Raw genomic sequence first — 71782 nt, forward strand, 5'->3', positions numbered from 1 at the left:
CATATGAGACATTTTTCGAGCTTGACCGACCTCGTGTTAAATCGACCCGACCACAATGCATAAGCCGAGCAAGTATACTAATCAGTGTATACATTTCACCCTACCTTGGGATCGAAACCGACCTTGCAGGTCGGGACGATTATCCCAAGCAAGGCTACATAGAAAGATGAGTCTTATTTCTCGATGTCAATCCGATCACAGAAAGGATAAGAACGTCAGGAACCTTTGCACATGTGGAAGTAGCAGCAATGCCTCCGACCCCCCTTGTGCATGTGTCACATGTGGCGCACATGCCGACCCTCTGTAATGTGTTCCCTTAGCACTCCTATAAATAGCGCATTTAATGCGTTGAGGGGGACTTTTGGGCATTTTTACCTAACTATAATCAACATGTGATGCTTCGATCCGCTGTCACCTACTCCCGAGCTCCATCACTTTAGCCCATAACCTGATTCTTATAACCCTACGAAGCAGATCCACATACTTAAACTTATCCGTATATCTCAGTGTATTTACCACATCACATATTATGAATTTTTATTACTCCGTACATTAATTTTCAAGATGATGCTTTCTTTGCATGATTTGGTTACGCTAGATTTCAATTCATATGAAATTGAAATACTAATCGATCATATAGAACTTGCACTCTCTTAATACGATTGCACAATTCACAAAATTCAAACTCAAAAAGTTATATGTTTGTTGGGGCTTATCATCAGATCACCTACTTAAGAATAACTCTAGTTGATGTAGCAACATAGACAGACAATGATAATCTTACAAGATAAAGCGAGTTGGCACTCGGACACAAACTCGTTGTTATTTGGACATCAACTCACTTTCATTCAAACATCTTAATCCCAACCGACTTGACAATTACCTTGTAGATACATAAAGATTGTTACAAGTTACAATCACTTTATTTCTCACATATAAATACCAATCACAATGAAATTATCTATAGACATGTGTCTATATATTATTAGCCTCCTAAAATCCATCATCATTACTTGTAAATACCATGCCAATGTATTGAATTAAGGACCACCAATAGGGAAGTTCTATTTACACCACCCATTTTGCTATTTACACCCCCCCCCCCCCCCCCTATTTAATAGGTGTAATAACTTTATAGGTGGTGCAAATAAAAAAGTGCTTTTTGCACCACCTCATTAAATGTAGTCAAACATTAATCTTTATTTTTTATTTTTATTTAATAATCAATCTCTTTTTTTTATTATTATTATTATTATTATATTATTATTATTATTATTATTATTATTATTATTATTATTATTATTATTATTATTATTATTATTATTATTATTATTATGTTTTAATGCATAATTATTTTGTTCAATATTTTTTAAAATTTTTATTTTTAATACATATTTTTTTTAAATTTCTATTTTCAATACATCTTTTTTTTTGTTCGATACATCTTTTTTTAAGTTTATATTTTCAATACTTATTTTTGTTTATGTTTTAATTTTAAATAAAGAGAAATAATAATTAATTTTGTTATTTTAATTTTTTTATAACTCAAATTTGTTGTATATATTATTTTAAATTGATTTAACTATAAATTGAAATATAAAATGATTACTAGTGATATTTGAAATAAATAAATATAAATTGATTTTTTACCTATCTTTTATAAAGATATATGTGGGTTAGAGTTCTAACAATTTTAATGTAGTTAAAATTCTATAAAGATATGTGGGTTATAGTTCTATTGAGACTTTGAAATATAAATTGATTTTCTACTTATCTTTTTATACTGTAAATACTGTAACAATTTTATAAAGATATATGGGTTAGAGTTCTAACAATTTTGATGTAGTTAAAATTCTAATCATAAAATAAGTGGAGGTCAAAGGCTTCTAATCATAAAATAAGTCTACTGCATGTGTTCCTACACTCTTTCTATTTTGAATTTTGTATTTATGGTCGTTCTTCCGTCTCTGTAAAATAGTTTCCTACAATTGTGTATTCTTTGTAGTATATGTTGCTCTATGTACTCAATATTACTCAATAAATTGATTTTCTACCTATCTTTTTTATATTGTATTACTGTAAATACAATAAATTGATTAATTTACAACTCTATTCACAACAAATTAAATTAATTCAGTATATAGATAGACTCACAAGTCACCCAATAAATAAAATCACAAATTCAGTACTCTTTATACTATAATTTTCTCTCTTGAAATGGAACAATGAGATTGTTATTTAGTCAATTGAGAAATTATATCTAATTTAAATGAGTCCTAATTACCTAGCAAGGAAGAACAAACTGGCTTAAAATACAAATAGCAACACTCATAGAAATAAATAACAATTCAAATAACAACTTAAAATACCTCATAATGTCTATGACTTTGATTTTGATCATTGTAACTAAGTAACTGGCTTTGATTATGATTATTGTAAAAAAAAAAAAAAAAAATCTTCTATCTAATGATCCATGACTTATAGATTGTGTGATACATAGGCTCTGTTTACATTAGTTTGTTTACATATTAAAATTTAACATTTTGTCTTTAAATTAATTAAGAGAAATAATTTTATTAGTTATATTGTCTTTATTTTTCTCCAATGTAAAAATTCTTTACATTCAGATTTATTAATTGATTATATTCACTACATTGTCTATTATCTTTTTTTTGTGCACTGTTTTTTAATTAAATATCAAAGTTATAATATAAGTAATGTTATATGTTTATTTACCAAGTATTTTATTAATACCATGAAAAATTTTAAAAAATATAATTAATAAAGCCAATCATATTAACTACTTGAGGGATTTGTTGACAAAGAAAGTATTCAAATCACACAACAAATTGAAGTGAGAACTACGTCACGATATCCTTGTTTGACAATCAGCAGTTAGCGGTTAGCGTTAGCGGATTTGACCAGCGAATTATATCAACGGTTGGTAAAAAGATATTTGAATTATAATATTTGCGGTGAAAGTTGCAGATAAATTAAAAGAGAAGAGAAAAAAGTTTTAATTGAGAAGGGTAAATTATGTCATTTCTTTAAAATAATAAGGATAAAGATGGAAAAAAAGTTAGGAAGCTAGGAACTTATTTTGAAACGCTACCTAAAGTAGCGTTCCAAAATAAGCTCTTATTTTAAGCTAGAAGCTTATTTTATGAACATTACAAAACATAGTTTATAGCTTATTAGTAGCTTAAAATAAGCTCTGCCAAATAGAGCCACCACACATATATATAGTCATATGAGTCCAATTTGTATTCTCTGCCACCCAAATTACCAGTAATTTCATCTCACAAACATCAATATTGAATAATTGCTTAAAAATATATATATATTGAAATTATAAACTTAAAAAAAAATATGTATTACAATTAGCAACTTTGAAAAAATATGTATTGAACAAAAAATATATATTGAACAAAAAAAATGTATTGACAATAGAAACTTAAAAATATATGTATTGAAAATAAAAACTTAAAAAAATATTTCATAAATAATTAGCATTAAAAAATCAAAAACAAAACAAAAAAAAAAAAAACAAAAACAAAAACAAGCAAAACAGTGACGGGGTTCAATTTTTTTTAATTTAATATTTTAATTAATTAGAGTTTGAATTAAAATATTATTAATCACACATCATAAATGAGGTTTGACCAAGTGGTGCAAATAGCAAAATGACCCTTATTTAGCTATTTACATCACCTATTAATTATTAAAAGTTTTCACCTTTTTATAACTTTAAAATACTTTATATCTACTTTTGGTCAAAGGGGGGTGCAAATAGTATATACTTCGCTGAATTGATAGTATAATGCTTTCTTGGACAAAGTCCGAAACTGTTTCATTGATTAATGATTACTTTTTCTTTACTCGGAAACCATTAATCACGGCAATCAAACACAAATAGTTCTAAGTTCCAATAACCAAAAAAAGCAATATATATTTATATATTTTATTGTAAACCCAAAATATCTAATGATGTTTTTTGTGCATCAATCCTTCCAGATCAATCCGAGATGGGTTAATGCGTAATCGCGACTACGTGGAGTCTGCGCAATGCGACATCTACCTCGTAACGCCGCCGACATCATATTTTCTCCAATGAAACAAAAAGATTGCTGTCATTATGAATTGACCCAAAAAAAAAAAAAAAAAAAAAAAAAAAATTAAGACCCCAAAAAAGACGCCATCTAGTACGGGATACCATTCAATTCAACTAAAAAAAAAAAACAATCATCCAAACTTGTCTACTTTGTTTACACACTACACACAATGCTACATATATATGTGGTTTGAAAAGATTGTTTTGTTTGTGTATATTTGGCAGCTTCACGCAAAAGCACTTGAAAGAAGTTAGTGATAACGGATGAGTACAGTTGAGATTCAACGGCTTCGTTGAAGATAATGGGAAGCTAGCTTAGCTTACATATTATTTAATTAGTTTGATTAAGAAGCCGCGTTTACAACTATAACATTTGAGAATTATATTATATTATATTATCTGTCTAAGTCAAGTACTCAAGTACATTATGTTCAATTGGCATATCTGTAACCCTCCTTGAAGGAAGATCACAGGACCACTATAGAAATTGTGTTGGAAAACTTGATTTTATTATTATTATTGTTGATGGTTTTGTTGGGACTGAGTCCACCATAAACTGAGTATACATGTATAGGACGGAAGTAGTGATATAAAGTTATGGGATGTATTTGACTATTCTCCTTATTTAAAAATAAAAAATAGCACAATAAATTTAAAACTTTGTATTTAAAGTTAGAAACTTAAACTAGCTGCCTTTTAAGTGATAAAACAGCATCCAGAATCCATACACAAAAGGGAAAGAACCACAAAAGTGAATTGAAGGTGCTAATCAAGATAGAAGGCATATTGTATCGTGCTGGTGACATGTTGCCTCCCACTTGGATTATTTTCTTTCCTTTCTTTTATTCATTTCTTATAATAAGCAATTCTTACTTTGGTCTGCTTATTATTATTTTTTTTAAACAAGAAATATGTATATATTTTATTTATAAAAAAAAACGTTAAAAACATCTCTAATCTCTTAGTAGATAAAATAGTGTAATTGGATCTCTTAACTGAAAAAAAAAAAAAAAATCTATCTAACTTCTCTTTAAATTAACAAAAAAAAATACAATTGAATTCAGATTATCTCGTAAATTACCACTAATTTAACGCTAACAAGACTTCCATGCATAGCTTTTTGCAGATCCATGATGATTTAACCTAACATATCATATGTATTGTACCTATTATTATTTTTTATTTATCATGATTTACCATCGACTTATCTTCTTCTCAGAAATTCTTAGTACAAATTAAAGACTTAATTATCCCAAAAGACAATCACCAGGCTTTCTTTATCCAGTGATGGACAACTATGAGCATTTAAAAAATGATAGCCGCAATGGATGTAACTTAACCACGTATCTAACTTCTAAGAGGTCTTCAAATGAAGGTGCAACTAACACAACTGCTTTTATCGATGGAATAATATAATTCCAGATCTAGACCTCATATAAAAATTACATTATTTGTGTAATTGTGTATGATGTATACCCAATATTTGAGTCCAATTGGACCTCCTAATCCTGATTAGCCCACCTAAGCCTGGTCAAATATCCTATTAATCATTCTATTAAAGCCTATTTAATTATCTACCTCATCCTAATCCCCAAAGTTATTACCCCATTAATTATCTTATTTCTAATTTCTATAACCAACCCACTAATTACCAAATTAATACCCATCAATACCCTACTAAATTGTCTAACGGACGCTATTTGGTTGGCTAGCTATAAGAAGGAGAAGAAGAGCACAAGGAAGGGGATCCATTCCTACACACTAGAAGACCACCTACTATTCTTTCATCCCCAAGAAGACTCCATACTCTCCCAAAGGGGGAAGAACTCTCTCACATCACTCTACCTTTCAACAAGAAGGTCTCACCACCCACACTCTCTCACTCTCACTCTCACAACAAGAAGACTATCAAGAAGATTCCATTTTACCAAGAAGCATACTCCACCTTTCGGTACCAAAGATTTACAAAATAGCCATATACTATGTACCAATACTTACAAGAATAGTAAAAGTTTTGGCTTGGCACTGCCCAAAAAGACTCGTGATTTTCACCTTTCGGTTTTCACGTCAAAATCATCGTGTCTAATTTCTTCTAAGTCCATAATATTATTCTAACAGTGAATCCACCAACCACGATTGTGTTGGAACTCCCTGCGCCCAAAAACCCTAAAACTAACAGTGTATATAAAATACACTATTAAATATATATCATTTGAGTATTCAAAGTATATTGTTTTGTATACTATCAAATAATATATTTATAGTATATTAAAATTTTACTTTTTTTAATGGTTTGCACAATAATGACAATATTGTGTGGATATGATTCACATAAAAATTTGTCGAAATAAGTAACAATTATATTTTGTTATATGAAACTTTTGTTTGGTAAGAAACTCAATTGTAATATCAAAATTAGTTGGCATTATTTCCCATCAGTTTATTGTAATGATTTACAATTAATATAAAATAAAATAAAATGCATTCAAAATTAAATTAGTAGTAGTGAGGGAAATCGTGCGTGTTGGTGGCACGTGGCAGGGGAAGGTAGACCTATGTTATCCAGCCTACCAATGACACAATGAGAGGTGAATTCCCCTCACTGTCCTTAATTTTAATTTTTGTTTTCAAATTTTCGAAGCTGTTTGGGCTACGAGCCCATAAAAACAGGTTGGTGGGCTTAACATTATTATTATCTTACTAAGATCAGCAGCCCTTTTAAATGTCATTTCGCCCGTAAAAGACGGCAAATAATGCTGTGGAATTGCGTCAAGAGGGGCAAAGTTTCAAAACTATTCATAATTATGAATATATAGTTCAAAAATTATAAATATATAGTTCTATAATTATGAACATAGAGTTGTGAACATAATTATGAATATATAGTTTTGTCATTATGAATATAGAGATTCAATAATTGTAAACATAAAGTTCAAAAATTATGAATATATGGCTTTATAATTATGAACATATAATTCAGTAATTATGAACATAGAGTTATGTAATTGTAGATATAGAGTTCAATAATTATGAATATGAAGTTCAAAAATTATGAATATATAGCTTTATAATTATGAACATATAGTTCAGTAATTATGAATATAAAACCATGTCCATCTTGCAAAGTGGAAACGATTCCACAGCATAACGATTGATGAGTTAAAATAATGTACATTATGAGTTAGAATAATATCTTTTGTGTTAAAATAATATACATTATGCTTTAAAATAATGTACATTATAAATTATAAAAATATATATTGCAGTGAGTTATGTGAAAGTAAAACGACCTAGTTATTGAACCATCGCCATACACGCAATGAATATTGTTATTATTGGTGTTCTCAATTGAGGTCAACTATGGCAACATTCGTAAATAAAAAAGTTATCATTTTCTCAATTAAAAAAATGGTGTATTATCTCGACAAAACGTGAGAAGCAGAATATGAGCTCCTCATCAATCGGGGTGGCCTTCCACCACTATCTTGTTGAAATTTAGCAACCAGAAACATCGGACATGCATGCATGAATGCAATTATGCAAAACGCCTTCCTTCCCCGCTTCCCTCCTCATATCTCCATTTCAAAAAAAAAAAAAAAAAAAACAGAACTAGAAATTACCTAATAAATTAAAGTATATCAAAATCCAATATAAATTCAATGCAATAGTGAATTTCAAGTTTCAATTAGGTGGAATAATGCATATTTCACCACAGAAGAAGATGTTTTGAAATGGAGAGGAGTAATTTACCGGGAAAAGCCATGAGCTTTAGCAACACTGCTTTCTATGGCGCCTCTGGCAGCCCAACAGCGCGTTTGTTCGTTACCCCCAGTATCAGGAAGAGCGATTTGGATAGGCCGCCGCGCATTGAGGATGATTCTTCCAATAATGCTACCGAAAATGCCGATCAAGTGTTTCAAGATGTTGATGAATTCTTAGGAGTCCTGTCCGCCGCCGGAGATGGCTCTACTCCGCCGGATGTTCCCGACGCCGTCGAGCTCCTTTGCAAGATTGTCGAGTCAAGGATCGCTAAGTATACTTCCGGGGAGAATCGGAATAAATTTGGTAGGATGAACGAAGAGGACGACTCATTGATAGACGCGGTCATGCGGTTATCGAGATTGAGTAATGCGTTACGACAGTTTCCGGCCGGGTCGACCGCCGCGTCGTCGAGCAACCGGATCGGGACGGTGTTGCAGCTGGCGATGGCGTTCATGGAAGAAGAATTGCCTAATTTACTGGATGATTCCAGAAATGGCGCCAATTCCAATGATTGCAAATTGTTTTTGTTCAATGCCAAGGATGAGAATGCCGGTTCCGGCAGGGAAGAGAAGTATCCGAGATTTTCGCCGGAGGTTGTGACGAAAATCGGTCGCATCGCCACCGTCATGATCTCCGCAGGGTATGAGAATGAGTTCTGTGAGGCGTATACGATTTCGCGGAGAAATGCGTTTTCTGAACAAATGAAGAAATTCGATTACGAGAGGATTAACGTGGAGGATGTGCAGAGAATGCATTGGGATACTCTGGAAGGGGAGATCACGAGATGGATCGGAGTGGTGAAATACTGCTCGGAAACCTTGTTTCCGGGAGAACGGAGACTCGCCGACTCCGTTTTCTCGGAACATCTGTCGTTCTCCCTCAGTGTTTTCAGCAATTTCGTTCGCGCGGCGGCGATTCAGTTCATCGACTTCGGGGAGGCGGTTTCGATGACGAAACGCTCCGCCGAGAAGCTCTTCAAATTCATGGACATATACGAGAGAATCCGCGATCTCATCTCGGCGATCAGCGAGTCATGCTCGGACGTCTGCCGGAACGAGATCAATCACGAGATCGCCGCCGTGAGAGACAGAATCGGAGAAGCAGTGGTGAGCGTATTCTCCGATCTCGAGAGCTCAATCCGTAACGACATCGCGAGAATCCCGGTCCCAGGCGGAGCAGTTCACCCGCTCACGCGCTACGTCATGAACTATCTAGAATACGCCTGCGAATACAAAGACACCTTGGAGCACATATTCGAGAAAATCTCCAAGCCGGAGCAACCATCGCCGCCGGGCACCGACACTCCATTTTCAACCCAGATCATCGCCGTGATGGACCTCCTGGACGCAAATCTGCAAACAAAGTCGATGCTGTACCGCGATCCCGCCCTGCGCGACATTTTCCTGATGAACAACGGCCGATACATTCTCCAGAAGGTGAAAGGCTGTCCGAAGATCCGCAAACTGATGGGCGACAACTGGTGCCGGAGAAGTTCGGGGATCGTGCGGCAATACCACAAGAACTATCAGCGGGAGACGTGGGTGAGGTTGTTGAGAATGTTGGGGCACGAGGGTTTACAGGTGAGCGGCAAAATCGCAAAGTCGGTGATGAAAGAGAGATTCAAAAGTTTTACCAGTGCGTTCGAAGAGATACACAAAACACAGAGCGCTTGGGTGGTCAGCGACGAGCAGCTCCGGTCGGAGCTTCGGGTTTCCGTATCGGCGGTGGTCATTCCGGCTTACCGCGCCTTCTTAGGGAGGTTTAGACAGTGCCTTGATAATTCAAAACAAGCTGAGAGATACATCAAGTATCAACCGGAGGATCTCGAGGCCATGATTGAAGGACTATTTGAGGGCAATAATAATAATGCACCAATAGCTAAAAAGAAGACATGATTTGATGTGCTATAACCTTATTATTGCCCACAACCTACCACTCGTCTCGCTAAACAATTAAATTAGTTATTTTTAACCTTTTGACTTTAGGGTTCGAGTCACTCATTCAACATCTTTACTTAATTATTCTCAATCATATGTTATATCATAGATAGATTATGATTGGTTCACTTTGTAAGATAAACTACTGACATAAAGTTCATTTCATTTTTCGTATATTAAATGTTTCTGTTGAGTTTTGATACATCGAATGTTCATTTTTAACATACTACTTAAAACTAAACTTTCAATGCATTATTAAAAATAAACTTTTAGTATACAAAAAATAAATATTTATTAATAATTTATAATATATAATTTGTCAAACTACTCGAGTCTCAAGATCATTATGTGCTTCTCTTTTGCACGATGCAACATGTAATTGCTTCATTACTCCATCAAATTTCAAACAAAATCATTAACTCTACATTTCCTCTTGTTTACTTCTAATTCGGATTTGCTCTGGTTTTGTGGGTGTATTATTTCTTTAGTTTCTGATACTATGACGTTAGTGTTTATATAATGCAAAAAACTATTTGAAATATTTTTTGAGAAGATGTCAAGTTTAGCTTTTGAACTTCAATATATTATTCTAAATTTTGAGTATCAAGTTAAAAAAAAAAAAAAAAAAAAAAAAAAAATCAATCTCTCTATGTTTCAAATTTTATGCTAATAATGTCAACTTTAATCATTTTAAATCTCAAAGTTTCCCCTTAATCCAACTAGAAGTGACAATTTGGGTAGTATAAATTTAACCTACTTAAATTGCTATTGGTTAGTCACGTTTATACCATGAATCAATTTTGGTGAATTAGATTTTAAATTGCTTAAGGTATTTAATTAGTAAGTCTGAAAACCAACACTCCAATAGCTTCAATTACTCATACCGTACCTACTACATCGTCTACGTATTCCCAAACCAATCAAAACACTACTACGGACTACGGTCCAAATTCGATTCACAGAAAACAACCCCCAGGGTTTAGCGTAAACCGGGAACAGTATCAATGCATTTCCCAAAACAAACCTGGGTTCGTGACAGCTTGGTTGTAACCGTTGGATTCAACACGCCAGCGGTTTGCAGAACTGGAAATACACAACTTAATCATTCTTCCAAAAGCCTGAATCCCAACTCTAAGGCCCCCCACACCCCGACCCGATAAAACATTTGAGATGATGTAAAAAATGGTAACTCAACTGAACATGAACCACAGAGGCTAGACCGTGTTCACTGCGTACAAGGGTACACAACTTAATCATGGAAGGATACGTTTTATGATTTGGAATTAAAGGAAAGTATCAATGCATTTCCCAACTACGTTCCTTTTTAATTTACGCGTGCAAATTTGTTAACACTTTTGGGCCATTCCATTATACCAGATCAATGATCCTCATAGGTTCTCAAGTTCACATGATAGGAGAAGTTTGCACCTGAATGCAAACCTATATATATTGAATTATATATATAAATATAGAATATAGATCAAATGCGAAAGATAGAGGCGTCCAGGTGAAACATGCGGGTGAATGATAGCAATTGATATTGTCAAAATCAAACGTCTAGATTGAACAGTGATTTTTTTAAAAATAATAATAATAATTTGCGGTGACATTTTGATAATTTTGCATATTTTTTAAATTTAATGTGCGTATTTTATGTGCTTAAGGTGCATCGTTTTAACACTTAAGGTGCGTCATTTTAACACTTACATGGCATTTGGTTGGAATGAATGAATTATGAGGAAAAGGAATTGTAATTTGGTGGAAATAAAGTAGGAATATATATATATATATATATATATATATATATATATATATATATATATATATATATTCAGGTTCAGGTGCATTTAAGTGTTTTCCGTGCGGTTGTGCGGGGTGATTAATGTGTGTGAGATTTGTGCTTAATGTGCGTAAGTTTTGTGCTTAATGTGCGTGAGTGTGTACTTAATGTGAGTTGTTGTTTGAACTTTAAAGTGCATGAGTTTTATGCTTAATGTGCGTGAGTTTTGTCCTTAATGTGCGTGAGTGGTGTGCTTAAGGTGTGTGAGTTTTGTACTTAAATGTGCGTGAGTGTGTACTTAATGTGAGTTGTTTTTAAAACTTAAGATGTGTGTGAGGCTTGTGCTTAACATGTGTGAGGCTTGTGCTTAACATGCGTGAGACTTGTACTTAACATGCGTGAGACTTGTGCTTAACATGCGTGAGACTTGTACTTAACATTCGTGAGACTTGTGCTTAACATGCGTGAGGTTGTATTCTGAAGGTGTTTTGTTTGTGTGCTTAATGTGCGTGTGTTGTGTACTTTAAGTGTATCAGATTAATGCTTAACGTGCGTTCACCCGCACAACCACACGGGAAGCCTCAAATGCACCTGATCCCTTTCCTATATATATATATATATATATATATATATATATATATATATATATATATATATATATATATATATATTTGTAATTAATTATTAATTATTTTGGTAAACGGATTAATCATTGATGTGACTGTTGCTTTGGGTAGATCTCAAGTACTACAAATTAAAACATTATATTAAAGTAGTTGAATCAGTCGTCTAAATGATTTAGATGACTTCAATTATTTTATAATTTTAATAAAATATGATTGCATTAATTAATTTTATATATATTTTTTTAAATAAATAAACGAGGAAGTATATTCGTCTCTATCTAACAAGTTTTGCCTACAAAAATTTTTCATTTCCATGGCCTTATAACCCCGGCTCAAGAAGATAGTGAAAGGGTAAATCACGGTAACTCATCGTCCATTTAGGTGGGTGGATCAATGTCTGATAGGTGTTTACAAAAGCACACTATATTAGGTGTAATCCTCACACTACAATTGCTTGTAAATTATATTATGGACCTTTTGTTCACATTGTAATGTGGACTATAGATATATGTTCATTTTTAATATACTGAAAATACATTATTTAAAAAATGAACATTTAGTGTATTAAAGTTATATCTTTAGTATATTAAAAATATATCTAATTATATCAGTAATTTACTTTATAAAAATAAATCATACTTCATAGTATAATAATAATTGACAATTACCTAGACCCAATCTTGTGTCACTACCCATAATCTATTTAATAAGCCTAACTACCAAATTAAATACACTACCAAGTTGTTTATCATTACCTACTCGTCACTCTACTAATATATACCAAGTTGTTTATTCCACTTTCACGTACTCCTTAACACGATGATTACATTGTGTGGTTGCTTGAAAATGAAAAACTAAATTATATATAACAAAAATAAATAAATAAATGATGACATGGAATTGAACCGTAGCACGGGGTGTTTTTGGTGTAATTTATTTTTTATGTGTAGTTTGTGGATTAATATACACGAACATAGTTTATCATTGTATACTTTTGTGTAATGATTACGAGTTTTTGATTATTGTCATAAAAAAAAAAACTAAAAAATAGTATAATTTTTATGTGAATATATTTTGACAAACAATAGAAACTATGACAGGATAATAAGCTCGATCAATTGTAACGAACAAAAGAATTATTTGCGACACATCACCACAAATTAATGTGATAGATTGTGGTCAAAGAGTATGGCAACATTAATATATATGGTGACGGAATAAGTATGGTCGCAGATATATAATAACCATTTGCAATAAATCATAATTAAGCACTTACAACTTAACGTGAATATCACATGTTTCTGCATGGTGGATTGCAATTGCCATTCCGCATCAAAATCATAACTTTTGTAATGAAATATGTTCATCACTATATATATATATATATATATATATATATATATATATATATATATATAGACTTTTTTAATAGTGAACAAAAAATGAAAAAAAAAAAAAAACAAACAAACAAACAAACAAAACTGGAGTAAACATAATCATCGTTTTTCTTTAAATTAAATAATTCAATATAATACATTGTAAGTTTGAGTTCCTAATTTCGTACGTAAGAAATTCATTGGGGTTGGCATTGGGAAGGGTGGTTGAATTATGGTTACCAGGCTGTTGCACATTGTGACGTATGACGTACAATTTGGTTCGTCCGAAATAAGTATTATTTTCATTCCAATATAGGCATTAAGTATACTCCGTATTTGGGATGAATGTCTGATTTAAATTTCACAAGCAAAATTTTATTGGTCTGGTTACTAACCGAAATTATTTTCTGTTTTTAAATTTTTCAATTTTCATTTTTTATTTTTTATTCAGAAAACTTGTTTACTAATATACACTCTTTTTTTTTTTCAAATTTATTTATTTAGATTAACGTTATAAAATTAACACAATTCAAATTTAATTTCTAATGATTTTTGGACTTTATACTTAAATATATGTAATTTAAATAGAATAAATATAATTTTTATTTGTGATACACGCATACAAGTGTCAATTTTCCCATCTTACCATTGCATTAAAATCCTATTCAGCAACGGCTTACTATTGATATCTTAAGGTGACATTGTCGGTAAAGGTTTTTATTTTTTTATCCAAAAAAAAAAAATCTATTTTTATATTTCTTGACTACCCACTAACTCCATAACTTTGAATAACAATTAAATTAAATATAAAAATTCCAATAGAAATATAGAACGGTGAAAAATTAAAGGGTAAATTAATTAAAGAAGAGGTGTAACAGAAGGCCACGGCAAGTGCCACTAAATCACCAACCCACCAATTCAAAATAAAATCAATAATCCAAATCATTTTGTCCCTGCGGGGCCCAAAAAAAAAAAAAGTAATTAAATTCAGTGAAACAGCCCTATTAACGTCATTGTTACAGAGTTGACAACCAAACTAATTTCATTAAATAATTTACACTTGCTAGCATCATAAGCATGCATTTATAGTATCTTTTGAGGTTCTCTGCAACCATTGACTTCCATTCCCTCCCTCATGAAATCATCATATCATATATTTCCATGAAGTTATTATCTCTCGCAAGTTGCAAACATGAGTAACGTAGCTATGCCGAGGATGAGAATCATGTTTCACTTGGCTTATGACAGAGGTTAGAATTGAATCTTTTAATTTCATCGTTTATTTGTTGTGTAAGAATCTCGTTTAGTCAGATAAGGTTTGGGTGTTTTGGTTAATTTCATCATGAAAACATGGAAAAAGTGTAAATCTTTGGGGTGGTTTGTCGGGAAAAGGAGGTCAAAGTTAGGGTGTGATGATGAAGATGGGAGGAAAAAGCTCCGGCGGGTGGCGCCGGAAGGGTGTTTGTCGGTGTACGTGGGGGAAGAGGGGCGGAGGTTCGTGATCAAGACGGAGTACGTGAACCACCCGCTGTTCAAGATGCTGCTTGAAGAAGCGGAATCGGAGTACGGTTACGACGCCGGAGGGCCGCTGAAGCTCCCCTGTGACGTTGACCTTTTCGTTAAGGTTTTGGTGGAGGTGGAGATGGATTCCGACGACGACGATATTTATGTTCGCCGTGGATGCGCCTTCGCTAGGTCCCCCGCCGCCGCCTACCACCACCTTTCTCCGTCGCCGTTTTAAGCTTTTAATTAATTTGTCTGGATTATATATTAAAACTGCGTTTACACTCTGTGTGTGTGTGTTTTTTTTTTTGTTTGTTTTGTAATTTGCAAAAGCTTTTGCTACATGTACAAATTTATATGTGCAGAGCCCGCAGAAAGTGTTTTATATTTTCATTCTTATTTTATTATATATTTACCTTTATGTAATATGTTTTAACAAATATTGGAAGAAGAGTTTCCTACTGTATAAGGAGAGAATAATAAGTATTCTGAAGTAATATTAAGCATGAAATATAACATCACAATCATTGTGTCATGTCTATAAATATTGAATCCAAAAAATGCTTGGATTTTTCGGAGACGTAATGTCAATCACCATATCCACTTTTTTTAGGTGCAATTTTTGCTGTCAAATTTGACTAGCTTTCGCACTACCATTACAACAAATAATTCAGAGCTTTATGATTCTTTATTGATTAGGATCACAAGATAGACTTCACTCAACACTTATAGATTATTATGTAAATCAATGTAACTCAGGGATGTTTGATAAATGGTTGTTAACTTATTGAGTTTGTAAGTTTAACTACTTGATATCATTAACTGATTGTAGAAAAACGTATGGTAAATACGGGCCGGCTCACGGGCTATGATTCATTCAACACTAATCCGCCCCTTGCGGGTTGGCGGGCCCCGTAGATTTTTTTTTCCCCGTTTTTTAAATTCAAAATTCAAAATTATAAGTAAAGATTATAAATACTAACATTGTGAATTTGCAATCCAACTTTAAAATCTAACAAAAATTAATATTAGAGTAAATTTCAATTTTGGTCATATGACTATATGGGTCCTGTTAATTGCAGTTCACGACTTCTAAAAGTGTTAATTTGCAGTTCACGACTTCTAAAAGTGTTAATTTAGTACTTTGATTATGTAATTTTTATCAATTTTGGTCACTCCAATCAAATTTCACGGAAAAATTTTAATAATTAAAATAATGTGAGTATTTTAGTCTTTTTTGCATCTCTTCTCTTTCCGTCTTTCTCCCCCATTCCTTTGCCGAATCTGCTGCAAATTCGCCTGAGAAGGCCGCCGGTAATGGTGAATTCAACAGAAAAAAACAGAGATGGCTTATTTAACATATCGCACTTTTTCTGCATTTCTAATGAAACTAACCGAAGGAAAATTACAAACCCAACTTTGCCAAACACCCATGCGCCCCTTTTACAAGTTTCCAGTAGATTTCAATATTGAAGCAAGCAAAAAGATAAAAACATGATAGCCTAATATATAATAAATGAAGTGAACTAAACAAACTTCACACGGTAGCACAATGAGCAAAGGAACGAGCTTGGGATACCTATTATCGCAAATTGAAGAGTGGTGGGGCAGAGAACAAAAGGTTTAGTGTAGGGCAGACACGGGAGACTGGAGAGTAGTTGAAGGTAGAAATGGCGTTCCGGCCGTCTGTGTCGAAGGGATGGCCGTGAAACCGTGAGTAGTTAAATGTGCATAAAATTGTTGAATCAATTTTCTGTTGAATTCACCATTACCGGCGACATTTTCCGGTGAACTTGAAGCAGATTTGGCAAAGGAATGGGAGAGAAGGAGAAGAGATGTAAAAAGACTAAAATACCCCTATTGTTTTAACAATTGAATTTTTGGTGTAATTTGACCGGAGGGACCAAAATTGATAAAAATTGCATAGTCAAGGTACTAAATTAACACTTTTGAAAGTCGTGGACTGCAATTAACAAGACCCTTATAGTCACAGGACCAAAATTGAAATTTACTCTAAATATTAATTCAAGTTCAAAAATAATAATAATAAAGTCTACAAATAATATATATATATATATATATATATATATATATATATATATATATATATATATATATATATATCGGGTTGCGGGTATTAATGGGCCAAGGCCCGCTATTTCGCGGGCCATTTTTTTTTTGGTTGCCCTAATTCGCCCACCGGGAAGAGTGCGGGTCAGCCTGGGGGCTTCGACCCATTTTGACAGCCCTAAGCTATAGTTTTTTTTTATAGAAAGAGCTTCATCAAGATGTGGCTCCTTCACAAGTTGAAGTGGTCCGTAAATAGCAGCAAGCTAGGAAACCACTCGTGTGAGAGGCAATCACCACTCCAACTGTAATTGAATTGGCTAAGATTGAAGCATCAACATTCCAGATAACCCATCTAGGATTAATCTAGAATAACTCATGAATTGTCTAATTTGCTATTAGTAGATTACTTATCTTCTGAAGATAAGTCCAATACTATCATTCATTGGTTTAATTTAAACTCTCGAAATCGTTATGACTCTGTTCATATACCAAATTTTATAATTTCTCCCTTTTCAAATGGCCCATAACAATGCCACGATACTCCTTAAATAACAAATGTTATTGAACTTTATATTTTTAAATTTAGGTTGAACGAGGCATTGGGGAATATGTTCCCTACTTTAATGTTTGTGACAAATTTGTCTTATGTTGTTTGGTTGAGCCTTAGAAGGGTACTGCACCAACCATGCAAGTAACGTGAAGATCAAAAGCCATTACACATTTACGCATATATAATATATAATATATAATATAAACAAAAACACAATAAGCGTGAATGAACATTATATTCTTTATTTATGTTTGTTTTTTTGATATGTTTATACCCCTGATTTATGTCCGTTTTTTCCGTTAAGTTTTTTTGTATATTATGCTATAAAGGTTGTACATTAAAATATTTTGGACAAACATACCCTTACCGTTATAACTTTCGTTATCTTTTCAACTATTGTTACCATGCATATACATCCACCATATATTTTCTTATCTTCTTCATTAATAATAATATATACACATTAAATATTTGAGTTATATGTTAATCTATACTTATATATAAAAACAAAATCCTGAAATTTTAACTTCCCGCTCAATTCCTAAAAAATCTCTCTTTCCAATAAAATATATTGATTGATTTCTACTTTCCCATTCGTACAATAATTATGGGTAAAAATTCTATTCTAAAATTTTAAAATAGTGTAATACAATTCCCTGTGTACATCTATCTATACTATATATAATAACAAAATCCTGGAATTTTTACTTCCCGCCCAATTCCTAACAAATCTCTCTTTCCAATAAAATATATTGATTGATTTCTACTTTCCCATTCGTACAATAATTCTGGTTAAAAATTCTATTCTAAAATTTTTAAATAGTGTAATACAATTCCCTTTGTACATCTATACTATATATAAAAACAAAATCCTGGAATTTTAACTTTCCGCCCAATTCCTAAAAAATCTCTTTCCAATAAAATATATTGATTGATTTCTACTTTCCTATTCGTACAATAATTCTGGGTAAAAATTCTATTCTAAAATTTTAAAATAGTGTAATACAATTCCCTTTGTACATCTATACTATATATAATAACAAAATCCTGGAATTTTAACTTCCCTCCCAATTCCTAAAAAATCTCTCTTTCTAATAAAATATATTGATTGATTTCTACTTTCTCATTTGTACAATAATTCTGGGTAAAAATTCTATTCTAAAATTTTAAAATAGTGTAATACAATTCCCTTTGTACATCTATACTATATATAAAAACAAAATCCTGGAATTTTAACTTTCCGTCCAATTCCTAAAAAATTTCTCTTTCCAATAAAATATATTGATTGATTTCTACTTTCCCATTCGTACAATAATTCTGGGTAAAAATTCTATTCTAAAATTTTTAAATAGTGTAATACAATTCCCTTTTGTACATCTATACTCTATACTATATATAAAAACAAAATCATGAAATTTTAACTTCCCTCCCAATTCCTAAAAAATCTCTCTTTCTAATAAAATATATTGATTGATTTCTACTTTCCCATTCGTACAATAATTCTGGGTAAAAATTCTATTCTAAAATTTTAAAATAGTGTAATACAATTCTCTTTGTACATCTATCTATACTATATATATTAACAAAATCCTGGAATTTTAACTTCCCTCCCAATTCCTAAAAAATCTCTCTTTCCAATAAAATATATTGATTTCTACTTTCCCATTCGTATAATAATTACGGGTTAAAGTTGTGATGTGTCAAAAGTTCGGCAAGGCATAACTTTTGACTCAGTTGTCCGTTTTAGACAAATATTTTTTTGAAATCGCGTATTTTTTCGAGATCTATCCACCGCAAACTGCCGTAGGCGGTTTGGCCCACCAATTTCTAAAAAAAATGCTTTATTAAATAGTTTCTAAGAAAAAAGTATGAGAACCTTATGTTTTATTAATGAATTTTAAAATTTTTTAATTAAAAAATTGTCCCATGCATTATTTGATAATCTCTCTTTATAATTGGTCAAATTATTTAATTATGGTAAATTAGGGAATAATTAATGATGGTAATAGAAATCCTAGAAGAATATTTAATTATTGTTATATTATTATTGTGACTCACGGAATACAATACAAGAATATTTAATTATGGTTATATTATTATTGTGTGCCTCACGGCCATTATATACTAACAAAATTTGAAAAAAAAACTAATAATAATAATAATAATATAATAATAATAATAATAATAATAATAATATAAGTGGTAAAAATAATATTTAAAAGTAATCCTTTATATAATAAAGCTATATGGTTTGGGAAATAATTAATTTTACAATTAATGCCACAACATCTTTTATTATAAAAAGAAATACATTAAATAACTATATATTATATAATCATATAAAAAATATACTTTTGAAAAATAAAATAGCTATATATTATATAATCATATAAAAAATATACTTTTGAAAAATAAAATAGCTATATATTATATAATCATATAAAAAATGTGTTCAATTAGAGTTTAAATTTACACATACAAAATTTGAAATTTGCTTTCCAAATGTAATTATCTTTTTTTTTTTTTTTGGTTTAACCAAATGTAATTATCTTAGTTATTATTCGTATTGTGAAAATTATAATATAGATGAAATATAATTAATAATAAATCAATGTAATTATGTAAATTCTCTCTATAAGTTTATTTGAATATGCACATAATTAGAGATTATATTAATCATACAAAATTTTAATTTTAATTTTAATTGTAATTTTGTATTCTATAAAAATAATAAATACTTGACCAATGAAAGCTCAAAAATATTATTATATTAAATAATTTAAAATATTTTAGTTTTTCTATTTTTTATTTATATTTATAATAACATAATTTTTTTCCGTGAATCGCGCGAGTGAATTACTAGTTAAGTGTTAATAATAATAGTAAGAATATTAACGTATTATAACATATAATAAATCATAATAATTAATAACTATAGTCTAGGATTAAATTTGAAATTGTCAGGAAAGATAAGCGACCTCCGGTGAAATTAACTCTTTATCGATTTAAATATTCTTAATATATTACAACAATTCCATTCCGTGCATCGCACGGGTGGAAATACTAGTTATTACATAAATATAAATATCAAATTTATAAAAATGATTTACATTATTATTATTATTATTATTTAGAATAATTTAAATATCTAAAATTTAAATAAATTTAAAATTTTAATATAATGTATTAATATTGGGCACCTATTTTTTGCGCATCGCGCATAAAAAAATACTAGTGTATATATATATATATATATATATATATATATATATATATATATATATATATATATATATATATATATATATAATGCTATAAAAATTGTACTATATAATATTTTGGACAAACACACCCCTACCATTATAACTTCCGTTATATTTTTCACTTTTGTTACCATGTACACAGGGACGGAACCAGAAATTCGGTTGGGGGGGGGGGGGGGGGGCGAAACAGTACAGACAGATTCAGAAAATTTTTTCAGTAAAAGCCAAACATTAAAACAAAAGAGATAATTTAAAAATAAATAAATAAACTACCTAAGAAATATAATTGTAAATATTGTTAGATATGGACGGAAAATAAAATACATCGAAACTATGGGTGGGCACTTCGGTTCGGTTTATCCGAACCGATCCGATCCGAACCGAACTAGTAATAGAAAATCGAAAGGTTCGAGATTTTGTAACCCGAACGGTTTAGTACCGAACCGAACCGAAACCGAACGGTTTGGCAAAAACCGAACCAAACTGAATGCTATATAATTTTTTTAATAAATAATAATAATAATAATAATAATAATAATAATTAATAATAACAATAATAATAATAATAATAATAATAATAATAATAATAATAATAATAATAATAATAATAATAATAATAATAATAATAATAATAATAAAGAAGTAAATCCAAGTTTCTCGATGCCTGCTCCGCTGTTCAGTTCTCATTCTTACTGGTACCGAACCTTACATTTTTTATTTGATTTCTTTATAGCTTGTTTTCTACATTGCACTTTTGTTGTTTGTCGCAATTGTTCTTTATCTCACAATTATATCTAACTTGAGTTATATTTACAATATTCAGTATTTTCCTTAGTTTCATGTTTTTCTATAAATTTAATGTGCTTTACAGTCATTCTAATTTTGATTTCCAGTGCACTATAATTATTTTCTAGTATTGGAATATATTTCGAGTGCACTAGCAATGATAGATTGTGTCCAAAAATTAATTATATAGTAATTGACACTAGTTCTTTTAATATCAACTATACATATAGATGATTATTCATCTTATCAATAAAAATATTCCAACTGAACCAACTGAAGAGGCGGTTGTGCAAAAACGTTAACTGATGTTTGGTAATTAGTACTTAGTATTGTGTTTGAACTTTGGATTGCTATTTTGTTATATAATGTTTATAGTTTGAATTTGGATTATGTGAATATGTATTGTTTGGTAGTATGTTCGAAAAATTAGAAAATGTTGAAATTTGGGGAGCTTAAACCGAATCGAACACCGAACCGAATTAAATCCGAACCGAAAATGAACCGTTTCAAACCGAACCAAAACTTAATGTTAAACCGAATGGTTTAACTTTTTTAAAACCAAAAAACCGAAACCGAAACCAAAACCGAAAAAACCGAAACCGAAACCCGAAACGGCCACCCCTAATCGAAACTTTATAAAAAAATTCATAACAAAATATGAAACACAATTAATAAAATAATTTGAATAGAAAACACATTATAAATTACAAATCTTATTGTAGAGTGTGTGTGAGATAACAAAATATGAAACATAATTAATAAAATAATTTAAATATAAAACACATTATAAATTACAAATCTTATTGTAGAGTGTGTGTGAGATATTAAAAAAGCTATTAAAAAAGATTTGTGAAACATAATTAATAAAATAATTTGAATAGAAAACACATTATAAATTACAAATCTTATTATAGAGTGTGTGTGAGATAACAAAATATGAAACATAATTAATAAAATAATTTGAATAGAAAACACATTATAAATTACAAATCTTATTATAGAGAGTGTGTGAGATATTAAAAAAGCTATTAAAAAAGAATTGTAAAACTATGTTGATGCTAAGATTGGAACCCTTGCCCTCATTATTACCAAAAATGTACTCTACCACCTAATCTAACTCATTTTATGTAAATATTTAATAGTTTTAACACTAATACTAAAACATGTACTATGTACTATATATACATATATACATACAAAGATTATATATGGGATGGGGGTGGGGTGGGGGAGGGGGCAGCCGCACCCCTGCCCCCCTCTGCCTCCGTCCCTGCATGCACATGCATTCACCGTATATTTTCGTATTCTGTTCAGTAACAATAATATATACACATTATATATTGGAGTTATATGTTAGTTATTTCCTAAAATATAAATATCAAATTTATAAAAAAGGGTTTACATTAATAATAATTATTATTAATATTATTTACAATAATTTAAATATCTAAAATCTAGATAAATCTAAGATTTAAATATAAAGTACTAATATTAGGCACCTATTTTAGCGTTGATTTTATAAAATTTTCGGGGTTGCATATTTAGTTGTTAAATATTGCATATTTAAGTGTTTAAGTTTGCATAGTAAAGTTGATAATAATTACGAAAATACCATCACATTTAGAAAAAAAAAAAAAAAGTCTGATCAGATCCCTCAAAATTTTACAAATGTAAGGATGAAATTGGTTCATAGTTCTCTCAGTAGTGTCCTCACAAGATCTTTAGCCTATATATATATGTGCATTTAGTTATTTTTATAGCGATCCGTATATTTAATTACCAAGAGAGATTACTCACAAATTTAGTGTTAGACTAGTGGTAATTTATACGAGTTTAATTGAGAGAGTTACATTTTATGTATGATAATTATGCTTTATGCCTCCACTTACTTAATCACCCATGTGGCCATGTGAGACAAATATTTTGCATGTAAAGCTAGTGTTTTGTTTGATTCTTTCTAGACTTTCATTTTGTTTTTGTTTTGTTTTTTTTTTTTTTGAAAGCAAAAGCACCAAATTTCATTAGTTCAAATCAAGCCTCAAACTATCAAAGATGATAAGAAGCGCGACATCAAACCAAAAACAATATTCAGACATAGAACAAGCTTTTTTAGCTAAGACATGTGCAACATTGTTCGCTGAACGTTTAATATACGAGAAGATTATATTGAGTATAGTTCTCGAGATGAGAACATAATGAATTACATTGAATAATGTGGTTACAAATGTACATATTATATGTATACATCAAGAGAGAGTCTCCGGAAAATTGAGAGAGAATTATAATCTAACTCATAGAGTCTTCCTATTCGAAATATTATTAATATTTATTTATTATATTATCTATTTTTTATATATAAGCCTGAATTTTTGGTTTTCAAAATTCAGGTTGCACAAACATTTTGAGCCAACATAAAATGCAACCCAATCCCAATCCCAATAAAAATAAAGGAGAAAAAAAATCAGAATTTATAATTCCTAATTTCCGATAGATGATTTGGCTGTTGCGACTACCCAAACACACCTTGCCATTTCTTTCTCGTTCTCTCCTCTCTGTAACAGCTGTTGTTCATAGATTTTGTGAACCCTAAAACTCTCTTCCGCCATTCTCTTCAGCTTCCTCTCTCTAAATCTTCCTGCCTCAATCGTGAACCGCTGATATTCCTTTCTGTCTGTATCAAATTCGCGGCATCGTAACCCCAATGGCTGATGGAAAGCTCGATCTCCCTGACGATCTCCTCTCGTCCAGATCGTCCGATCAGACTTGGATTCCAAAAGGTGCTCATTCATTGAATTTTCGATATTTTCCAGAATTTTTTTTGTTCTCCAGTTTTGTTTATATAGCCAGATTTGATTTGTGACGATTAAAGTATGTTAGGGTTTATTGGCCTTAGAGTGTTGCAACTTCGAGTGGTGTCGTCAATTGATACCGGCTTGATTTCTTGGGTATCAAATCGGTTGCTAATCGATTATTAGGTTTTATCTGATTTATTATTTAGTTGGATTGGAAAAGGTAACCTTGTGTGGGAGAAGGAACAGATAGAGGATGTAAGTTCGATGTGTCTAGCCCCTTCCGTAGATTGGTTTCATATTCTGCACTTTTTATTTATTTTACTATACTGCATTTCTTAATTGAATGAAGCGACTTAGATACATTTTTCTTCTGATGTTGTTTGTATGTCCCTTATTAATCCGAGATTGCTAGGCTTTGGATTTGGTTAATTAGGATTATTCAGTTGTAGATAGCTTGGCCACTCCGATTGCCTTGCCTTTTGCTTTTTCTTCCTCGTTAATATTTTAAACCTGTGCATTATAATTTTCTGCCTTTCTTTTCGTAATGCTGGTAGCATTTTACTTTTTCATGTTTGATGGTTTTTATGAATGCATCTGCAGGTAGTGATGTGGACAAGTCATTGACAGGATTGCTTGATTTGTCTAAGGGTAATTTTTGTGCATTTTCTCTAGTACTGGATCATTTCCTGATAGTTTTAGAATATTTCTTTGACCAAGTTAGTGAGTTACTATGTCCTTAATGTTCTTTACTCATGATTCCTTTTTGGGATTGCCATAGATCAAGCAGTGCCTGATAGCAGCATTCCTTTGTCTCCACAGTGGCTCTATGCTAAACCAAGTGACACTAAGACAGTAAGTTATTGACATTTAGGTGATAAAATGCCTTTCACTTGTTATTTTTGTATTTTTTATTTTATTTTTATATCTATGTTGTTTAACACTAGGTATGCATAGTTAGGTTCTTATTCACTTGATACCTTTTGGTTCCGTAGGAAATGCGTACACCAAGTTCATTGTCCCTTGGAAGTTCTGCTGATCCAAGTCAGAAGGAGGCCTGGCGTACAGATGCACCTGAGGATAAAAAGGATTGGAGAAGGACTACAACAGAGAATGAGAGTCGTCGTTGGCGTGAGGAAGAGAGGGAAACTGGTTTGCTTGCCCGAAGAGATCGTAGGAAACCAGATCGTCGTGCTGTTGAGAATGCTTCTGCCAAAGAAACAACTGAAAATAGAGCTTTGCCTACTACTGACAGATGGCATGATGGTGGTAATCGCAATGCAGGTCTTGAAGCAAGGCGTGATAGCAAGTGGTCTTCTAGATGGGGTCCCGAAGAAAAAGAGAAGGAAGCTCGGACAGAGAAAAAGGTTGACACTGAGAAGGAGGATGCTAATAGTGACAATCAAACTTTCGTTGCTAGCCGTGCTGTTTCAGAACGGGACCCAGATGCCCGTGATAAGTGGCGACCACGCCACAGGCTGGAGGGAAGTACTGCAGTCCCTGGTTCATATCGTACTGCTCCTGGATTTGGGATTGAGAGAGGACGTGCAGAGGGTTCATATGTGGGGTTTGTCATAGGGCGTGGCAGATCTAGCACGTCTATTCAAAGACCATCAGGTGGTACAATTGGTGCTGCACTGTCTGAGAATGATAAAAGTGTTCTTGGAAAACCATTCATTGCAGCCAATACCTTTAGCTATCCGAGGGGAAAACTGCTTGATATATATCGCAGGCAAAGGATTGACTCTTCTTTTGGTAACGTTTATGAGAAAATGGAAGAAGCACCCCCCATCACACAAGAAACTGTCATTGAGCCGTTATCTTTTGTTGTTCCTGATCATGAAGAGGAGGTGAACTACAGTATTCATTGCTAATTTTAATTTCATTGCCATATTTTATTGTTGTCTAATAGAATGGTTCAATCTCGTAGGCCATTCTTAATGATATGTGGACTGGAAAAATCACAAGTAGTGGGGCATTTTATAATTGTTATAACAAGGGAAGATCAACTGATAACATTGCAGGTATTTATTTATATTTCTTAATTTTTCTCGTATGTATTCTAAAGATCCATCCTCTTTTCTTGAAAGAGAAAATTTTAAGTATATAAGGAACATAAAAGATTACAATGGTCTCCATCACCCATTTATCCTCACTCATTCCTTAACAATATGAGTTGTTGTGAATATTTCTTCCAGAAATTGAAGAAATGGAATCTTCCAATGGCAAAGTGTCAGCCCTGCCTACTGGTACAAAGGAAAAGATGGCAGATATCATTACTAACGTATCAAAAGATGTTCGAGAATTGGCTGTTGACTACAGTGCTGATACAAATTTGCATGGTAAGTAACAACCAAAACACTTCCTTGAAGATTTGTTAGTTTAAATACTTATGATGGAGATATCTTATACAGAAATAGAAGCCAAAAACAGAGTTCCTGATGTTGCTGGAGATGATATTATATCAACCTTGATAAGAGATGAGTATAAAAGCAGATCAATAGATATTAGCAGGTCTCAATTTGAGGATTCTGAACTCACTCCTTCATATCGTGCCAAATCAACTGCTGCTTCTGACATCAGTTCTAAGCTTTCTAATGATTCAAATTCCCTTTTTGGCATGCCATCTTCTGCGCAATTCCTGGGAAGTAACACTAATGAAAACCAATTAACGAGGGGCGTTCCACCTGAGGAGTTAAGTATGTTCTATCGTGATCCTCAAGGTGAGATCCAGGGCCCATTTCTCGGCGTTGACATAATCTCTTGGTTCGAACAAGGATTTTTTGGAACAGATTTGCCAGTTCGCTTGGTAGATGCCCCAGAAGATTCACCTTTTGAAGAATTGGGTGATGTTATGCCACACTTAAGAGTTGGACATTGTTATGGTGGTGTCCTTGATCCAAGTTCTAAATTAGAGCAACCTGCAACATCTGAGGGAGCATTGGTAGCTGATATACAAGATTCTTTGTCTGTTTCTGTTGTTGATTCTTCAACTACCCGTGAGGGCTTGATCTGGCAACAATCGGATTTTGATGGTCCTTATCCCCACCATATTCAGTCAAAATTAACTAATCATGACTTTCTTCAGTCAGAAAAATCATTTTCCAAGGGTGATGACTTCAATGATTTTGTTGCCCAAGATGAAGGTTTGTTACTCTCAAGTCTTGACACTCAATTTTTTTTTTTTTTAAAAAGAAGTCAGAAACGTCCTTTTCCTTGAATCCCTTGGTCATTATAGTTTATTTATTTGCTTAGATAAATTCTTCAGTCGGACTTAATATTCGCATTACTTTCTTGTGCAGAAATTGTTTTCCCAGGGAGGCCTGGAAGTGGCGGTAATCTTATTGGCAAAGCGTCAAGGACCAGTAATGATCCTTCAAGTATTATAAATGGTTCTTCAATTCCTAATGAATTGTCTGAGCATGGAATGGCAGTTCAGAGGGATAACAAGTTGCATCCATTTGGTCTGCTATGGTCTGAGCTTGAAGGCCCTTTTGCAAGGAATGGTAGTAGAGCTGGTCAGGATCAGCTTCTAAACCCCATTGCTGGAAGGGTTTCCTCATTTGGCACAACGAATGAATCAACTGTTGCTGGGGAGGCAAGGCCTGATATTTACAAAAAGAATGTACTGTCTGACCCAAACCTTTATCAAAGTGCCATGGATGCTCGACATTTGTCACGGATGGACCAAGAGTCAAACCACTATGATTTGGCTGATAAGCTGCTGTCTCAACAGCTCCAACAGCAGCATCTTCAGCCACATAGTCTGATGTCTCCTCATAATGTCCACTTGAATGATGCAATGATGGAAAGAGTAGGGACTCAGAATTCAATACACAGTCCACATCTTGCTGGCCAAATGGGGCAAGATCTGGAACAGTTCATTGCCCTTCAAGCCCAACAGCAAAGGCAACTGCAATTTCAACAACTGCAGCAGCAACAACAGTACCATCAGCAGCAAATGCTTCTAAAAGAACAGCAACAAACTCAGGCTAGAGAGCAGCTGCTTTTTGAACAAATATTGCGGAATCAAATGCTTGATTCCAACCATGGTCAATCACATGTTGATGCTATGATAGCCAATAGTGCTCGTGAACAGGCTTTCATGAAGCAGAAAATTTTAAGTGAGCTACAACCGCTCCCCCAGCTGCCAACAAGGCAAGCTGAGCCTTCCATTGAGCATCTTATTCAAGCAAGGTTTGGTCAAATGCCACATCCAGAGCATCGAAATGATTTGTTGGAGCTCTTATCCAGAGCAAAGCATGGACCGATGCATCCATTGGAGCATCAGATCATTCAGCGCGAACAGCTGCATGGTAGGCAGATGTCTTTGGGAATGAGGCAACGGTTGGAAATGGAGGAAGACAGGCAAACTTCTTTTTGGCCAATTAATGAAACTGGTCAGTTTCATAGAAATCCTGGTGTTGCTCATCGAACCAGCTCTGGAGTTGGGCCATTAGATCTTTTTCAAAAGCAACAGATAATGTCTCCTGAAGATCACATTGGTCTCCTAGAGCGGAATCTTGCATTACAAGATAGAAGGCCTCAGCGTGGGTTTTATGATCCAGGGTTATTGCCATTTGAGCGATCAATGTCATTGCCTGGAGGAGGTGGTGGTGGAGTTAATATGGATGTTGTAAATACAATGGCACGTGCACAGGGTTTACACGTTCAGGACCCTAATATGCAAATGCACTCTGGTGGTAACATGGGTGGGTTCTCTTCTGGTGTCTACCATCGGTCATTGGTTCCCAATGCATTTCATGGTTCCCACTCAGATTCAATGGAGGGCCAATGGTCTGAAATCAATGGTCAGATGCCAACTGATTGGATAGAGTCCCACATTCAGCGATTGCATCTTACTGGTGAGAGGCAAATGAAGGAGTCAGAGATGAAAAGGAGTTCTGATGATTCAAGTTTATGGATGTCTGCCGGAGGAAATGATGAAAGTTCAAGGCGTTTGCTTATGGAACTGCTTCACCAGAAATCTGATCAATTGTCAACACACCGTCCAGAAAATTTTGTTGGAACCTCCTATGAAAGAGGTCCAGCTTCAGCACACATTAAAGGGACCAATACTGTAAATTATTCCTTCAATTCTGTGTCTGATCAAGAAATGGGGCTAAGCCAATCCCTCGTAGGGCCTTTTAGCTCTAATTCAGGTGTGCAACCAAAAAGCTTTCTTGCAGAAGAGATTGCTGGTCTTAATACTGCTGAAAATTTTTCCTTTAGATCTCATTCTGGATCATTATTTGAAGAACCTCTCCTCTCTGGCATAAATGAAATCAACAAGGTACATTTTGCTTAGTCCACTGCATTTGGAATTTACTAGTGGATTAGATCTGTAAGGTACAAGAAGAATGCTAACTCAGGGGTTGCTCTGTGCAGGGCTCTCAATTAGAGACTCGAGGTCAGGTTAAGCTAGCTGGTTCGGCAACTATAGATCAAGGGGAAATCCCGGTTAGTGTTCTGAGAAGGAATACTTCACTCGACACTGGAGGTAATCTTCTGTTTCTTTGTTTCTGTGACCATTAAATTAATGTTGACTATGTTAAGCTGTCAATAAGTTTTCATTGAAAATAGTTGGAAATGCAGGCATGTACAGTGATGGCAATAGTACTGGTGGTGCCATGGCAGAGGATGTTAAAAAGGATTGGTAATATAATTTTTGTGCTTTAGGCTCTTCTTTAACACATACATAGTTTAGGGTTCTCTTTAATACATAATTTAGCGTCTATCTCATGCTATCTGTAGTTCATTTTTTTTTTAAAAACAAAAATTGAAAATTGTGTTGACAGTGCATCTGCTGCTACATCAAGATGTCCAGAAAACATTTTGTTAAAACGTCCACCTGTTATGCGGGTTTTATCGAATCAAGAAGGTTTGTCTGAGCTGAACATTGACAATGTCAGAGGGAGAAGTCCTTCTAATGAAGGTATTTTCTATTCCTATCTGTTGCATGGGAAGTTGGCTGACAGGAATACACATAATTTTTGTAGTCAATAACCAAGGTTATAATGAAATTTCCAGAGGATGAAAAAGGCATTGTTATATAGTGATTGTTTTTCCTTTGGAGGATTGCCCTAGTGTTTGAAGGGTCAATAAATTTTTTACTGTACGCACTTCATTTATATAATACTTTACTAATCCCCCTTGTCCTAATTCTCTTTGTTAGTGGAAAAACGGGATGGAGGAGGTAATGCTGCAAATCAAGTCTCTGATACTTTTGCCACTGGGAAAAAAGAAGTGGGTTTCCGCCGAACTGCTTCTTGTGGTGATGCTGAAGTTACAGAGACATCCTTCAGTGACATGCTTAAGAGTAATGCAAAGAAGCCCCCCCAGGAGGTTCATTCCTCAACAGCTGCTTCCGAGTCATTTGATGCAGCCCAGGTCGCTCGACGCAACAAAAAGAAAGGAAAGAAAGGGAGACAGATTGACCCAGCTCTTCTTGGATTCAAGGTTACGAGCAATCGCATAATGATGGGTGAGATACAGCGCATAGAGGACTAGGTGTGTTTTTTCTTGGCTGTATAGGTTGAGTCTGGTGTAAATTTTCTCGGCAGAAATGTTTTTTATTCAAAATGTTGATCACCCTTTTTCATTTCAGTGGATGAAGTGTGTGGTGATCGTTTAGGTGTAGGCCTATAGTTTACTCTAGGGAAAACGTAAAAGTCCATTAGATGTTTTCCAGAGAGCTTTGTATAGATCGAGTTTTGTACACTGATTAATACACATCGTGGATGTAGTAGTAGAGATTTCCACCATCAAAGTTAATAGTTAAATTTTTATTTGAAAAGTTTTGCAGTTCAGGTCAATTAGTATGTGTACCGCTCCGGTGAAGATTGTTAGCAGAGGTGCTTGTGTTTCATATACTTCATTTAGAAAGGACAGGGAAGATGCCTTACAATATTTGTATGGAGAATTATATATTTACCATCCACATGCATTAACTATATGTTTTTTATATTCTTTAGTGATAGTAATATTTGTAGACATTATATATTGGACTAATATAATAAATAAATTTGATTTATATAGATTTTAATCAGTAAGAATTTGTTAGTTATTTTTAAAAAGAGTTAATTACCGATTTGGTCCATTGACTATTAGGATTTCACCACTTTAGTCATCGACTTTTAAAATTGTCTAATTGCATCCTCGATTATATTATTTCTGACTGAGTTGGTCCTCTTCATTGTTTAAGCTTTCTCGGGTGTGTATTTCCTTCTCATTTCGACGCTTAGTTTATAGAAAAGAGAGAAAAAAACCCCCAATTCATAAAATCTAAATCGGCTGGGAACTCCGATGGCCGTAGAGAGTGTATCGGCGGTTTGGTGACGATGTTGAGATGGGATAGAACTGGAACATTTTTCTAGAACACATTCTACCGTCGTGGATCTCTGTCCCGTTGACCGGCGTATTTTTCCAGTTAGATGTCGGCTTTAGGTGGTTAGTGGGTTGCAATGTCTGTATGTCCAGAGCTGTCACCGAAACCTCCTCGATGTTCCGGTGTTCAGATATGTTGTCGAGCAGTTGTTGTGGCTGATTTCCTTTCGAGAGCATTATTCCGATTTGATTATTTTGGATTGGAAATGATTGTTTACCTAATAGATTTGGTCGGTGGATGACATTGAGTTGACTGCTAATAGTTTGTTTGCTTGTTGGAGTTACTTCGCCGTTCACAAGTCTTAGAAGCTCCATAGGTGGCGATGTGAATCTAGCACATTGCAGGTCTGCCAAGAAACAGATGCCAATTTCAGTGACTGTTTCGAGTGGGTCCGGCGATTTCGTATCTCCATGGCTGGTGAGGTTGGCTTACCAGTCGAGCTGTGGTTATCGGACTGACCGGCCTATTCTTCTTCACTTGAAAGACAGTTGTTTGAAGCAAAATTAGAGAGAAGGCATAGATATGGGTTAAACTCGGAAACAAGGTTTGTATGTGAAAACGCACAAATTTAGAACCCAGAAGGGAGAGTATCACAATTTTGCAGATCCATAAAACCCACCCAAGAATATCCCAATAATAAAAATGGTGAAATCTTAATAGTCAAGGGACTAAATTAGTAATTAACTCTTTTTAAAAATATAAAAATATAAATATTGAACATATGTTTTTGCGTAGTGCGCATAAAAAAAACTAGTAATATAATAATGAAGATTTTAATATTGCGCAATATGATTGAGCGCGTGGGTGTGCTAGTTTCCGACTTTCCGATAATTGATTTGGCTGTTGTGACTATCCAAACACTCCTTACCATTTTTCTTCTCGTTCTCCTCTCTGTAACTGCTGCTGTTCATAGATTTTGTGAACCCTAAAACTCTCTTCCGCCATTCTCTTCAGCTTTCTCTCTCTCTCAACCTCTCTGCTTCTATCGGTAACCGCTGATATTTAACTCTCTGTCGAATTGCATCCAATACCCGATGGCTGAAGGAAATCTCGATCTCCCCGACGACCTCCTCTCGTCAAGGTCCTCCGATCAGACTTGGATTCCGAAAGGTGCTCATTAATTGATTTTTCAATCGCTCCTGAGTTTGGTGTATAGCTAGATTTGATTTGGGAGGATTGAAGTGTTGCTAGGGTTTATTTGCTATGAGAGTGTTGCAACTTCTAGTGGTGTCGACGATTGATACCGGCGTGATTTAACGGTTTTGAATCATATGCTCGTTGATTATTAGGTTTTATGCGATTTACTCAGTTGGATTGGAAAAGGGGGGAAGGTATAGGTAAAGGATGTAACATCAGTGTCTCTAGCCCTTTCCCTAGATTGGTTTCAAATTTTGCTACTTCGATTTATTTGAGTATATTGCATTTCTTAATTCATTGAAGTAGCATTACTACTTGTATCTGCCGATGTTAGTAATATGTCCCTTTTTTATAATCCGATATCTCTGGGCTTTGGATTTGGTTGATTAGGGTTATTCAGTTGTAGATAATTTGGACTTTCAAGTTGCCTTATCTGTTGCTTTTTCTTGCTATTTATAACGGAGTAGTATTTTAGTTTTCCATGTGTGGATTCTGATGGTTTTTATGAAAGCTTCTGCAGGTAGCGATGAGGACAAGTCCTTCACAGGAGGAGTGCTTGACTTGTCTAAGGGTAATTTCTTGTGCATTTTTTTTTCTAGTACTGGATTATTTCCAGATGGTATTAGAATACCTTTATGGCTGAGTTACTATGTACTTACTATTCTTTACTAATGATGCTTTTTGGAATTGCCATAGATCAAGCAGTGCATGATAGCAGCATTCCTTTGTCTCCGCAGTGGCTTTATGCTAAACCAATTGACACTAAGACAGTAAGTTGTTGATATTTACGTGATAAAAGGCCTTTCCCTTGTTTCTTTGTTCTTTATGCCTTTTAATAAGGCATGCATGGTAGGTTCTTATTTGCAAATATTTTTCCCAGTTAATGTTTATGAAAAAGAAAAACTTTTAATGTTTGAGTTGTATATAGATTGAAATAAGTACAAATAATGCTCTAGATAATATTTCTTGTTACAGCTTTAGATTTAGGTGCTTTGAAGTTAGGAAATATATGATTCTTTGAATGCATATGCAAGCTATAGGTAAAACAGGAAGTCTGGTTCTTTTTTAAGGTCTCTCCTGATCAGTAAACTTCATTTTCATGTCTAGATTTTTCAATATATATTTGTTCACTCCGTACCTTTTTTTTCCCATAGGACATGCGTACTCCTAGTTCATTGTCCCTCGGAAGTTCTGCAGATTCAAGTCAGAAGGAGGCCTGGCGTACAGATGCTCCTGAGGATAAAAAGGATTGGAGGAGGACCACAGCAGAGACTGATGGTCGACGTTGGCGTGAGGAAGAGAGGGAAACTGGTTCACTTGCTAGAAGGGATCGTAGGAAACCAGATCGCCGTGCTGTTGAGAATGCTTCTGCCAAAGAAACAACTGAAAACAGAGCTTTGCCTACTTCTGACAGGTGGCATGATGGTGGTAATCGCAATGCAGGTCTTGATGCAAGGCGTGATAGCAAGTGGTCTTCTAGGTGGGGTCCTGAAGAAAAAGAGAAGGAAGCTCGCACAGAGAAAAAGATTGACACTGAGAAGGAAGATGCTAGTAGTGACATTCAAACATTTGTTGCTAGCCGCACTGTTTCAGAGCGGGACCCAGATGCTCGTGATAAGTGGCGACCACGCCACAGGCTGGAGGGAACTACTGCAGTCCCTGGTTCATATCGTACTGCTCCTGGATTTGGGATTGAGAGAGGACGTGCAGAAGGTTCATATGTGGGGTTTGTCATAGGGCGTGGAAGATCTAGCACGTCTGTTCAAAGACCGTCAGGTGGTGCAATTGGTGCTGCACTATCTGAGAATGATAAAAGTGTTCTTGGAAAACCAGTCATTGCTGCCAATACCTTTTGCTATCCAAGGGGAAAACTGCTTGATATTTATCGCAAGCAGAGGATTGACGCTTCATCTGCTAACGTTTATGGGAATATGGAAGAAGCACCGCCAATCACACTAGAAACTGTCATTGAACCCTTATCTTTTGTTGTTCCTGATGCTGATGAGGAGGTAAACTAAATTTTTGCATTGCTAATTTTTGTTGTTGCCATATTTTGTTATTGTCTAATGCATTGTTCAATCATGCAGGCCATTCTTAATGATATATGGACTGGAAAAATCACGAGTAGTGGGGCGTTATATAATTCTTATAGAAAGGGCAGATCAACTGATAACATTACTGGTAATTATTTTTTATTCTAAATGTTTCACTTATGGTTTCTAGTACGTATTTTTATCCTCTCTCGAAATGGAAATTTTAATATATATATGTATGTATGTATGTATGTATGTATGTATGTATAGGAAACATAAGAGATTATGATGTTGCCTTCACCCATTGTATCCTCATTCCCATTCCTTATCAATCTAAGTTTTTGAGAGTATTTCTTCCAGAAATTGAAGACATGGAACCTTCCAATGGAAAAGTGTCACCCCTCTCTACAGGTACAATGGAAAAGAAGGTGGATATCATTCCTAACTTATCAAAAGATATTCACGAATCAGCTGTCGACAACAACGTTACTGAGACAAATTTGCACGGTAAGTACCAAAATAACACTCCCTTGAAGATTTGTTAGTTTAAATACTTCTAATGGTGATGTCTTATCAGAGATAGAAGGAAAAAACAGAGTTCCTGAAGTTGTTGCTGGAGATGATATTTTGTCAACCTTGATAAGAGATGAGTATATAAACAGATCGGTAGATATTAGTGGGACTCAATTTGAGGCTTCTGAACTCATTCCTTCTCATCGTGGGAAAACAACTGCTTCTGATGGCATTGGTTCTAAGCTTTCTAATGATCCAAATTCTGTTATTGGTATGCCATCTTCAGCACAATACCTGGGACGCAACACTAATGAAAACCAATTAAAGAGGGGCATTCCACCTGAGGAGTTAAGTATGTTCTATTGTGATCCTCAAGGAGAGATCCAGGGCCCATTTCTTGGTGTTGACATCATTTCTTGGTTCGAACAAGGATTTTTTGGATCAGATTTGCCAGTTCGTTTGGTAGATGCCCCTGAAGATTCACCTTTTGAAGAACTGGGTGATGTTATGCCCCACTTAAGAGTTAGAGATGGTTATGGTGGTGTCTCTGATCCAAGTTCTAAATTAGAACAACCTGCAACACCAGAGGGTGCATTGGTAGCTGATATGCATGATTCTGCATCTACTGTAATTGGTTCTTCAGCTGCTCGTGATGGCTTGTTCTGGCAACCATCGGATTTTGCTGGTCCTTATTCCCCGCATATTCAGTCAAAAGTATCTGATCATGAATTTCTTCAGTCAAAAAAATCATTTTCCAGGGGCAATAACTTCAATGATTTTTATGCTCAAGATGAAGGTTTGTTACTCTTGAATCTTGACATTCTACTCTTTTATTTATTTTGATTAAGGCAATCAGAACAATTATATGATTTTGCTCTCCTTGTGTTTTTGTTGAATCCTTTGCCCATTGGGCTTTATATATTTTCTAGGTTACATAATTTATTTGTTCAGTTTTAATACTGTCATTGGGTGTGCAGAAATTGTTTTCCCAGGAAGGCCTGGAAGTGGTGGTAATCCTATTGGCAGAATGTCAGGGACCACCACTGATCCTTCAAGTATTATAAATGGTTCATCAATACCAAATGAATTGTCTGAGCATGGGATTGCAGTTCAGAGAGATAATAAGTTGCATCCATTTGGTCTGCTATGGTCTGAGCTTGAAGGCCCTTTTGCAAGGAATGATAGTAGGGCTGGTCAGGATCAACTTGTAAACCCCATTGCTGGAAGGGATTCCCCATTTGGCACAGTGAGTGAATCAACTGTTTCTATGGAGGCCAGGCCTGATTCTTACAAAGGCAATGTACACTCAGATCAAAATCCATATCAAGGTGCTATGGATGCTCGGCATTTGTCACGGATGGACCAGGAGTCAAACCACTATGATTTGGCTGATAAGCTGCTGTCTCAACAACTCCAACAACAGCATATTCCGCCACATAGTTTGATGTCTCCTCGTAATGCCCACATGAATGATGCAATGATGGAAAGAGTCGGGACTCAGAATTCAATACACAGTCCACATCTTGCCAGTCAAATGGGGCAAGATCTGGAACAGTTCATTGCCCTTCAAGCCCAACAGCAAAGGCAATTGCAATTTCAACAACTGCAGCAGCAACAACAGTACCATCAGCAGCAAATGCTTCTGAAAGAACAGCAACAATCTCAGGCAAGGGATCAGCTGCTTCTTGAACAACTATTGCGGAATCAAATGCTTGATTCCAATCCTGGGCAATCACATGTTGATGCTATGATAGCCAATAGCGCTCTTGAACAGGTTTTGTTGAAGCAGAAAATTTTAAGTGAGCTACAACAGCGCCCACATCTGCCTACACGGCAAGCTGAGCCTTCCATTGAGCATCTTATTCAAGCAAGGTTTGGTCAAATGCCACATCAAGAGCATCAAAGTGATTTGTTGGAGCTCTTATCCAGAGCAAAACATGGACAGATGCATCCGTTGGAGCATCAGATCATTCAGCATGAACAGCTGCATGGTAGGCAGTTGCCGATGGGGTTGAGGCAACGGATGGAAATGGAGGAAGACAGGCAAACTCCTTTCTGGCCAATTAATGAACCTGGTCAGTTTCTTAGAAATCCTGGTGGTGGTCACCGTGCCGGCTCTGGAGTTGGGCCATTAGATCTTTTTCAAAAGCAACAGATACTTTCTCCTGAAGATCACATTGGTCTCCTCGAGCGGAATCTTCCATTACAAGATAGAAGGCCTCAACGCGGGCGTTATGATCCAGGGTTAAATCCATTTGAGCGATCAATGTCATTGCCTGGAGGTGGTGGAGTTAATCTAGATGTTGTAAATACAATGGCACGTGCACAGGGTTTACATGTTCAGGACCCTAATGTGCAAATGCACTCAGGTGGTAATATAGGTGGGTTCTCTGGTGTCTACCACCATCAGTCCTTGGTTCCCAATGCATTTCATGGTTCTCATTCAGATTCAGTGGAGGGCCAATGGTCTGAAAGCAATGGTCAGTTACCTACTGATTGGATAGAATCCCACGTTCAGCGATTGCATCTTACTGGTGAGAGGCAAATGAAGGAGTCAGAGATGAAAAGGAGTTCTGATGATTCAAGTTTATGGATGTCTGCCGGAGGAAATGATGAAAGTTCAAGGCGTTTGCTTATGGAACTGCTTCACCAGAAATCTGATCAGCAGTCAACACACCGTCCAGAAAATTTGGTTGGAACTTCCTATGAAAGGGGTCTAGCTTCAGCACATATTTCTGGGACTAATACTGTAAATTATTCCTTCAATTCTGTGTCTGATCAAGAAATGGGGCTAAGCCAATCTCTCGTAGGGCCTTGCAGTTCTAATTCAGAGATTGCTCGTGGTCTTAGTGCTGGTGAAAATTTTTCCTTCAATTCTCATTCTGGATCATTAGTTGAAGAACCATTCCTCTCTGGCATAAATGATAAGGCCAGTTTGGCAACTATAGATCAAGGGGAAGGCCCAGTTAGTGTTCTGAGAAGGAACACTTCGCTCAGCACTGGAGGTAATATTCTGTTTGTTTATTTCTTAGAACATTAAATTACTGTTGGCATTATTAAACTATTATTAAATATTATATTATTGTTGAAAATAGTTGGAAATGCAGGCTTGTACAGCGATGACATTCGTGCTGGTGGTGCCCTGGCAGAGGATGTAAATAAGGATCGGTAATACAAGTTTTTTGCATTTTAGGCTCTCCCCTTTATTGCATACTTAATTTTAGGGTTTTCATTGTGTCATCTACATTTCATTTTTTTTTTTTTTTAATTTTTTTTCTTAATTGTGTTGAAATTTATTTTAATTTTATTAGAGGACTCCTCTCTTGTGGTTTATTTATGGGATAGTTTAATGATTTTGTAAGCAACTTCAAACCTGACCTTTGCCTTTTGGTTGATGGATAATTATGACGAGGACAGTACTTTGAGCCTAATTTGTTCACAAGAGTTTGAATCTTTTTGTATGAAGAGCAAATGTGTGTAGAGTCGTGAGTGAGAGTTGGAATTTTAGCATTTGGTCTAAGTATGTATGCACTAGGTTTCTCCTTATGTGATCACCGTTATGTTTGTTGTTTGGATTACTAAATTTGGAACATGGACATATGATTTGACAGTACATCTGCTGCTGCTACATCAAGAGGTCCAGAAAACATTTTGCTAAAACGTCCGCCTGTTTTGCGAGTTTTATCAAATCAAGAAGGTTTGTCTGAGATGAACGTTGATCGGCTTGTCAGAGGGAGAAGTCCTTCCAATGCAGTAGCTTGTGAAGGTATTTTTTAAATTCCTATCTGTTACACTGTTCATGGGAATAATCATGTAATTCTAGTAGTCAATACTCAATACCAACGTTATAATGAAATTTCCAGAGGATTAAAAATGGCATTTGGTATATAGTATTATAGTGTTTTCTTCCCCCCTTTCTGGGAGAATTGCATTAATGCTTGAGGGGACAACAAATTTTCTCCTTTACTCACTCTATTAATGCCTGGTCTCTTATAATAATTTACTAACCCCCTTCCCTTAATTCTCATTACTAGTGGAAAAACGGGATGGAGTAGCTAATGCATCAAATCAAGTCTCGGGTACTTCTGCATCTGGGAAAAAGGACACAAGTTTCCGCCGAACTGCATCTTGTGGTGATGGAGAAGTTACAGAGACAACATTCAGTGACATGCTTAAGAGTACTGCAAAGAAGGCCTCCCTGGAGGTTCATTCTTCAACAGCTGCTTCTGAGTCATCAGATGCAGCCCAGGGTGGTCGAAGCAACAAAAAGAAAGGGAAGAAAGGGAGGCAGATTGACCCGGCTCTTCTTGGATTCAAGGTCACCAGCAATCGCATAATGATGGGTGAGATACAGCGTATAGAGGACTAGACATTTATTTAGCATTGTTTTTCCTTGGCTATATAGGTTCTCTCATGTAAATTTTCGCGGCAAAGATTTTTATTCCCCATGTTGATCACCCTCTTTCATTTTCATTTTGAGTTGTGTAGAATGTAGTTTACTCTAGGTTAAAGTCCATTACATGTTCGCCAAAGAACTTTGTATAGATTGAATTTTGTACAGGCGGTGATCAATAGTGTTCTTAGTAGTCTAGGGGAGTGCAGCGGCCGGATCGGTTCTGATGGTCGGAGGCTCAAACCGCTCGGATATTAGATTTGATTATTTAAACATAATTATGTTTTAAACTTAAATGTAATTTAATCTTTCGGTTCGGTTGGATATCCGAATGGAATTCTGAGCAGTATACATTGAAAAAAAAATTAATAAATTTTAACAAAAGCTTTGAAATAGAAAATATATATCATATTTAATATTTTTTTCTTAATTGTAGAGTGTATACTTTAATACTTGTATAATAATGTACTAAATTATATTAGCAACTTAGTAATTATTATCTATTTCTTGTTAGACTCCGAAATTCAAAACCTACCTTTCTTTATGTAAAAACTAGAAAAGATTAGCAAAGTAAATAAACAAGCAATAGAAAATAATTAAATATTATAAAGTTGATTCATTAAGGTTTTTTTAATTTTTTTTATTTTTTTTATCAATATCAATGTTTGGATTAAGGACAAATTATTACAATAATTTGAAGTGTAGTTAAGAAAAGTAACATCACCATGGACATTGAGTAACATACTAACATACCGACTTAGTCCTTATTTCAAATCATAGGTGGAAGCTTCATCATTATCACAGAAAATGATAAACATAATAAAATTTGTCAAATTGGAACATTACCAGATTTATACCAGTGCACGAGAGGCCTAAGGCAACAACTTGCACGAGAGGCCTAAGGCAGCAACTTACAAAGTTACCAATAGGCAACATTATCATTTACCAGATTTACAACAATGCAAGGGTAGCAACTAACATGTTACCAAATCTCAAAAAATTGGGACATGATTAGTTTTCATTTGGCAAGACAATTAATTAATTTGAGACAAGAATACAAGATGTATTGATGCAATATATATAAAGTATAAAGAATAAAATTACAAGAATTGTAGACAGTGTAGACCACCGGTCCTCCCACTTCCACCATCAGCACTTAACTCTACAAAAAAAGAATTACAAGAATGTGTAAATAAAAATTACAAGAAATGTTACCTTGTTCAAATATTTCCAATTCTTCTAAATTTTACTCAATACATAATGAGTATTTGGCAGCCTAAGCCAATCTTGAGGTCAAACCAAAGTAACATCACTAGGACATGATCTCCTAAAATGATCTAAAACCTTTCCAGATGTATTGCAGGCAGATTTTGAGGCAACAATTGAGATTGGTATAACTAGGACATCCCTAGCAAGCTTAGAAACTAGAAAGGATAGGAAACCTTTCAGAATTAATCTTCCACCACCTAAGTATATCAAAAGAGTTTTCATCTTCAACTATTGCCTCACTTAAGTAAATATCCAAATCAGTTTTTTTTTTTTTTTTTTTTTTTCTTCCACCACTTTCTAATCTTTGTTTCTTTATTTGGGACTTCAATAAATGTTGTGACCTCCCAACTGAGGCAAATGCAGATTGAGTAGACTCAGTACAAGGACTACCAATACCATACTCAGTAGAAGCAGGAATAGTAGGGACAACAGTAGGATTACAAGTGACAGCATAATCATCAAACACTTCAGTCAAAGCAACAAGCACTTTCTCAAAATAGGCTCTACATTTATCCTCACCATGCATATGCTTGATTTGAGTTGACATATACTCTAATTTGTCATTGGGGTCTAGAATGTTTGCAAATAAAATTATAGAATTCATTTTATCTATATCACCCCAATATTTTTCAAATTTAGCCTTCATGTTAGCGCCCATAAGACTCACAGCCCCATCAGCTTCCACCATGCAATTCAAGAGGTAGTATAAATAAGATATTTCAGTGAAAAATGTGTTAAGGTGTGACATATAAGGATCCTGAAATTCTGACAGTCATGTCTTAAAAACATTTCAACAACTTCACCAAACTCTTCACAGAATCCCAATCAATAAAATCAGGAACAGATTCATCCAAGTCAGATTTGAAAGAAGTATCAGTTTCTTTATAAGCGTCTGATGTGGATAATTGATCCGTGTATTTTGTGTGTAAATGTATATCGTATGTATGTTGGATCAAGAGCAGAAAAATGGAAGAATAATAACTCCAAGACTCTTTTATTCATATAGGTGTTCTTCAATGTTTAGAGAGTGCTTTAGAGAGAGGGAGAGTGGAGAGGAAAGAACCCCTTAAAAAGGAGGGTCAACAACTCTTATATAGGCCCAAGGATTGACCAGTTATCTTTGACTTTGACCAGTAGACCGGGACCCGAACCGTTTGACCTCGACCCGGCTATAAGACGAGAGCACGGAGCGTACGGGGAGTCTGAATCCGGGGTATATTCCCCATCAGCGTCAAAGACCTTTTGGTAAGTTAGTGCAGATTGTAACATCAAATAGGTAGAGTTCCATCTAGTTGGAACATTTAGACACAATGAAGATGTTTGTTCAATTCCAATTAAATAAGACAAATCCCTAAACTTCTTCAGCCTAACAGGTGAATTTCTAATATATCTCATAACCTCCTTGACATTCTTAACGGAAATATCACATTCTTTCAGCCCATCTCTTGCACAACCAAATTCAAAATATGGGCAATGCATCTCATGTGGATATACTTACACCTCACATTAGATGTTCCCCAAGACAACAATTTCTTTTTAAAAAAAAACCTATAGCAGTGTCATTAGATGAAACATTGTCTAATGTAACACTAAAGACATTCCAAAGACCTCACTCTAGAAAACTTGTTTATAGGGCTTTTGCGACATATTCACCTTTGGTGATGTAACATGGACAAATGAGATGTTCATTTTATGAAGCTTCCACTCTTCATCTATAAAGTGTGTAGTGACTACCATGTAGTTAATACTTTGAATATATGTCCAAGAGTTAATACTGACCCTTTAACTGTTTCCCCTTTAAAAACCCTTTAATTTCAATCTCTCTTCTTCATAAATCACAAGGATGTCCCTACTTATAGTCCATCTAGATGGAACTATAAACCTATGACAAGCAACTATAATGAGCTTCTTGAAACCTAGTTCCTCCACAAACTTAAAAGAAAGTTCATCTATAATTATCATTTCTACCAAGGTCCTCACAAATTTTTGATTAAAAACCAATGTTTTCACTTCTCCCACAGTAGATTGAGATGCATCATGGGGTTCTTTTAGGATGAAGTGTCATGTTTTTTTTTTTTTTTTTAATTTTATTTTTTATTCACATTGATATATCTTGACACAATATATATACACTTCCATTTTATAATAAGTAGTAACACCATTATTATTATAAGAAATTCTTTTAAAATGATCCCAAACTCTGAATCTGGCATCAACCTTCTTCCTTTTCTTCGCATGATCAGCAATAGGAGGTTGCACATTTTGTTGAGTATTTGTGTTAACAATTTGGGTTTCCACCACTATATCGTAGGTCCATCAATTGAAGAATTGAAAGGTTGACTACTAGACATACTGATACGTTCCATCTAAACAAATGAAAAACTATTAGTACACATAGTAGGATACATATTAAAGAATCTCAGACAGTCAGATAGTTATACACAATATTGTATATGAGCACATAAACATACAAAGAAATCTATAATCTGATACTTAATAGTTCATCATTTTTCAAGATTTCATAATTAGGAACTTCACTTAAGAGTCATACATCCATAAACATACAAAGATATTATGATACAAAGAAATCCAGATTTACACACTTATACAGTTCATCATTATCTGGATTCTAGAATTAGGGGCTTCCACCAATATATGGAAATTTCACATATTACATCATAAAGTTAGGAAATGAGCTTTTCAACACTGAAAATTTCACAGATTACATCATAAAATCAGGGACCATTTAATGGATTTTTCAACACTGGAAATTCACATATTACTTCATAAAATCAAGGACCATTTAAGGGACTTTTCAACACTGAAAATTTCACCATAAAACACATTGCTTCCACCAATACAACATATACAACACAAATACACAATAATATTTCACAATGATATCACAATTCACAATATAATGAATAAATGAAAATATAAAACTAGGGTTTGCGATTTACATACACCAACCAGTCACTAGTTCATCAATCACCGTCGCTAGGGCTTCTACCACTCCACAAGTACTACCGGCACCGGATCACCAAACACTAGGAATGAACCACCGAAGATAGCCGTCTCAGAGAGTGAGACTATGACTGAGTGAGTTTGTAAGAGAACAAAGAACTCAGTGAAGAGTGATTGAGAGAACAGGTCGGTCGATTCCTTGAGCGATAAGACATAAGAGAAGAGATAACTCAGCGTCTCTGAGAGAACTAGAGATTAGAGAAATTGAGAAAGAGAAGTCATGTCTCACCATCTTAGTGAATGGGACTATGAGAGATTGAGAGAAGAGAATAGATGACGAGAAAACTCATGTCTCAGAGAAGAGAATAGAGAGGTCTAGAAGGTTGAACATGCGTGACTACGCAAATGAAGCTTCCATCATCTGTAAACCCTAAACGTGTATACACACATACACATATGAAAACGACACCGTTTAACTGTTGTCTAACATTAACCCTACACATTATATGATATTCACACGGGTCAGTTCACAAAAACCCTTCCCCAACTCGATGAAACAAAACCAGCTTTCTTAATGGTTTGGATCAGTTTAGCGAGATCGGATTCGGGTTCAGGTCATGTTAGCTTAGTATGATTAACGGCCCGTCCTAGTTCTTATACGAATGGATGTTTGTAGCATGAAGTTGTCTGTATTCTTCTAACATCTAAGTTTAATTTCATATTATTCTAGAGATATTTCTGTTTTATGATAAAATGGTAAAAATATTTTGAGGTAATTTTAGAAGGAAAAATTAGATGTAATTTTAAGTGAAAGGATGGTTAAGATAGCTGTAAAGATGTCAAATTCAAATTATTATTTTGCGTTCAAATATTATTTTGCGTGTTTTTTTTTTTTTTTTCTCTGAATGTGTTAGAAATGTTTTTTGGATATTTTTCATTTGGAACGATATTTCTAAGAAGAATTGTCATTTTCTAGAAATCACTACCCATTATAGTCAATTATATCCACACTATTCTTCGCTCGTCTTGACTCCTCCGCCGCTTATCGTCTTCGTCCCTTCACGTCTCCTCTCCAACAACACTCATTCACCTGTAGAAGAAGAAAGCCCTAAATCTCTTGCAACAATGGCGCTTCCTTTTGCAGCACTTGTATAGCAAAAGCCTTGAGAAATCTCGACATTACATTTTCATTTACTCTTCTTCTCTCGAATTTTCATCCAATTTACACCTCTTTACTTACTTGCAGGCGAACGCTGGCTCCCTCTCAGTTCCGCGAAATCTCGCACCAGTCAAGGTTTCAAGCTCTATGTGCTCGTACTCGAAGCTTCCGAGATCCAATTCGGCGGAAGATACGACGTCTTCTCTATCTTCTTTCTCTTCATCGGCCTTCTTCTCGGGCTCGTTACGTCTCCAAAAATTTTCCAGTTGCTCAGTTCAAGTTAAATCCGGCCGTCCACTTGCTCCTGTTCGAGCAACTGCTCAGGTCAGATTGTTCGTCTCCAAGCAAATTTATTAACTATTTGGATTTTAACCTTCGAGATGAAGATAATATGTGGTAAAATTTCTTCCGCGTGTAATTTCTTGAAATGAGACTTCGCTTTCAATGCTTCTTTATGTATGATAAAGAGAATCTGATTGTGAAGTAGATACTTCCCTTTTGTTTCTCCAATAGGACACACTAGTACATCCTATTTTATTTGTCGTTATGACCGTGGAAAGAGTTATGTCAATAAATCAACAATATTCGAAGTTAGAATATAAGAATAGAAGATAACATTGACTAATACACATGTTCAATCCTCAATCCCATGAGCTGTGCATTTATTGGCTTTGTTCATTGCTGTGCATTTATTACTCCTTTTTTCAGAGCTATCAGACACAATTATAGCCTAATGCATAGTGCTATAGTAATTTCGTTGCACCCCACATCTAGTTACTGATTGTTGCCAATATGACATTAAAAGTTTTCTGGAAAAAGAATGTGCAATTATGCCTTCTATGTGGAGTTTGTCCGGTAGCAGTGGCTGATGATTCACAAGATGGTTTGAAAATCTTAGTATGAACCATTTATATTTATTCAGGTGGCTGAACCACAATCAAAAGTGACAAGCCAAGTTTATTTTGACATTAGCATTGGGAATCCTGTGGGAAAGGCTGCTGGGAGAATTGTGATTGGATTGTATGGAGATGAGGTGCCACAAACAGCTGAGAATTTCCGTGCTCTATGCACAGGTTGTTTATTATTGTAATTGTATCCTTGTTTTTAATAGTCAATGGATTGCAGTTCTTAACTAGTTTTTGGGTGATCTTCTAAACAGGAGAGAAGGGCTTTGGCTTCAAAGGCTCTAGTTTCCATCGTGTTATTAAGGACTTCATGATTCAAGGGGGTGACTTTGACAAGGGAAATGTATGTCCTTTCTAATGCTATTTGTTGATTATCTTTTGTCCTTTTATTCTCTTTTATGCTAATACTAGTCTTTTCTATGCCCGATGCGCAAAAACATATGCCCAATATTTATATTTTTAAAAATAGCTAACAAATTTTTACTAATTATAATCTAAGTGAAATAAAATTTATTTATTATATTAATCTAATATATAATGAATATATAATGTTTTACAAATATTGTTATAATTAAAGAATATAAGAAAAGATATGGTAGATGCATGTGCATGGTAAAAGTAATGGAAAAGATAACGGAAGTTATAACGGGGTAAGGGTATTTTTGTCCAAAAAATTGTATAGTACAACTCTAAAAGCACAATGTACAAAATGTTTAGCATTAAAAACATGGACATAAATGAGGGGTATAACTTTGATTGAGACTTATTATGTTTTTAGATATCATCTCTAACAGCTTCTAGCTCTCATAATCTTCCTATTTTATATAATTGAAAACTTTAAACCAAGGACCTTTATAAGCTTGGGACTTCATGATTCAAGGGGGTGGCGATGATCAAGGAAATGAATGTCTTGCCTAATGCTATTTGTTTCATTTTTTTAAGACACTAAATCACTAATATCATTTCTAACTATTTCTAACTATTTGCTTTATAAAGGGTTTGCTTTGGTAATGTTTATGATTTAAGAACTTCGTGATTCAAGGGGATGACTTTGATCAGGGAAAGCATGTCTTTCCTGTTGCTATTTGCTTGTTTCATTTTTTTTATGCTAATATACTACATAATTTATAACTGCTTCTAGGTTTCTTAGTATACCATATACCTGTAAAGTTTATCATTATGGATTATGAGTGATATAGTTAACTCTGGGTTATGATTTTTTAGCTTAGATAAGTTAAAAAATGTTTGGAATGAATTGTTTCATATTCATTGTAAAGTATTATCAACTATAGATGGTATAGATCTACTTGCTATATGTAATCAGGATGTCATTTGAATTTGGATTTCTCTCTGTGAAGCAATTAATTCTGAATGTCTCATGGTGTCTGTGCCTGTATGATATGCTAATGTCTATTAATTGCTACTTTCTACATCTCTAAGCTGATCTGACATATCATCTTCAATTGTTTTCCATATAATATACATAGAGAAGTTCAAATTCTACAATGCCAAATAGGTATTGTGTATACTACTATAAATAGAAAGCTGTAGTTACCTATTTTGTAAATAGAATGATAGTTGTTCACAAAAAAGCCACCACCACTTTCTTTTTACACTAGAAGCCACGGTGCATTTTCGGCATTGTAGAATTTTTCTACATAGTTATGTTGTAAAAAAAAAAAAAAAAAAAACAATTTGAGTGAAGACAGTTGGTATCAGATATTTGTTATACAATTTAATTAAAGCTTCTTCCTGTTGCAGGGAACTGGTGGTAAGAGCATATATGGTCGTACATTTAAAGATGAAAACTTCAAGTGTAAGTTTGAGATTTATGTGCACATACACACACACACAGATGCATTGTTCTCTAATCTTTAACAATACCAAATTGATGCAGTGGTTCATGCTGGACCTGGAGTTGTGAGCATGGCAAATGCAGGCCCCAACACAAATGGAAGCCAGTTCTTCATATGCACTGTCAAGGTATGTGGACAAGATTGCAATTCATCTATCTAACCTCAGGACACATGTTTACCATTCCAATTAATTATAGTAACACTCTATTTTGAGATGCACATTGTGTGATGGTAATGCTGCATGAGTCGCAATTTGAATATTTGATTACATATTTTTGTTTTTGGTGGAGTGCAGACACCATGGCTGGATAACAGGCATGTGGTGTTTGGTCAAGTTATTGAGGGCATGGATGTGGTGAAGCTAATTGAATCACAGGAGACAGACAGGGGTGATCGTCCTAAGAAGAGGGTTGTCATCAGTGATTGTGGTGAACTCCCAATTGTCTAAGCCTAAGCATAAATTCTGTCCTTTTAGTTACTATAGAGTACTACTAGTCTTCCCATCAATAATAGTGTTGTGGGAAATCTCAAGGCTTTTTTTAATTCCAAGAATGATATTTGTAGAAACTCTGTGAACTTTGAACTGGAATTCTAGATTTGTATGGCTTGTATCTGGGCCTAATGAATGAAAGTTGGACCAGACTTGTAGGCCCACTCCTATATGAAGTGTCAGAACATAAGTCTCAACCGGCCCATGGTCCAACAATTATACCACTCTGTGGACAGACATATTGTTGAGAATTTTTAAAATAGACCATTTTAGTTGGTGGTCCATGAGGTCCCACCATCCGTACACCATATTGATTGATCGATCGATCGATCATGACGTGGTTCTTAATAACTCATTGGAATATATTTCCATCACACGTCGTTTTGTAGTTAGTGATGAATTATTATTATAAAATTAAAATTAGATAAAGAAATAAGTTTACGTGGGAGAAGGAGTAAAGCACATGGATCGAGAAGGATCCGAGAGGATCTTGGTCACATGACAAGACCAGAAGGACAATGTCGGACTTGGCTGTGTCTGGTAAAATAGAATGACGTTGTGGGCCCCGTCAAAGCCCAATAAATACTGGCGGCTGTCTTTCTTTATTTCTTTATTTATCTAGTATTATTTTATATTTATCATTTTATTATAAACTTCCAAATATCTATACCTTAACAGCAATTTATATCGTAGAGTCGTGGACCAAGGTCCACAGTGCGGTACAACGATTGAGTCCAGTGAGTTGTAATTTTTTAGTAATTCAAAACCTCTAAATATCTATATCCAGTCAATGGATTGTAATTTTTTTTTTTAATTTCTAGGATAAGATTGTATTGTCTCACTATAGTACACGTCATCTCCCAACGTCTTAAATGATCGTGAGAACTTTGTTTACATTAATTACACCATAAATCACTCGTCAAACCCCATTCATTAATTTATTCATTTCTTTAACGGATTCATTGATGTTGCTTTGACCACTTTATCCCAAATCCAATATAATCTTATTTATGTATCTAATTTCATTTTATATGTTTGATTTAGGTAATAAATATTAATTTCAATTATTTATGATTTAATTTTAGATATTTAATGTAATATTATCATATGAAATTTATACATTTAAAAAAGAATACAATTAAATACACCAACCATGATTTTGAGAATTATATAAAAAAAAAATTAATAAGATTATTATTAGTACTCAGCTGTAATTTGTAAACATGATAAGTAAAATAAAACAAATAAAATAGTCTATAACTTTAAAAAATATGGAGTATTTTAAAACTATAGCTTACTTGTTTCTTAGATGAATAAGGACATGTAAGTCAATCGAAACTAAAAATTGAGAGTATGCATAATATTATTCTATCTTTTGTATGTGGTTATTTTTTTCTTTTATTCATTTATTGAGGGTGTGAACTGAGTAAACCCTCGTGTGACCCTAGCTAACAAAGGACCACAATGAGAAAAATCAGTCTAGATTGTCATAAACCCTCTTGTGGCCCTAGCTAACAAAGGACCCTAATGAGAAAAATCAGTCTAGATTGTCATAAACCCTCTTGTGACCCTAGCTAACAAATGATTAGAATGAGAAAAATCAGTTTAGATTGCTTATAGCTAACCAGATCGAATCAAGAAGGCTGCTCTGACTAAGAGTCAAACTTGAAATCTTATAATTACCAAATCAACAATCTGAATATCTGATCAATTTAGTTAGGATTGCTGGCAAGATTGTGTTCCACCCAAACAAGCCTAACTAATTGTGTGTTCATCCTTTTTTCATGAGTTTGGGCCGTTAAGGAGCAAGTTGCTTAACAGAGAGAAGAGTAGTGAAATTTTTATAAATAAAATAATGTTTTTACTCACAGAACTCACAAAAATATTATTACAGAAAAATTTTTATTTTTTTGATTAATGATAGATTTAAATAAAAAAAGATAAGTCTGGAAAACTAAGTCCAACATCATGCTACCGATATGTATGCATTCAAACCTTGATCAAATTCGATATCCTGTTACTGATATGCATTCAAACCATGATCAAGTTCGGTATCCTGTTACCGATATGCATTCCAACTTTGATCAAGTTCGATATTTTGTTACCGATATGCATTCAAACCTTGACCAAATTCGGTATCCTGTTACCAATATGCATTCGAACATCGATCAAGTTTGGTATCCTGTTACCTATATGCATTCGAACCTTGACCAAGTTCGGTAAATCCTGTCACCAATATGCATTCGAAGCTTGAACAGATATGTTCCTACTAGTCGAAAAACGATGAATCTGCTGCATATACAATTCCAGGAGAGAACAAGGAATGTACACTTAAGCTTTAATGCTACAGACTTGAGTACTGAGATGATAAAACTAAGACTATGGCTCCCTGCCAATAACTATGCTACCAAAGAGCAATAATGCATTTACAGCCTAGGAAGAGCACTAAGCTACCTAGCAGACAGCCGAGGAGGAGCACGATTTTATGAGTCCCAGGTTGTAGAGAAATTTTTCTGACCTCGATTTGAACAAATTCCCGAGAGAGAATCTACCGGTTTGCTGCTGTGGTGGTGGCAAGTTGGAGTACATGTCGTCCTTCACGCGGAGGATGGTTTGCCCGATCTCTTTCCTCACTGCCTCGATCGTTTCACTTTTAACCGGGCATCCCGATGCATCGGTCACATAAAAGGCGTTCACAGCTTGTGAGCCTTGCGTTGTCACCTCAGCTCGGGAGACTGAGAGCCCGTTCTCTCGGAATATGCGCGTTACATCCGATAGAAGCCCAACCCGGTCTTCCCCACACAGCTCCAGCCTTATCCCCTGAAAACGAAAAAAAAAAAACACAAAAGTTGCTTAATATGATGTTTTGGAATCTCGGGATTAATGGTGTTCAGATTTCGTACCGAGGATGTTCGCCTCTTGATGGCCGCCTCCAAGCAATGAATTAAGCGTTGCCTTTCTGCTTCAGAACTTATGGGGCACCCATCCGTATGCCTAATGTAGTATTCCTAACAAAATCAAGAAATATTGAGATCCAATATGCATTTTGCTTATAATGCTTATAACGATGCAGATATCATAAGAACGAGATGTGAAGTGACCATTGTTGAGCATATAGCCATTAATGTGCAATCCAACTATTAGCTTAGGTTTTTAGTTGGGATGGAACACATGTTTTGGAACCCACCGCACACGTGAGGGGGTGTGTTGAGCATATAGCCATTAATGTGCAATCCAACTATCAGCCATTAACGTACCTGATAAGCCTCGCGCCCTTCAGCGATGATTGTACCATGGTAAACTACATATTGCATATCGGTTAGAGTGCAAACTGTGTCGAAAAGCAGCTTTGGCCTGTCCGGGCACCTCAAATTCACGACGGTGTACCCTTTTTCCGCGCAATTGTACACAGTTACAACTGGCTCACAGCGATGGCTCGGGATTCCACCTGTATCGTCTTTATCGAAATCACGGTCCGCGTACATCAGTTGATGCAGCCTCCTCTCTTTGTGAGTGGACCCGACGCTAACCGCAGTGTTGGCACCTGTCCTGTCTCGATCCCCCATGAGAACGTACAATAAAAGCTGCTTGATTTTAGTTAACCTGTCGGGATCTTCAATTGCCAATCCGGTTTCTTCATCAGTAATGTAAACAACCGAGGCCATTCTTGAATTGTGAGTCCATACTTCTGCAGCTACAACGTTGCATTTGTGGTCGGTGAGAACCGCAAAGATCTCCGAAAGCAGGCCTTGCCGGTCTCTTCCCGACAATTCAATCGTGGTGTGCTTAACCGCGGGTTGAACACCGACCGATCTTGTCAATGACCGAAAGCTATAACTCCTTGGTCCCAGCGACTGCAAGATGAAAATTTTCAATCATTCGTGAATGCTTATAAATAAATTACTTTACTTTTCCATTGGGAAAAAAAAAAGGAAATAGAATTATCCTTGTTATTGATTAAGGGCAACAAATTCGAAGAAATTTTCCTCGGTGTTTGTGTTTTCTGAAGCCGTTTTCATACGAAACTCGCTAATAATTGGATGACACTAATTAACACGTAACGACAAGAATCATGTGCACCGACAAAGCAAGAATCTCATATTCAATCATAAACGCATTTCAATTTATTTCAAGATAGACTCTGCAGCATATTGAGAGGAGAGAATTATCCTTGTCATTGATTAAGGCGAACAAATTTGAAGAGATTTTCTTCGGTTTTTGTGTTTTTTGAAGCCGTTTTCATATGAAACTCGCTATAATTGGATGACACTAATTAAAACACGTAACGACAAGAATCATGTGCACCGACAAAACAAGAATCTCATATTCAATCATAATCGCATTTCAGAATATTTCAAGATAAGACTCTGCAGCATATTGAGAGGAGAGAATTATCCTTGTCATTGATTAAGGGGCAACAAATTCGAAGAAATATTCCTCGGTGTTTGTGTTTTCTAAAGCCGTTTTCATACGAAACTCGCTAATAATTGGATGACACTAATTAACACGTAACGACAAGAATCATGTGCCCGACAAAACAAGAATCTCATATTCAATCATAAACGCATTTCAGAATATTTCAAGATGACTCTGCAGCATATTGAGAGGAGAGAATTACCCTTGCCATAAGATTAAGGGCAACAAATTTGAAGAAATCTTCCTCGGTGTTTGTGTTTTCTAAAGCCGTTTTCATACGAAACTCGCTAATAATTGGATCACACTAATTAACACGTAGCGACAAGAATCATGTGCACCGACAAAACAAGAATCTCACATTCAATCATAAATGCATTTCAGTATATTTCAAGAAGACTCTCCAGCATATAGAAATCACTTGAAAATAATCGTGAATTCGAGCTACATAACAGTGCATTCAATTTTGCAGATTTACCTGCTGAATGCGCTCTGCAACGTTATCTTCGGTCAGCTTTTTCCCATACTGATCAGTAACATGAAACACTACAAAAAATACAAAAAAGGAAGATCAAAACAGGGCGAGCAAAAGGGAACCAAACAAAGAAACCATGGACAAAAAAGCATCAAGAATTCACCATCCATAAACCATTCTCCATCCGAAGAAATGTAAGCCCGACGAACTATGAGGTTCAAATCAGTAAGAACCTGAGCCACCTCCAACAAGCTGCCGCGCTTATTAGCACTATCAACCTGCAAATTTCATGTTTGTAAAGCATTTGGTTCACAAGGATTCCTTCAATCAGTTAATCCAGGCCATATGGATCACAATTCACAGCACTTAAAGGGCAAGCAATAAGCATAACAATGAAAAGTTTCCTCCATCCAATCAAATTCAGAAGACATTGACATACCTTGATCAATGTTGTTTTCTTGTCTGATATGTTATCAACAGTGACCCTAAACCCAAGATTAACGTTCAATCAGCACACAGATATCACCAGTAACAACATGATAAAAAAATAAAAATAAAAAAACAACAACAACCCATCTCAAAGAAACCGAATTTATGCAGAATTCAGAGAGAAAAAACAACAACCTATCTCAAAGACACAAAATTTATGCAGAATTCAGAGAGCAAAAACACAAAACACAACAAAAGAAAGAATGGGAATTGGAAAGAAACGAAATTAAGGAGCATAAAAGAGAAGAAAGGCAGGACCTTGGCGGGTTCATCCGGAGCACAAGCTTCTCAAATTCATCATCAACAGTGACAGAAGAGGACCAACAATCCATGGCTGCGCTGATGAAATCTCTGCTCCCTTTCCCCTCTAAAGAGTGTTGCTTAAGGTGTGTATGGTAAGGAAAGGGGTCCGTTTTGTTGGGTGTGTGTTGGTTAAAGCGCGGAGAGGGAGGGAGGGAGGGAGAGAGGGGGTGAAAGAAAGGGTGTGTGTGGGGGACAGCAAGTAGGTGTAAAGACTGGCTCTTGAGCTGTACCAAGAGTTTTGGGAGGGACACAAATTCCACAGTGGCAATAGCATTAACCCCAAAAAAATGAGATTTTTTGGATCAAATTATCAAGATTCATCAGGAATACTGCCACTACTACTACTACACACGTTGTTCATGGCTCGCCTTGTGGGCCCCTCCGCGCCAAACAATCCCCACCACCTCTTCTGCCTCCTTTTGCTCTTAAACACCCAGGTGTTGCCTCAAAGAGGGGTTTTTTTTTTAGGGTAATGAGAAGATAAACGAGTGGCGTGGGTGGTGCGGGAGACAAACGCAACATCATCAATCTTTTCTTTAATTATATTTCATTTTACAAATTTCACTTCAAATTTTCTTCCTTTCCTATTTAGTAATTATTACTTCTAAATTCACTAAATTAACAACCTTTTAATCTGGTCCGCATATTAAATGAGTCGGTGAGTCACTGGCTGAAATGTAAAGATATAGGGTTAAAGATTTCATTATTCTCAAAATGTTGAATTTCCAACGACCAACTGAGCTGTCCTTGTAGGTTAGATAAGAATTTCATATTTTGTTGGCAAGTAACCTTTTTAGTTTTTTTTTTTTTTTTTTTTTTGGAAGGTTATTTAAGTTGTTAATTAGTTGGCACCTGATTTTTAAAGAAAATTTCAATTTTAGTTATCGATTACTATCATGACATTACTATATATAGTCTTAATTTTTAAAATTTTGTATCATTACGTCATTGACTTTCATTTACTTGACACAATTAGTCATTAGTTTAAATTTTGTCATTCCACGGTTAAATAAAGAGCACTAACATGTAATTTCAGCATTCAAACATTTTGCCTTAATAAGTAATTTCTTTCCTCTCTTGTTAACGCTTTTAATTAAATGACGAAATTTACATGTTATTCATTTTTATTAAACGATAAACTCACAAAAATTTAAAAGGATGTCTAATTGTAGTAAACAAATGAAAATCTATTATGTAATGTGATAATGCTACAATAGTTGAGTTTTTTTCGATGTACCCAGGATTTCTACCGGTACCGTTGAACACAGTGACTAATTCTCTCACCGAATTGTAGACACCTCTATTGCGTGAGACAGTTTTGGCTTGGAGATTTAAGATTGTTCCATACTCAAAGCCAATGATCAAATCCTTAGTTGATGACTAAAAATGAAATTTGCTTCAATTTTTAAGCCAATCATTGAATAAAAAGGAGAGATGCTTGTTAATGTAGAAATAAAACTAAATTAAGAGACAATAGTTAAAATTGTTAATTTGTTATGAGTTTAGAAAGAAAGAAAAAATCATTTCATTTATTACCCGGAGATTATACTAATACTATGATACTAACGGAGTGTTGGTTAGAGGGAATTACAATTTCATTCTCACTCAATTCCCACATAATTTTGAAGACAAGCAAATGTCTTTGTTTGGTTGGAGGGAATTAAAATTCCCTCATTTTCATGGAATTAGAATCTCATTGCCCCCCTTGGTATTTCAATTCCTTGAAATTTAGGAAGAAAATAAATAATTTGGAGACAAAATTACCTTTTTTTAAAAAAAAAAAAAAAAACTTAAAATTGATATTTCGCGTCTCTCTTTCGATTATAGTGTGACTTCTTCTTCTACTCTCAACACATAACGCCAATCAGTAGGTCAACCCCAATCAAATATATTTTCTCAAAACTCATCTATTTTATTGCTTTCGTTATGTAATTTTAGAGTTTATTTACATCATGTTACATAAAATTTCAAAAGCAAAATTAGAATTTGGTAATAAGTATGGGCATTTGAGACTTTAATTTATACTATTTATTTCCTTTCAATTACCATGTATACCAAACATTGGAATTGAAATTTCCAATAATTTTATTCATGCAAATCAAACACTGAAATTTAAATTACAACTTTATTCCCACATTATTCATTTCACATAAAATTACAATTATTTTCTCACGTAATTCCCTCCCTACAACCAAACGCCCCGTAATATGTATGAATTGTATTGTACATGTGTGTATAATAGATTATTTGATTTTCATAATCTTCATTAGATTATTTAGTAGTAACAATCCAATTCAATATACCACAAGGGTGTAGGAAATTAAAATTACTAGTTATTTAAAATGTTAAAAAACTATAATTTATAATTATTATATTAGAATGAAGTTAGAACTATGGTTGGTAGGATTTGATGGCTCTGGGATTGTTTTTTAACAAGTATAGAAGTAATAGGGAGCAAAGATTTGATGAGAGGGAAAACATAAAGGATGAAAGGATTGAATATTGATTGATGGATGGTCTCTGCCTCTCTGTTATGGTCTGTGTAGTAATCAGCAAAGATTAAAAAGAATGGCCCTTTTCTCCACTTACAATCATTCATTCATTTCATCACATGACATTTCACTTCTTTCACTACAATCCCTTCTTAATTACTGTAATTTATTCTTATCCCAAATTCCACCCAACCCCCCACCCCACCCAACTGCACCCGCATGCCTCTTATACTAATAAAAATAATTATTTTGTACCTGACGAGAAAAATGTACAATCGATCATACGAGCGACTCAGTTGATACTTAAGTGATAGATTAAACTTGAGGATTTAAGGTCGAGCCATGACAATGAACCGCAACCATAGTGTTGGAATTTCACCTAATGTGGTAGGCTCCAGTCACTATGATTTATCACTCCACAAACTTGTTTAGATGGGCCGTGGGGCCTAGGGGGCGAGAGACTTCACAAGGTGGGAAAAAATCTGCAACTATTACTTGATGGTGTGTACTAGGTATACCTTGTTCCACACATAGGAGATAAAATTGCATTAGAAAATCCTATGCGATGGGCTTGATCGAAAGGTTATTAGCAAGAATCGAACTCATAACTTTTTTCGTACGAGAATCATGCTCCATTTATTTGGCCACCATTTTTAGGGTAATTAAAAAAAAAAATCACAAAAGTATGTTTTGTGGAGTTCTATTTATCAATTGATTGTGAAATCAAGTCCTTTAAAAAAAAAAAAAAAGGATTAATGATCAAATATAGCATGCTTTGATGTGTTTAGAAAACGACGTAAAACTTCATTTTAATTTGATTTGATTAATTTTGAATATAATAGATTTGATTTCAACCCAACATGTTTTGCTTGTCATAGATTTTTTTTTTTTAAAAAAAAATTATTTAAAAGGTAGGTTGATCTTGAAATCTTTTATAAATAAATTTACATTTATTTCACTGAATTACAATATTTTTACTAATACCATGTTTAATTTGGTTTATTAGTCAAACTTAATTTTAAGCATGCAAAATTAATTATATATTGAAGGTATATTGAATCTTTCATGTAATAGTGGTAAATTATACTAAAAAATATTGTACAACAAGATTGATTAAAAAAAGTGTCGATAAAAATCATACTTACAACTTTTTAATACAAATTTAGAGAGTATAATGGAATGAACAAATCCGTTCATGTGTCATCATCACAGCATCATCATCCAATCATTTACAAATCGGAATTATTCTTCTTTCTTCAATTCTTCTATCCATTTCTTTATATTTAATTATTTATTCTCACTTTTTCGCCTACCACACCAAATTTTATACACCATTTTACTATTCTTTCAAAAATAAAATTTTAATATTTCTTTATTTGCTTTGACAAACGGTATTATATGGATAAACAAATAGCGATGACGGCACTTTGGGATGGGTATATCATATAAACAGATGAGTATGAGATGAAATTTTATGTTTATCCTTTTTCCTTTTTAGGGGCATTTGATTCATGAAATGTTAAATTTTAGATACATTTGATTCATGAAATGTTAAATTATTTTAGAGAATGTTAAAGTTTAAATTACCAAAAATGTTTAATTTGATATGTATAATTAAAATTGAGGTATATAATATAAAATACATTTAGTTTAGGGATTATTTTTTATGTTAATAATTATAATTATTAATTTTTACTTAAATAAAATATGCTTAACACATTTTTATGTATTTCAATAACTTTAAAATTAAAATAAATAAATAAGACAATGTTTTAAAAATTCGACAAAATTACTGTATAAGTTAACATGACTTAATAAAAGATATATATAATTAAAAAAAATATGATACATATAATAAGCTAACATAAACTATATATTTTATAATAATTAGAAATAAGATGGAAAAATAATGAATATGCTTGGGAATTTTAGACAACCTAAAAATCGTAAGGGAATCATGCTCAGCTCCCTTCAAAGTCCAATGTGAAGAATATGTTGCATTCCTTAGGGAATGTTGTATTTCATTGGGGAATTAAGGGTGTGTATGGTTCACACATGAGAATTGGAATCGGAATAGAAATCAAATACTTGATAATTGTAATAAATTTTGGTGAAAGTATTTTACATGTTTGGTAGTAGGGTGGAATTGGTATGATTAACAATATTGATGTTTGGTTATGTATAACCTTATAATGGGAATAAAAGTTTTAAGAATACAAAAAATAAAAAAATAAAAAATAAAAATTAAGGCAATTAATCATAATATAATAACATCTAAAGCATCAAAATAAACAAAACAAAGATCTAAAAGAACGACTAATTCAAACTTAAAAATCAGATTACCAATAAGATGAAATGATACATATTTTTTATTAGGGAATGTGGTTTTTAGTTGAAAGGGTAATCAAATCTTATAGTTGTGTTTTAAAATGTTGTCAACCAAATATTAAATATGATTTTGATTCACATTCCTAGTGTGTAAACGCATGAACTAAACACACCCTCAGATATCATGAACCAAACTTGGAATATAAATTTTAAAATGTCATATTCCCTTACTTATGTTGTATAATTTGAATCAAACACCTAGGGAACTCGACTGAAAGGGTGTGTATATTTTATTTTTTGAGATTGTGTACATAGATTTAAATTTGGCATAGTTGGATAAGGGGGCATACATTAATTAGTTGGGTAATGGAACAACCTTAAATCTCTAGACCAATCGTCCGACTCAAAAGAGGTGCCTACAATTCAACTAAGAGATTTACCAGATTTTCACTTTGTAGATACTCTCATCCACTACTCAAAAAAAAAAAAATCCTTTGAGATTTAGTTGCGGTGTACAATTTGGTCTGCAAATAACTCCAAATGTGCTACAAGATTTACCAGATTTTCACTTTGTATATACTCTCATCCACTACTATTATATTATTATTATATACTATATATTTCATTTCAACATTACACATCCCTTCACGCCCACCATGATTCCTTCTTTGTATCATATATATGAGGGTGTGTTTAGTATAAGCAAAAATATTTAATTAAAATATATATGAGGGTGTGTTTAGTCACAAGGTCAATTAATCCCACAAAAATTTGATGTACGAGTTGCAATTTATTAAAATATTTAATTTTAATTCTAAATATAAGCAAAAATACTAAAATAACATTGCTGATTTTTTTTTTTTTTTGTTGTGAGTAAAAAATATTAAGTTAAATATTTTAAAAAAAAAAAATCATAAGACTTTGTAAATTAATTTAGACAAATTATTGGCTTGAGCTAGTCATTTATGAGCAACTTAGCATGGTTTATCTCTTTCTAATCCTTTATCGGCTATGGTTATAAGTCGGATTTCACTTAGTACACATCTTTGAGGAGTAGTTGTGGCTTGTGGGCTTTCAATGAAAGAGTTTAGGGACCAATTTAATTTAATATTCATTCTCACTAATTAATTTAATGGTTGACTTCTTTTTTTTTTTTTTGAAACGTTAACGGTTGACTTCTAAACGATTGCAATTAAAACTCTCATAATTATATTCATCAAATATTTATGCATTTATACATATAGATAATAATCAGGACTATGTGGTTTAATGGTATCCGGGTTGGACTTCCATTTGGAAGATTATGAGTTCAAGCCTCAGTGGAGACGTTATTGGTTCTTTGTGTTTCAGTAGGTTGAGAAAGTATATGAACAGATACTACAATGTAATAGAGCCAGTAGCTTTCAAAAAAAAAAAAAAAATACATATAGGTAATAGTAATTCAATCATATTTTTAATTTCTATCATTTAAAAAATGGAAGATTATCTCAAGGTAAAACAATAATAAATTGGTACTAACGTTTTTGTTGTGGGTCAAACCTCAAAACATGATTGATGATGTCAATACTCTAAATATAAATTAAACACTCATGATATACTTTGGTGCAAATTAGACCCCCCCCCCCCCCCCCCCCCCCCCCCCCGAGTTAAACCAATTCAAATTATAAAGACAAATTATTGTGTGGATCATAGTCCACATAGTGTTATGTGGGCATAAAAAGTACATTTTTAATATACTAAAAGTACATTATTTATGTATTGAATGTACATTATTTGATAGTATGGTCCACACAATAATGATTGAATTATATATATATATATATATATATATATATATATATATATATATATATATCAAATGAGAACTAAGTTTCCGGTGAAATTAAAAGTATGGACTAATCTAAGCTATCCATCTAGTATGATCAATAGCTAGAAAATAAGGGAATAAAAAATGATGAGTCAATGCTCTCACTGGAATTCAAATCTATGACCTCCCATTTGGGAATGGCATAGTTAAGCCGCTTGACCATAAAATCTTCGACAAGTTAAGAACATGTTATTTCAATTCAAACATATGCCCAATATTTATGTTTTTTAAAATAACTAACAAATCCCTACTAATTAAAATCTATATGAAATCAAATTTATTTATTATAATAATTCAATATATATTATGTCTACAAATATATTATCATTAAAGAATATAAGAAAATATATGATGGATGTATATGCATGGTAACAATAATGAAAAAGATAACGGAAGTTATAACGGTAGGGGTATTTTATCCAAAAAATTATATAGTACAACTTTAAAATCACAATATACAAAATAATTAGCATTAAAAATATAGACATAAATGAAGGATATAACTTTGATTGAGACTTATTATGTTTTTAGATTTAAATTATTATTATTTTGTTGTCACGATGATAACAAAATTTTTCCACACACAAAAACAAAAATAATTGAGCACGACAAGGACAACTATTGCCACTTGGAGAGTATTACATGCTATGAACACGACAGTCACGTTGGAAAGATGAAGATAGAGAATTCCAAATGGATTAAAGCTTATTAATTAATTGTTTGAGATACAAAGAAATAAAGGGGGAAAAAAAAGAAAAAAAAAAAAAAAAAAAAAAAAAGAGGAAGACTGTCCGCTGTCGGTACTAAACTACTAATTGATGGGTGCTATTTTTTTAATTATATTTTTAAATTATATATATATATATTTTAATGAAATCCAGATAAATACAAAAAGAGAGAATTTAGAGTTGAGATATAATTAATTAATTAATTATATATGTTGAAGGAGCAAATATCAAATATTTTCAAAATTCAATAAATTTAAAGAAAAATGACAATTTTAGTTCTTAAATTATTAAGAAAATAGCTAAGTTTAATTTATGAAAAAAATTGTTGCCGCTATTTGATGATGTTCTCGGGATGAAACTCACTTAATAGCCCTAATCGGTAAATGAGCACAATTTTACAAAAAGATAAACCAGTTTAAATTACATATAGCTGACTAACTCAAACTAAAAAGGCTAATAAACACTTTACATATGAAGAATCAAACTTAAAATCTTGTAATTACTAAGCTAACTATTTGACTAAAAACTTAACTGGGAAAATAATGTACTCAACCCTTAACTCATTGATAAAACCGTTTTAGTCATTTAGTCATAACTTATTATGACTAACCATTTTCCCTAATTTGAATAGAAAGTTATTCCTAAGAACTTTATTACTATAAATAAGAACAAATAATTAAAATATGAGTAACTTTCAAAAAAAATTAAAATATGAGTTAATTTCATTTTTGTCATAGATTTATAGGTGGCAATTCACTTTTAGTCATTTTTTATCAGAATATTTATTTTTGGTCCTAGTATTATTATGACATGACCAATTTTGGTCCTTTATAAAAAAATCGTTGACATCAATCCCTCCTATCCGGAATGACTCCAATTTACAAAAATTATAGAATAATAATTTTAGTTTTACTATATATGTATTTACAAAAACATCATCGTCCTGGTACATTTAATTTACCGACAATCTTTTGTTAACGGAGAGTACTGTGTAGGTCGCATCTCATCAGCCTGTTGTCGTTTCCAGTGTCGTATTGCAGTCGTCCTTTATAAAGGTAGTAATGTGCGACAATGAACATACAAGCTAGGATTGATGAACAAGTCTGTTAGTTGCTTCACTGTGGCACGCATATATATAATATATGCAACCATATATACTAGCTACAGCTATACTATATATATGCAAAAAGGCAATATAATTTAGGTGTCAAAGTGGAGTTAATGGATGGAATTCAATTCTGCTTTTCTTTTATTTCTGGCTTTAAAGCAAAAGATGAGAGACACAACATTTCTGCGTCAGTTTTGGAACAAAAGGAGCCTGTCACACGTGTGCATGCCCCCCCTCATCTTTTCCTTGCCGCCAAATTCCCTTGCCTAGGAACCCCACATTTTATAATACATGAGTAAATCACAGTAATTCAGCGGTTCATTAAGTGAAAAATCAATGTCTGGTATTCAAAGGAGTCTACTATATTAGGTGAAATTATCACAATTATGATGGGTTCGACTCGATCATGTGTCCTTACGCACAATTACCTTGCAGGAACCAGTTGAAATACTTGTGCTACTACTGGAAATTATGAAATTTCCGACTACCTGAAAGTAATCTTAAATGAAGTCGAAAGTCTTGTTCAGACCACTTTTGGTATCCTGAAAAATCTTTGTTGCTATTTCCGACCACTTTTTACTTTCGACTTGGGTGGTCGGAAATTCCATAATTTCAAGCCGACTAAGCTTCTTTCTTTTTTTGATAACTTCAATTTCTCCGCTTACAACTATATCTTAGATCTAACCTGCCCTGGAGTCTATGAAAAGGTAAAATTAAGTCAATCTAATTTCAAGACTCAACACTAAATTGTATATTCATTCGCACAATAAACCTGTCCCGAACTAAAATCCCAACCATTCGTTAGGGAATTGAACTGCACTCCCACCCTACTTTTGAAAACAAGTTTTAAGTAAAATTTTGCAATTTTCATTAACTAGACCAATATTATTCAAGGGTACAAGACATCTATGGTGTTGACCCCTAAAAGGGAGAAAATGCTATGCTGCTTTCGTTTTATATTTTTCATATGATTATCACATTTGTTTTGCGTTGCATTAATTGAAACGAGTTAATTTCACCTTTTCTGTCGATTTTGGAGTTTAAGTGCTAAATTGTACTATTTGCAGGCGAATTTATCACTTATTCATTTGAATATGCATTATTTTAAAACAATCATTATATCACGGACCACTGACATATGTAAAATTCATTTTTGACAATCTAAATGTGTGTTTGGTTCATTTGTTTACACACTATGAATGAGAATTAAAATCATAGTTAGTGTTTGGTTGACGACTTTTTAAAATACAACTATGGGATTTGTAACGTTTCATCTAATTGGTAATCTAATTTTTAAGTTTGGATTAATACTTTTAGATTTTTGTTTTCATTTTTTTTTTTTGTTCATATTGATGATTTGGATGTTATTATATTAAGATCAATTGCCTTGATTTTTTTTTTTTAAACATTATAGGGTCATACACAATCAAACATCAGTATTAATAATCATTACAATTCCACCCTACTACCAATCATGCAAAATACTTTCACCAAAATCCATTATGATTACCAGGTATTTGATTTTCATTCTGATTTCCACTCTCATGTGCGAACCAAAAACACCCTAAATGTTTATTTTAGTTTTCTTTTTTTGAAAAGAAAATGTTTATTTTTTAGTACATTGAATATTCTAAATTTTAATGTATTCTGGGCAAAGAAAGAGGTTTGGTATAGGTGTGCAAATTTTACTGTGGACCATGGTCCATATAGCAGCATCAGCGTGGACCATGAAGTCAGTATTATTCTAATTATATTTATGTTCATTTGATAATATTGTTTTGTTTTTTAGATTCATTTTCCACACGCACTAGTTTTATTATAGTAATACCAAAGTATCATTTTAATTATACTACAATTTCATTTGACAATATACATTATTGCATAAGCACTATTTTTTAGTTTCATTTTTCTCACACACTAGTTTTATTATAGTAATATTGAATTATTATTTTAATTACACTTCAAGTTCATTTGACAATATATTTTATTTTGTGGGCTTTGAACTTAAGCTTCATTTTCCACACATACTAGTTTCATTATAGCAACACTAAATTATCCTTTAAATTATATTACAGTTTTATTTGACAATAAATAAGTTCTGTTTTTCAATTTCATTTTTCACACACTCATTTTATTATAACAATATTAAAATATTATTTTAATTTTATTACAATTTCATTTGACCACCATGGTCCACAAAGCCTTTGGTGAACCATGGTCCACTTATAACAACTCGTATAGATGCCAATCTGCTTTAATTCTCAAACATTTCTGTGGGCTTTGGGCTGACCATGAGGCACAGTCCAATCTCTAGAGTCTAGCCTTCGGGATCTTAAGATATACTCCGTATTCACGCAAATTCTGTTGTGATACATGGTACACACACTTGTAAAATCGAAGTCATTTTAACTAAAAATGCACGTCCCACTTTAAAAAATAAAAATTCAAGTTCGATTTCTGGTAATAGTATTTTTTGTGTGCATAATTTGAATTATATATCCACAAATTTATAACTATATATCCACAAATTTATAACTATATATCCACAGTGAATGAATAATACAAAATTCAGAATGAATAAACTAAATATCCACAATGAATGAACTAAATATCCATAAATTCATAATTATATATCCACAAATTCATAAATATATATCCACAATAATTCATAACTATATATCCACAATAATGCTGTTGAGCGAAATCAAAACCTTTTAAATGAGACGCACGTTTTTTAGTTAAAACAACGTCGTTTTGCAACCGTGTGCACCATAGCATAACTATTGCCGTATTCATAACTTTCTCATGAAAAGGAAAAGCTTTGGGCCTAGTCAAATGAACTATAAACATTTGCCTTTCATAAGGATCGTTATGCTGTGCATCCGTGTGCACTATGCATGATGCATACAAATGCAAAAATGATGTCGTTTTGACTAAAAACACGTGTCGCACTTTAAAAAAAAATCAATTTCGATTCCCATCAACAGCATTATGTTGTTCATTAATTCTAGATATTTAGACGGAAATCGAAACTGATTTTTTTTTCATTCATGCTGAATATTTAGTTCATTCATTATGGATTTTTAGTTCATTGATTCTGAATTTTTAGTTCATTGAGCCGGGAATCGAAATTGATTTTTTTTTTTTTTTTTTTTTTTGTAAGTGGACATGCGTTTTTGTCAAAACGACGTCGTTTTTGACATCCGTGACACGGATGCACAGCATAATTTGCCCTTTCATAAAGTGTTCTGTTTCTACTAAACTCACATTAAGTATACACCCGCGCACCTTAAGTAAAAAACTCACGCACATTAATCACTGCATAACCGTACGGGAGACACTCAATCGCACGAGAACTTAATTCCATATATATATATATATATATATATATATATATATATATATATATATATATATATATATATATATATAATTTTTTTTAAATTAAGTCTCATATTTTTAGTTTTTAAAGTTACAAATTATACTAATTTAAGATTTTGACTAAGAGTTGATTGAGGACAAGGAATGTCTGTTCTCACCTAATTTTCAACAGGGACAAGAAATGGGGACTTTTTTAATTTCTTAACGGAGACAAGAAAGAAAAGTATACTCTCCGTCCTGTTGCCATCCTAACCCGCACACAACACGAAGAATTTGACGATGACTATTCGACCAGAAACCCAACATCAAAATTTTGGAGGTGGTCCACCTTTACTCTCCCATATTCGCATATTCCCACTTCTAAATCTAACTCAACAACCACATTATTGATTTTGTTTAGCAAATCTTGAGGTGTTGTTATCACCCAGATTGCATTCTGATATGGTGATATCGATGTCTAAAAAACACAAAAATCTTGCTCATTTAACTCAAGATTTTTGTCCTCAATATACTTACTCATCCAAGTTATCCATTAGTTTAGTAATCATAATGTTCCAAGTTCAATTCTCAATAGGAGTGGCCTATCAGCCTACTTGATTTGTATCAGTTAATTATGGACAATCCAGACGACAGATTTCCTTGGTGACTCGAAAAAAAAAAAAAAAAAAAAAAAGCATGAGAAGATTTCATTGCAACAAAGGACATTTCTATGATTTAAAACCCAATCCAGAATCCGATACAAGAAGCAAAAAAGAATAGTACCAACCAACCAACAAACACTAACCAGACTCAAAATTACATAACAACAAAAGCCGGCAAAAAGAAAAAAATAACACTACCTCAGCAAAGCACAGGCAAGACCAGCCAAAATTAGTCCAACTCCCACACAGTAGTAGCAGTAGTCACATTACCATCAACAAAAAATTGACTGCCACAATGGGCAATCCCCTCTGTGACCTACTCCTCCCCCAAAGAATCAGCAGCAACTTTGCATGCAAAATTTTTAACTAACCAAACAAAATTTTGAATGGCGTCGTCTTCGTCTTCTCTACTTCGACCTCTAACTCCGCAGTCTCTCTAAAACTAATGAATTACCTAAAGTACCAGCGCAACCTTCTCCTGGGAAAACGGCGAAGGGTGAGCAATAAGCGGCTCGTAATGGTCTGCACCTGCTCCGCACCATCCTGCAATTCACAACCATCATCTTTTCGTTCACTATTTCACGAGCAGATAACAAGCAAGAAAGCCACATGAGACATTTTAGTTCAGCTTGTTTACTATACAAACATGTTATGATGTTTCAAGCTCAAGACTCAAGTCTGTTGTTTACGAATGTAGCACTAACAGATAAGTAAGATGTGTATTAAAGAAGTTTCATTACCTGTTCCTTTCATGAAAAGAAAGAAAGGAGGTTCACATATTTCACTTCTTGGACTATGTGGGAGGAAGAAAACACAATTGTCTTCATCAACCATTGCATCAGATCCGTGTGCTTGCACCTATAGACAACAAACAGATGAAAGAAGAGGTTAGTTATAGTCACCTAATTCTAAAAGAAAATTACCCGAGACAATTATCTTGGTTGACATACTTTTAACAACCCTATCAAGGGACGAGTTTATTATCATTGTCCAGTTTAAGGGTTTTCAGCTTTCCTCTTGAAGTTTGATATTTACTCTTTGAGATTAGATGGTACAAGTAAAAGGCAGAATTTTATCACATTTCGATTTCGTTTTTCATTGTGAATAACTTGTAGGAAAATTGAATTCTCACCACAAAAATCTCCCGTTTAAACTCGGTTGCAAGACACTCAATGGCAATGTCATCACCAAAAGCAGCAGCACGACCATCTCTATTCTCATCTATGGTTAACAAGCCATCCTCAGTGTATTGCAAATTGATAATATTGTATTCATCGTCAGGGGAACCAGAGATCAACATGTACTTTGCCCAACTTGGGCCATCATCAACAGCTATACACCTCTCTTTGTATATAGACTCCGCGGCCAATTCTCTAAAATTATCAATCACGAAAACAAAGTCAAAAGCAAAGCAACTACATAAAACTAGCACATTCTTTAGCGACAACCCAAAGCTAAACATTCAGCACCTTACAAACAACATTTTGCTATTAATAGTAAATCATTCCTTAAATTAAGAGCAAGCACAAAAAGAGCATAATGATTAATCCAATTAAAAAAAATTGTAACAGTCACTTCACTAAGTGTGCCTGTAAGGCTGTAACTTTTTTTTATTTACAAAAGCGATGCTTAGCTTTGTGGTTTAAAGTGAGGCAGGGTCTCGCCATTTTGGTGAGCTTTTCCCTTTAAACAACTTTGCACTAAGTATAGGAACATAGTACATGAAAAGGCATAGAAACATGAATTTTCAGATTTTCAATCAAGCACTGATCCGAGAGAACCTAATTTTTCATTTCTCATAAATCAAGATTTGCAGGCAATGATGCAAGTTTTATCATTTTAAATTCATAAATCAAAGCTCGCCTTGCCTATAAAAAAGACTTGATTTTTTCTTCAAATATATTGAAAATTTATATATACTTTCCCAGCTGAACGCAATAAGTCAAGAAATTCATCTTTTTCTATCACCTTCCTATCAATTACCAACATGTCTACTGAGCAAACAGAGAGATTTCACCAAATTAAAAAAAAAAATTAAAAAATGAGTTTATCAGATCTGCAAATTAAGAAAATTTACCGCTGCATTCCGAGCTGAACGAGTTCATTGATGGCGGAGTCTAAAGCATCCCGGTCTTCTTTCTTGGCTAATAGCTTGAGCTCTTGGACCACATGAATACCCCAACCGGCATTTAGATCGGGCGAGTACATGTGTTTAATCGCCGATTCAATCATTTCTCTCTCCTCATCCCTCGCCGATCCAAAATCCTCCATGAACCGGAGCACCGTCCGCCGCCTCAGATCTCTGGCGGTAGCGGCGGTGGCGAGCCCCATGGCCTTAATGGACGCCGTGAAGAGGCAGTTACCGTCGGACTCCACCTCGCCGCCGTGGCTAAGCCGGAACACCACCGACGAGTTCTGATCCTTCGGGTGCTTCCACAGCACCCCCTTCGCCTGGAGCTTCATCAGGTTCCTCCTCTGCTGGTCTTCCAGCCCTGAAACATTCTCCCACGGCGTGGCGGCAGCGGCGGCGGCGGTGGCGGTGGCGGACATCTGGTCAACGAGATCGATGGAATCGAGGTTGGAGGGGGTTGCCGTCGGGTCCCTCCATGGAACCACCGGCGACGACGCCGTCGAATCGCAGATTAGTTTCCCCATTTCTTGAAAAATCCACAGATTTCTACAATTAATCTTTTGAATTTTTTTTTAAAAAAATTTTCCCCTTTTTTTTTTTCCTTCTCTCCTTCAATGGACAACAGAACCGTTACAGAGAGAGAGAGAGAGAGAAAGACAGAGGGGGGTAGGTGTTAGGGTTAACGGATAGATTTGAGTATGCTGAAGGGTGAAGACACGTGGGCAAATCGGTACATTTAACTGGGCGTTTCTGATGAGCGTTGCATCGACTTGTAAGGATACACTTGTCACTCTCTTATTGGTTACTGTTTGCAACGTTCTGGGTGACTTTCGAAGTGCCCCCTCTTTTTTATCCTTTGTGGCGGGACGGATTTCTTTGCAAATTTATAAGTCACTATCAACATTATTATTTCCAAAAATGTTAAAAATTTCAATTCGTTTCATGTGGGTTTGCATCTTATACAATCTAAAATACTACGTCTTAGAGTTAATTTAGTAATCACATTATTTAAAATTTTTTTCTATCTGAAAACTGTCTATTTGATATTTTAGCTTAAGCTGATCAGCTATGTGTAATCTATATTAATTTATTCATTGTGGTCATATTATTTTCTTAATATTTTGAATATAGTTATATTTTTATTCATATTATTTGACTATTGGTTTAATAAAAATTTGTCTTTTTAAATATTTAATCACAATTATCATTAGTTAACTAAAAATTATTCATTTGCCTCGAAATATATAGATGAAATAGTTGCCAGGTAGCGCATGGTTTTTGTACACAAAAATTATAGATTCAATGAGCGTTAATTACCAAAATGGTCTCTTGACTATTGTAAAATTACCAATTTAGTCCTTAACTATTTTTTTTACCCAATAGAGCCCTCAACTTGGTAAATGTTAACTAATATGGTCCTCCATTAGGTTTGAGGTCTAAGGTTTGTTAAAGTCGAGGGTAATAAAGAAATTTCACCAACTCATGGTATAGAACCTTCCTCTCAACCGCCTCATGCATGTTCATTCTCCACCGTACCTCCACCATTCCCCTCCTTCTCTGCCGCGGCATCCACAACCACCATCAGCCCTCCGGTCAATTATGGAAATCGATCCCGTTGTGGCGCAAGAGCTCTATGGAATCGTTGGCGAAGACATCTCCGCAATTAAAAACTCCACCAACAGATACTACCTACCTCCAATTCTCTCTCTGTTTCTCTGATCTCTGCTTTAATTTTCCGGCGCACTAGAATCTGGGAGATGGAGTACCGGCGACAACAAACCCAACGCAGGTTGAGTCGGGCGCTCCCGCCAAGGCGAGGGCGGTCATGGATAGGGTTCTCAAAATGTTGGTTAGATCGGCTTCCAATATGGTCCTTGCTTTCTGGTTCTGGGAATTCGAAAAAGAAGGCTGCCGGTTCCTGTGCCTTTAGCCCAGTTTCTTGGGCAACACCGAGCCGGACTCCGAGTGGATATGACTCTGACGCTAATTCAGATTGTTCTTACGGATAATCATCTTTCCAATTTTTGTGATTTTATGTACATATTTTGTTATTAGAACACGGGAAAATGGGGATCGACCGGAGCGGTACTCTATCTCTAGATTCCGTTGTGGAAAATCGTTGGTGCAAGATGGGGGATCGCTTTCCATAATCGACCGGAAAATAGGGATCGACCGGAGGGCCGGTGGTAGTTGTGGATACCGCGACGGAGAAGGAGGGGAATGTTGGAGGCACGGTGGAGCCTGTGGCGGTGGATCGCCGGAGCACATCTCCGGTGGCAGAGAGAGGGTGATTGCGGATGAAAATGAACAGGCTGTGAAATTCATTTATTATCCTCAACTTTAACAAGACCTTAGACCCAAATCTTAACGGAGGACTATATTGGTTGACACTTACAAAGTCAATGATTTTATTGAATAAAAAAAATAGTCGAGAATCAAATTGATAATTTCACAATAATCAAGGGATCATTTTAATAATTAACTCATTCAATGATAATAATGTAAGGTTATGATTGGACATAAAGTAAAACAAATGTCTACCGCTATATGAGCAAAACCTACTTCTCACATTCAAAGAAAATATATATAGTTAAAAAAAAAAAGTTTTATGAATTTGACCGTTACCTTATCATTTTCTTATAAAATTATTGTAAAGTATTGCATGTTTTAATATTTTATTAAATTATATTAGTGGTTGAATAAATTAGTATAAGACTATTTCAAACGTATGTATTGAAAAGAGTGAAATTTGCAAGCTTTATATGCA

General features: G+C 34.1%; 7 protein-coding genes across 13 annotated transcripts; 5 read left to right on the forward strand and 2 right to left on the reverse strand.

Moving 5' to 3' along the window:
* The first annotated feature begins 7433 nt into the window (after nt 1–7433).
* Nucleotides 7434–9817, forward strand: LOC109175322 (exocyst complex component EXO70B1-like). 2 transcript variants are annotated; one of them, XM_019324576.1, is made up of 2 exons: nt 7435–9420; nt 9507–9724. In XM_019324576.1, exons 1-2 carry the CDS (start codon nt 7843–7845, stop codon nt 9636–9638), a joined length of 1710 nt encoding a protein of 569 aa, XP_019180121.1. In that variant the 5' UTR covers nt 7435–7842; the 3' UTR covers nt 9639–9724. The 2 variants fall into 2 exon arrangements, with proteins under 2 accessions (XP_019180120.1, XP_019180121.1); XM_019324575.1 differs by having other exon boundaries at nt 7434–9817.
* Nucleotides 9818–11634: 1817 nt separating this feature from the next.
* LOC109175548 (indole-3-acetic acid-induced protein ARG7) lies at nt 11635–15502 on the forward strand. The gene is made up of 2 exons (XM_019324822.1): nt 11635–11645; nt 14900–15502. Exon 2 carries the CDS (start codon nt 14935–14937, stop codon nt 15331–15333), a length of 399 nt encoding a protein of 132 aa, XP_019180367.1. The 5' UTR covers nt 11635–11645; nt 14900–14934; the 3' UTR covers nt 15334–15502.
* An 8712-nt stretch (nt 15503–24214) lies between these two features.
* LOC109175541 lies at nt 24215–40340 on the forward strand. 4 transcript variants are annotated; one of them, XM_019324808.1, is made up of 13 exons: nt 24242–24541; nt 25157–25204; nt 25335–25408; nt 25549–26403; nt 26484–26577; nt 26752–26895; nt 26968–27699; nt 27856–29846; nt 29942–30053; nt 30137–30209; nt 30352–30488; nt 30729–31063; nt 39993–40340. In XM_019324808.1, exons 1-12 carry the CDS (start codon nt 24466–24468, stop codon nt 31061–31063), a joined length of 4671 nt encoding a protein of 1556 aa, XP_019180353.1. In that variant the 5' UTR covers nt 24242–24465; the 3' UTR covers nt 39993–40340. The 4 variants fall into 4 exon arrangements, with proteins under 4 accessions (XP_019180356.1, XP_019180355.1, XP_019180353.1 ...); XM_019324810.1 differs by lacking the exons at nt 30729–31063; nt 39993–40340 and adding an exon at nt 30565–30687 and having other exon boundaries at nt 24218–24541; nt 30352–30534; XM_019324809.1 differs by lacking the exon at nt 39993–40340 and having other exon boundaries at nt 30149–30209; nt 30729–31360.
* LOC109175542 lies at nt 32765–40340 on the forward strand. 3 transcript variants are annotated; one of them, XM_019324812.1, is made up of 11 exons: nt 32765–33050; nt 33589–33648; nt 33774–33847; nt 34232–35086; nt 35165–35258; nt 35471–35617; nt 35688–36419; nt 36601–38628; nt 38719–38791; nt 39235–39389; nt 39658–40340. In XM_019324812.1, the coding sequence occupies exons 1-11, from the start codon at nt 32975–32977 to the stop codon at nt 39990–39992; spliced, it is 4629 nt and encodes a 1542-aa protein (XP_019180357.1). In that variant the 5' UTR covers nt 32765–32974; the 3' UTR covers nt 39993–40340. The 3 variants fall into 3 exon arrangements, with proteins under 3 accessions (XP_019180357.1, XP_019180359.1, XP_019180358.1); XM_019324814.1 differs by having other exon boundaries at nt 38731–38791; XM_019324813.1 differs by having other exon boundaries at nt 33598–33648.
* A 4894-nt stretch (nt 40341–45234) lies between these two features.
* Nucleotides 45235–48823, forward strand: LOC109175546 (photosynthetic NDH subunit of lumenal location 5, chloroplastic). Its single transcript, XM_019324819.1, has 7 exons — nt 45235–45398; nt 45496–45732; nt 46331–46481; nt 46568–46656; nt 48075–48129; nt 48211–48296; nt 48465–48823. Exons 1-7 carry the CDS (start codon nt 45375–45377, stop codon nt 48615–48617), a joined length of 795 nt encoding a protein of 264 aa, XP_019180364.1. The 5' UTR covers nt 45235–45374; the 3' UTR covers nt 48618–48823.
* Nucleotides 48824–50897: 2074 nt separating this feature from the next.
* On the reverse strand, nt 50898–54737 carry LOC109175543 (ACT domain-containing protein ACR4-like). Its single transcript, XM_019324815.1, has 7 exons — nt 54295–54737; nt 53987–54032; nt 53711–53825; nt 53551–53618; nt 51917–52513; nt 51563–51667; nt 50898–51479 (listed from the first exon to the last, which is right to left on the reverse strand). The coding sequence occupies exons 1-7, from the start codon at nt 54366–54368 to the stop codon at nt 51114–51116; spliced, it is 1371 nt and encodes a 456-aa protein (XP_019180360.1). The 5' UTR covers nt 54369–54737; the 3' UTR covers nt 50898–51113.
* Nucleotides 54738–66927: 12190 nt separating this feature from the next.
* LOC109175544 lies at nt 66928–69716 on the reverse strand. Its single transcript, XM_019324816.1, has 4 exons — nt 68962–69716; nt 68017–68257; nt 67625–67742; nt 66928–67427 (listed from the first exon to the last, which is right to left on the reverse strand). Exons 1-4 carry the CDS (start codon nt 69537–69539, stop codon nt 67339–67341), a joined length of 1026 nt encoding a protein of 341 aa, XP_019180361.1. The 5' UTR covers nt 69540–69716; the 3' UTR covers nt 66928–67338.
* Between the last annotated feature and the right edge of the window lie 2066 nt (nt 69717–71782).

The sequence above is a fragment of the Ipomoea nil genome, unplaced genomic scaffold (assembly GCF_001879475.1).
Source record: "Ipomoea nil cultivar Tokyo-kokei standard unplaced genomic scaffold, Asagao_1.1 scaffold0688, whole genome shotgun sequence".
In the NCBI taxonomy this organism is placed as follows: Eukaryota; Viridiplantae; Streptophyta; class Magnoliopsida; order Solanales; family Convolvulaceae; genus Ipomoea; species Ipomoea nil.

Coding starts and splice junctions, on each gene's coding strand:
- LOC109175322 (XM_019324575.1), top strand. CDS start 7,843: ATGGAGAGGAGTAATTTACCGGGAAAAGCCATGAGCTTTAGCAACACT.
- LOC109175548 (XM_019324822.1), top strand. CDS start 14,935: ATGAAAACATGGAAAAAGTGTAAATCTTTGGGGTGGTTTGTCGGGAAA.
- LOC109175541 (XM_019324808.1), top strand. CDS start 24,466: ATGGCTGATGGAAAGCTCGATCTCCCTGACGATCTCCTCTCGTCCAGA. Junction 26,404..26,483: donor TTCCTGATCATGAAGAGGAG/GTGAACTACAGT, acceptor TCAATCTCGTAG/GCCATTCTTAATGATATGTG. Junction 26,578..26,751: donor ATCAACTGATAACATTGCAG/GTATTTATTTAT, acceptor TATTTCTTCCAG/AAATTGAAGAAATGGAATCT.
- LOC109175542 (XM_019324812.1), top strand. CDS start 32,975: ATGGCTGAAGGAAATCTCGATCTCCCCGACGACCTCCTCTCGTCAAGG. Junction 38,629..38,718: donor CACTTCGCTCAGCACTGGAG/GTAATATTCTGT, acceptor TGTTGAAAATAG/TTGGAAATGCAGGCTTGTAC. Junction 39,390..39,657: donor CAATGCAGTAGCTTGTGAAG/GTATTTTTTAAA, acceptor TCTCATTACTAG/TGGAAAAACGGGATGGAGTA.
- LOC109175546 (XM_019324819.1), top strand. CDS start 45,375: ATGGCGCTTCCTTTTGCAGCACTT. Junction 45,399..45,495: donor CGCTTCCTTTTGCAGCACTT/GTATAGCAAAAG, acceptor ACTTACTTGCAG/GCGAACGCTGGCTCCCTCTC. Junction 46,482..46,567: donor TTTCCGTGCTCTATGCACAG/GTTGTTTATTAT, acceptor TCTTCTAAACAG/GAGAGAAGGGCTTTGGCTTC.
- LOC109175543 (XM_019324815.1), bottom strand. CDS start 54,368: ATGGATTGTTGGTCCTCTTCTGTCACTGTTGATGATGAATTTGAGAAG. Junction 54,033..54,294: donor CTCCGGATGAACCCGCCAAG/GTCCTGCCTTTC, acceptor TCTTGGGTTTAG/GGTCACTGTTGATAACATAT. Junction 53,826..53,986: donor AGAAAACAACATTGATCAAG/GTATGTCAATGT, acceptor TGAAATTTGCAG/GTTGATAGTGCTAATAAGCG.
- LOC109175544 (XM_019324816.1), bottom strand. CDS start 69,539: ATGGGGAAACTAATCTGCGATTCGACGGCGTCGTCGCCGGTGGTTCCA. Junction 68,258..68,961: donor GTTCAGCTCGGAATGCAGCG/GTAAATTTTCTT, acceptor TGATAATTTTAG/AGAATTGGCCGCGGAGTCTA. Junction 67,743..68,016: donor TTAAACGGGAGATTTTTGTG/GTGAGAATTCAA, acceptor TGTTGTCTATAG/GTGCAAGCACACGGATCTGA.